The 72,089-nt window shown below is 41.2% G+C and overlaps 1 protein-coding gene across 1 annotated transcript; it reads right to left on the minus strand.

The window, feature by feature from the left end:
- Positions 1-12,913: 12,913 nt before the first annotated feature.
- asip1 (agouti signaling protein 1) lies at positions 12,914-33,081 on the minus strand. Its single transcript, XM_069678856.1, has 4 exons — positions 33,032-33,081; positions 15,720-15,891; positions 13,331-13,380; positions 12,914-13,078 (listed from the first exon to the last, which is right to left on the minus strand). The coding sequence occupies exons 2-4, from the start codon at positions 15,883-15,885 to the stop codon at positions 12,914-12,916; spliced, it is 381 nt and encodes a 126-aa protein (XP_069534957.1). The 5' UTR covers positions 15,886-15,891; positions 33,032-33,081.
- Positions 33,082-72,089: the final 39,008 nt, after the last annotated feature.

Raw genomic sequence — 72,089 nt, forward strand, 5'->3', positions numbered from 1 at the left:
CCTGCTGCTAGCGTATTTTTTTTACCAGAGAATAAAATTCACCCAGCAAAGTAAATCCACATGTTCAAACACCAGAAGTTTGGAGAGAATTAACAAGGTTCTCTATGTGTTGTTAAATACCAACACTTTGTCATACAGCTGCACAAGCTAGCATCTGTTGTAAGGTGTTTCAAGGAATCCCCTTTCTGTTTTTCTTTCTTTCTAACATGTGTTTAACACAGTTTGGTCTGGTGAAGTGACCAAAACTACTTGATTGGATTCAGGCAGGGGTTAGAATATCAAATCAACATTGACTTTTGAGCCTGTTTACACCGGGTATTAACACGCGTCCTTGGTGATCTGATCACCAGTGTACAGCTCTAAGCACACCTGGCAATATGCCATGCGGTCTCCAGTGAACACCTGCGATCAGAACAATACATAATTTTCTTTATAAAAAACATCTGATGGAAAACTGACGCAGACTTGCAGCAGAGAGAGAGAACTGCTGAATATGGACAGAAATGTCGACATGATATAAAAACTCTTTGATCATAAAACCTGATGTCTCTCTACAGTTGCGAGTTATATAAGTGAACTGTATGAACTCCACTGCAGACTTGATAATGTTAATCAGCTTCATAAAGCATCACTCCTGAATTGTCCGCATCCTCACAACGCTGCCAGGTAAGTGTCCGTCACTCGATGTTTCTATAATCAATGCCCTGATTATAGAAACTAGGCAGTCCTTCATTGTGGCCCAGAACCCATAGGTTTTCACATTGCTAAAGAATGTGGCCATATGCTCCCAAGACCACGTCCCAGTGAGTGATCTGAACTCATTACGCCTTCATGTGTCATCGACACCTGTACTTAGAGCTGTCCATTTTTGGTCAGGACAAATATTTACCAGGTGTAAACAGGGCCAGATATTGGCTCTGAACATTAAATGAGTTTACGATGGAGTTTGTTGAAAGCCTGGTGCGTCTCATGAGCACATTAATGATGCTGCGTTTTGTGTCCATCACAGACACCAAGGGAGTGACAAAGCGTTTACATGACTAAGAGTGAGATCAGGCTGCTATTGAACACAGAAGTGGATCAGAAAAAAGTGGCTGTTGTCAAGGTTTAAATTTAGCCAAAACAACACGATTTCCCAGTTGTCTTTAATAGTATCAAGCGAGGCAGATAGTTTTGGTTTCCCCCACAAATAGTTTTGGATATTCCCAACTTAGTTCTGTCGGGACACACAAATAAAGGCTGATGAAGTGTGAACATTTCAGATGCAGTTAAAAAGTCTGTTAGGAAAATACATCACATGATAGAAGGCGTGTTTAACGACTAAATGTGTCTTCAATTTGTCAAATTAAAGCTGGTAGTCAAATAAAAGCCGGGCTCTCTATAGATGGCGGGGGGTCGACATGAACAAATAAAGTTCGGCCACTTTGTTGTTGATTACTCATCGAAGTGTTAGTGAACTGTTTTAGTCACTGCGGGTGCAATGAACGATTTCAAGACTTTCTCTTCCGCGTGCTGCATTATTACAGAAAAAGAAACCGTTTTTTCTTGTGATTTATTTTAATTACCTTTGCCAAAATTTCAACATCATGATGCAGATGAGTAGAAAAGTCAAAATGAAGCTTTGTCAGCTCTGTCCTCAAGAGGAGAAGAAAACTACTTTTAAAATGCTCGTTGAACGGAGGTCGGATCGATCTGATGCATTCGAGGAAGTCGGGAAATCTGAACGGCTTTCGCGACACAGCGTCAAGGGAATTTATCTCAAGTTGAATTTTAGATCTAGCTTAGAGCTTTAACATTTATCCGAAAAGAGTCACAGAACAGCACTGACAGAGCGGATCATGGAACAATGAGGCTGCATACTAAATGACGACCACATGTAGAGAGGGAACTAGAAATAATGGCCTGTCTCAGCCTGCTTCATGTCAAAGCCTGGTACCCTCTGCAGCTGAAGTAAACAAAGGCCCCGCCTGCTATTTGAGAATTTACGGTACCTCTGAGTAACATCAAATGTTTGCAGGTGTGTGAATGTACTGTTGGATAAAGCCCTGACTGTATTCAAAGTGCGTTGTGCTTTCCAATGTTTTTAGGCAGTTTTAAGAGGTCGATATTGGGGATACTTGACCTGAAGATTTGCCAATTGAAGAGGTTTTTATTGGTTTGATTTCTCGGAACTGATTTTAGGCATAAAAGAGATGCAACCAAGGATTGCATCATACCTTTTCATCTAATACACGCATGGATATGATTTTCAGTAATCCCCTTTTATGTGAAGTTTCAGGCAAAGAACTCACCAGTGGTTAAAATGATTTATGTTATTAATATTAAAGTTAGAGAATTTCAAACTGAAGGTGAGTTTGCAGCAGACAGTTGGTTCAAACAGAGTAACACATTCTCTTCCATTTATCCTCTTGTCTATCTCTTATTCTCTTATTCAACAACAGATCTATCAAAGTTAAATCCAGATCAATGCTCTAGGCTCTATTCCATGAGGTACTTTCACCATGAAAACATTTGTATTAGTGATGATAGTGTTCCCTCAGTATTCAGGAGTCATGCTTTTGAACTCAACATCTGTTGCCCACTCAGCCTCGCTAACTGTTTGCATCTGCTCCTGACAGCCAGTGTGTGACTCATTCCACCTTCCATGACAGCTCGCATCAGTTCAAACTGAATATGATAAAGATGTCACAGTCACGGTCTGACTACAGCAAGATGTGTTGTACAGTTTTGGACTAATTTATGCTCTCGTGCACCACAAACGAATGGGATGGTTCAAAAGGGACTTGTCTGATGTTTTGAGGGTTTGAAACGTAGCGGTACATCTTGAATTGATGAACTCGAGGTGCAACAGTTAGCTCTTTGTGTATCTTTGTCTGTGATTATGAACTTTTGCATTCCAACAGGAAAATGTGTTCTGCACACTTTGGTCAATCTGGCAAAATACAATTTGCCATATTTGGAAACTCAGTACAATAAACAAACAGACTATCTGCTTAAATATCAGAGAACTAATTTGCATGAGGATGAACCTCTCCTGCAGACGGTCAACTTAGTGTGATTGTCGCATTACTTCTTTTTTTTATTGGTGAATTAACATGACAAACAAGATGGTGACAAAAAATTAAAAATGTTGGCTCAGGTATGGTATGTGGTGTGTGTGTGTGTGTGTGTGTGTGTGTGGTTGGATGCTTGTAAATGAGGTTCAGTTCGTGTTGAGGATCCTGGACAGGTGTGGAATTTTGTGGCACAAAAAAAAACAAATGAATAACTCGGTAAGGTATAATGTTTGTTGTTGTATTACTAGAATAATTATCATAAACATTATACATAGTATGACATAGTATAACCTGGCTTTTCGGCACTGGTGGAAAGCAAGAGAGATGTTGTTTGAAGAACCAGGAGGCAGAAATTGTTGCAAAGAGAACTTGTGGTCTTAATAATCAGAAATTGAAAACAAAGGAGCCAAAAAAAGTCCCGGGTAAACTAATATAGATCAAATAAAGTTGCAAACAAGTGCAAACACCCAGCCTCACAGCAAGCTGCTACAATTTACCCCAGTTGGAGGCAGAATAGTGGGGCGAAGTCGTTCTGCTTCTGAGCCGGCAGCTCGCTGCGCATGTTTTTGTTTCAACTGTTGTTGAGGCAACCACCAACCACCGTCGTTAATCGAACCATTATTTTGTAAACTGACAGAAGGCCCGCCTCTCCATTCATCCGATTGGACAATGAAAAAAAACACCAATGACATCGGGCGCTTTTCTGTTTTGAATTTAAGTTTTTTTTAACTTGAGGCACATCACTTCTACAAAAAAACTCCTCTTGAAAATACACAGAAAAATATCACAATCAGATGAAACAATCATCCCTCTCCCGTTGCCGATTTCTGGAACAAAATCTATAAAAACATCTATCTCATGTCAAAAAACGTCAACCTACAACATATTCAACATAAAACACTTGCAGAACTCACCTCACAGGACAAAACATAATTAAAATGGATTCACATCAGGAATTTGTTCACATTGCACCCAAAGCAGTCCAGATACCTTCAGTATATCCACACCACCTGGCACTGCACACCTGTAATACATTTTTGGAAAGAGGTCACAGACATATCATCCATTTTCCTGTACTGCCACATCCCATTAACCCCCACACTCTGTTTACTTGGCGACACTTCAACAACCAACCTCAGTGAAACAGACCATACATTTCTCCTCATTGCCCTAACTATCGCCAAGAAAACTATCTTCATGAGCTGGAAATCAAGGAACCTCATTCACACAGCTCGCTGGAAAAACACTGGAAAAACTAATCCGACGTGTGGGTGTGTGTATGTGTGGAGCCATCTATATTAGGGACGTATTATTATTATTAATAAAATTATTATTATTATTATATTGCAGTCACACCTGTTACAAATCCTAGTTTGAGGACCTTTTTTTATTATTGCTGCTCATATCACAATAACCGTGTTTGGGAAAAATTATTATCATTGTTGTTATCGTTATTATTATAATTATTATCATCATTATTAATTATTTTCTTTGTTTTTTGTTCTACCTTCCTTCCCCACCCTTAATTCTTCCCCAACATCTTATCATCATTCAATTTAGCCTGTTTAAGAACAGGCAGATAGTGCCTAGTCCTGTCCCTGGCAGCTGGGGCACCACTCGGGCACCTGGACGAGCAGGCAGGGGGGAGGGAAAGCAAAACTACAGTGGCCCTGAAGTGCAAATCACAACGGTAAAGCAGAAAACAAAACGACATATCAGACAACACAACGGCAAAGCAGAAAACACGACGGCAAAGCAGAAAACACAACGGCAAATCAGAAAACACAACGGCAAAGCAGAAAACACAACGTTAAAACAGAAAAAACCAACGGCAAATCAGAAAACATGACGGCAAAGCAGAAAACACGACGGCAAAGCAGAAAACACAACGTTAAAACAGAAAAAACATCGGCAAATCAGAAAACATGACGGCAAAGCAGAAAACACAACGACAAATCAAAAAACACGACAGCAAAACAGAAAACACGACGGCAAAGCAGAAAACAAAACGGCAAAACAGAAAAAACTACGGCAAATCAGAATACACAACGGCAAAAGAGAAAACACAACGGCAAAGCAGAAAACAAAACGGCAAATCAGAATACACAACGGCAAAAGAGAAAACACAACGGCAAAGCAGAAAACACAATGGCAAAGTTATTATCATCATTAATTTATTTTTATTTTTTTCTACCTTCCTTCCCCACCCTTAATTCTTCCCCAACATCTTATCATCATTCAATTTAGCCTTTTTAAGAACAGGCAGATAGTGCCTAGTCCTGTCCCTGGCAGCTGGGGCACCACTCGGGCACCTGGACGAGCAGGCAGGGGGTAGGGAAAGCAAAACTACAGTGGCCCTGAAGTGCAAATCACAACGGCAAAGCAGAAAACACGACGGCAAAGCAGAAAACATGACAGCAAAGCAGAAAACACAACGGCAAAGCAGAAAACACGACGTTAAAACAGAAAAAACCAACGGCAAATCAGAAAACATGACGGCAAAGCAGAAAACACAACGGCAAAGCAGAAAACACGACGTTAAAACAGAAAAAACAATGGCAAATCAGAATACACGACGGCAAATCAGAAAACATGACGGCAAAGCAGAAAACACAACGGTAAAGCAGAAAACACAACGACAAATCAGAAAACACAACGGCAAAAGAGAAAACACATTGACAAATCAAAAAACACGACGGCAAAAGAGAAAACACAACGGCAAAGCAGAAAACACGACGGCAAAGCAGAAAACACAACGTTAAAACAGAAAAAACATCGGCAAATCAGAAAACATGACGGCAAAGCAGAAAACACAACGACAAATCAAAAAACACGACAGCAAAACAGAAAACACGACGGCAAAGCAGAAAACAAAACGGCAAAACAGAAAAAACTACGGCAAATCAGAATACACAACGGCAAAAGAGAAAACACAACGGCAAAGCAGAAAACAAAACGGCAAATCAGAATACACAACGGCAAAAGAGAAAACACAACGGCAAAGCAGAAAACACAATGGCAAAGTTATTATCATCATTAATTTATTTTTATTTTTTTCTACCTTCCTTCCCCACCCTTAATTCTTCCCCAACATCTTATCATCATTCAATTTAGCCTTTTTAAGAACAGGCAGATAGTGCCTAGTCCTGTCCCTGGCAGCTGGGGCACCACTCGGGCACCTGGACGAGCAGGCAGGGGGTAGGGAAAGCAAAACTACAGTGGCCCTGAAGTGCAAATCACAACGGCAAAGCAGAAAACACGACGGCAAAGCAGAAAACATGACAGCAAAGCAGAAAACACAACGGCAAAGCAGAAAACACGACGTTAAAACAGAAAAAACCAACGGCAAATCAGAAAACATGACGGCAAAGCAGAAAACACAACGGCAAAGCAGAAAACACGACGTTAAAACAGAAAAAACAATGGCAAATCAGAATACACGACGGCAAATCAGAAAACATGACGGCAAAGCAGAAAACACAACGGTAAAGCAGAAAACACAACGACAAATCAGAAAACACAACGGCAAAAGAGAAAACACATTGACAAATCAAAAAACACGACGGCAAAAGAGAAAACACAACGGCAAAGCAGAAAACACGACGGCAAAGCAGAAAACACAACGTTAAAACAGAAAAAACATCGGCAAATCAGAAAACATGACGGCAAAGCAGAAAACACAACGACAAATCAAAAAACACGACAGCAAAACAGAAAACACGACGGCAAAGCAGAAAACAAAACGGCAAAACAGAAAAAACTACGGCAAATCAGAATACACAACGGCAAAAGAGAAAACACAACGGCAAAGCAGAAAACAAAACGGCAAATCAGAATACACAACGGCAAAAGAGAAAACACAACGGCAAAGCAGAAAACACAATGGCAAAGTTATTATCATCATTAATTTATTTTTATTTTTTTCTACCTTCCTTCCCCACCCTTAATTCTTCCCCAACATCTTATCATCATTCAATTTAGCCTTTTTAAGAACAGGCAGATAGTGCCTAGTCCTGTCCCTGGCAGCTGGGGCACCACTCGGGCACCTGGACGAGCAGGCAGGGGGTAGGGAAAGCAAAACTACAGTGGCCCTGAAGTGCAAATCACAACGGCAAAGCAGAAAATACGACGGCAAAGCAGAAAACATGACAGCAAAGCAGAAAACACAACGGCAAAGCAGAAAACACGACGTTAAAACAGAAAAAACCAACGGCAAATCAGAAAACATGACGGCAAAGCAGAAAACACAACGGCAAAGCAGAAAACACGACGTTAAAACAGAAAAAACAATGGCAAATCAGAAAACACGACGGCAAATCAGAAAACATGACGGCAAAGCAGAAAACACAACGGTAAAGCAGAAAACACAACGACAAATCAGAAAACACAACGGCAAAAGAGAAAACACATTGACAAATCAAAAAACACGACGGCAAAAGAGAAAACACAACGGCAAAGCAGAAAACACATCGGCAAAGCAGAAAACACAATGGCAAAGCAGAAAACATAACACAAAACAGGTTGTGTTGCGGTTGTGTTTTCTGATATGCCGTTGTGTTTTCTCTTTTGCCGTTGTGATTTGCACTTAAGGGCCACCGTACAAAACCACTGTACGCATCCACCAACCAAGAAATACCCCTCTTAGCTGGTCCACTCTGCAATAAAATGGCCCCCCTCCTTAGGGTCTGGGAGCAGTCCTTGGAGGGTTCCAACTCTCTCCGATAAGGGTCTGAGGGTGACCCAAAGCTGGGCCAACCAGTGTAAATGAAAACAGAGTGGGGAAATCACACACACACTCAGCTGACTAAACTACACACACAATATAGTGAATAATCAGGCCACGAAACAAAAGCATAAAAAGAAAAAAAACTCGCAGTGTGATGCTTCATCCAACATAGTTAACATCTTTTCAAAAATATGAATTCTTAGCACGTTATTTAAGTAAGTAGTGAGTTCAAACTTAAAGTATATATTAAAAATAATCAGTGTGTATGTATGAAGGAAATGGAGCCGCTCACATCTGAAAATTATTAAAGCAAATTGCAGATGATGAAACCAAGAGAAACAAGTATTTTGTTAAAGAGAAGTGAACAGATCTGATTGTGTGTACTTTTTGCACATCCCAATATTAAGCGCAATTCTCAGACTTTTCACATAAAATCTGTGATGTCAAAAAATACAAACTAAAGATAATTCCAATGGAAGATTATTTCCTCTTCAGAACTTTATGATATGATACACTTTTAAATACTTTGGAGGGAGGTCATTTGACTTAAATGTTTTTCTGGGATTAAATCGGGCAGTGGCTGACATTATGATCGTAACATGAGATAACTTCAGGAGGGTGTGAGTAACTAAGACCGTGGAAAGCTGCGGTAGAATGGAACTCCATCTATCCGTGTTACAGTTTATTTCAAACTCATTTAAAGAACTGCTGATTGCTGTCATCTGTCGCTATGTTTGTTTTCTATGTACTGTAATGTTATATTGTATATGTGTTTTATGTCTGTGCCTTTGCTTGGCATGTGTTAGTTAACATTTTCTAATAATGCAGCACAATGTAGTATCATTTAATCCATATATTTATTAACATTATTATCTTTTGTTATTGCCTCTGTGTTGCATGTTTTAAATACATTTTGATGACTTTGTAATTCAAATTTCATACGATTAAGTTTTTAAGGTGACTCCAAACATCAGACTACAGATGAAAAATAGCCTCTTGGCTAACGCTGGCACATTTACAGCAATGTTCCTTAATGTGCACCGTCCCTGTTAAATAAAATAATAATAATAATAATAATAATAAAAATAAAATGGATGCACAAGAAAAATATGTACGCAGACGTACTTCAACTGCTGTCTGTCCCACTGGAAACCATTCAAACAGATAGACAGCTGAGGTTTGTTTTGAACGGCTGAGAGGACAGTGTAACGCGAGGGCCAACAGTGAGCTGTACAGTGAAACTGGCAAAATGATAGATTTTTATCTCAAATTCAAAAATTCAAAAGTCATCTTGAAGTGATCCATTCCTTGTTGAACTTAAACAGTTTTGAATTACAGCTCCCTCAACATGGCAGAACTATCTTATAATTCAGAATCTCCCAACCGTCTCTGGGGGCTCTGTCTGTCCCCCAGCTGTCTGCGATAATCCATCTTCCTCTATGCGCCTTCTTTCCAAACCAGATGCCTTAACGCCCACTCCAGCACTTCAGGAAGGACCGGAGGAATGTTGCAAAACCGTCTTAACTCCTGTAAAGATGGGGCGGCTTCTGCTTTGGTTGTTCAAAGGCTTAAATCCGAAAGGCAACTGGACTTGGTTCAAGTTGTTGTCGACGCTCCGCCTCTTATCCGAAAGGCTTCTTCGGTTCAGAAGTGACCGGCGGAAATATAAGCCTCGGAGGGTCATTAGTACGCTGGTAGATGTTGTAATAAAATGTGAGTTGTTGGGTTGACATAATCCAGAGTGTGAGTGTGGGTTCAGCTGTTTGGGCAGAGAATTAAACTCTGCATTGTAAGTGGTTTGGTAGGTGGTGTCACGGGCTTGACACGTCTTTTGAACCAACGGTCTTCTCTGGCCAGGATGTGAACCTTGCTCTCTTTAAAGGAGTGTCCTTTGTCCTCTCAGGTGGAGGTGCTGTCCTGAGTCAAGGAGCCAGCTCTGCTCTGTTGGGCTTCTGTTGTCATTTTAAAATGGTGTCAACCAGAAAAAAAATTTTTTGCTGTGAAATCTGAGGAAGGAGGTAGGTTGCACTGGAGCTATGAACTGGGGTGTGTTATTGTAACTGATTAATGTACAAGCAAACATGAAGAATGGTCCAAAAAAAAAAACGTTTGGAGGAGCCATTGTGAAAAACATTTGTGTTGTTTTCACTCACTGTCTAATAATAACCAGCCATTGTGCATATTATAATAAACATAGGTGTTTGTCTTGAGTAATGTTTGGCTACGACTGAACTCCCAGTTTTCCCTGGAAACTCGGCTCATGTGAGTTCTGTTATCATAATTTATTCCAAGCTCTTGTTTTCATGTGATAAGACAGTTATGGAAAAATGTCAGGAACAGCCTGTTCCACTTGAATGGACTTTTAAAGTCTTTTATATCTTCTCAAGCGCTTCTCAAAATTTTTTGAATAATCATTGGAAGCCTTTTGGGAATTTCTGGCCGCTAAATGGAAGAAAAACTTGAAACTTCAAGAACTTCTCGTCATCAAAACAGATGTTTGCTGACATTTCTAGCAGACACAGAAAGACCGCTGGTATGATAATGTTCTGTCTGCATGATAATTGTAGGTTCAATACCCACTCACTCTCTGGTTTGGCCTCCACCAAATGAAGCTTCAGGGAGACCGACTATCCTGACGCTAATTAATTAATTACATAACCCTATCACAATCTCTACAAACTCCGTAAACCAATCACCTCATTTCAGTGATATCAACGCAACCTTAAACCGCCACATTAGCCTCCAGCGCTCACCATATTCTGCACCCAAGGGTTCTTCCACTGTCGGAAATACTCCTCCACATCAGCGAGAGTGGTACACGCCATTGCATGAATGCCCCCAAACATAATTACGTCACAATTGGGTTTATTCACCAAACATGACCACGTCTTTAACGAGACTGCACCAAAAATACGACGTTGAGCTCAAAGGATTTGGTTTAATAATCGCTAATGATAATTGATCTTTGATGTCTTGAGAGAGAGCATTACAGTCTGATGGTAGGCAGGAAACTCACGGATAGAGTCACGGATGAACCTAATGAGCATGTCTTACCTTACCTCTACCTCTAACCTTAATCGAGCTGCCCAATCAAACAACATAAAGCCATTATTGATTAAGCAACATCCTCTGCAACCACAGGAAAATAAAACAGACTACCAAATGTTACTTGAGCTTTAAATGTATGGAAAGAATTATTCTGCAATCACACTAAACAAAACCACACCTTACAATGCCTTTACTCTTCACAAATTTGCAATGTCCATCACTGTTAAATTAAAAACACATTTGTAACGTTCGTGTATACAGGCATTTAAACTCTTGGCCTAGGAAAGTTAGAATAGCTGGTTGGACCGTTTATTTAAACTCTTCCTGCTGCTGAAAGCTGAACAGCTGAGTCGTTTTCAAGGTTGTTTCCTTTGTGGTTTTCTAGGGAGAGATTTTCTTTTCCTTTTACCACTCAAGGGCAGATCTTTCCTCCGAATCCAACCTGATGATCATTCCGACTGCAGACAAAGTGTAAGTATTCACTAAAAGGCCACAGTTCCCGCTAACAGCTCATTATTCGTCATCATCGATCTCCAGAGGGACTATTGCAATTCACGTTCTGTTTTCTTGGAAATCACAGCCTGGAGAGAAAATATCTTCAGTATCTGCCCAGCAGTCAGGCAGCAATTCAGAACGGAAGGTGAATTTTCCTCAGTAACAAATGACTGATAAAATTGTACCTGCCTTTTCTATAATAATGTATTTTTGGTAATGATAGCAGTTAAACGGTTGAATGCTAATGGTCGTAGCTTATTTTATGGATTTTCACTACCAATTGTCTTTTCGGATGCTCGTCGATCAAGAAGCATTAAAATTGTTAGAATTTGTCAAAATGCCTTCAACATCTTTCTACTCCAAAATAAATTCTTGAGAGTGATTAGCTTTTCTAAAAGATGTGACTCATCTGCTCCTCTCTTCAGAAAATACAAACTTCGATCAATTTTTGATGTGAACATATACCAGACTTGTGTATTCATGAATAAATACATACACTTAACACATGACCTGCTCTGTCCACATTTTTTTTTATGATATTCACTCATATCCCACAAAACACTCGAATGACTTTCACCTTCCATACTGCCGGACTCCTCTTAATTTAATTTTCTTTGACACACCGAGGAGCATCTCTTTGGAACACCTCCACCACTACAATCAACATCTACATTATCATCATTCAAAAAACATCTGAAAAGGACTCCGAGACTTTTAACACTTAACGGATACCATTTTCATGCATTCCACTGTGTGAAAAAACAATCTTCAGTCAAGTCATTGTATTTTTAATAATGTTGTACTACTACTGCTTAGTCTCAAAACTTGGATCACTTTTTTGTTTTTATCTTTCATTGATATTTACTCGGGGATCTTCACAAGCCTTTTTTGGCTTCTAACCTCTCAATGTTAATCTTTTAACTAATATTGTTATCGTCTCTTTTTGTACGTGAGTATATGTGCAAATAAAATAAAGAAAAGAAAAGAAATGGCTGCTGTGCGATTATGTGGAATTGGCTAAACTCTGAGTTTCATTAACAAGCTGTAGAGGTCAAAGAGTATTATGAGAAATACTGTTACAAAAACAAATAACTGTTGGTTTTGGTCTATTCCTGGGACTTCTTTTATTCTTTAAATATGAATTCATTAAAAAAATTACACTATTATAAAATGTAGTACAATGTCTTTATTCATACAAAGCCTTATAAAATATTTGATACCCACTGTAATTGTAGTATAAAAAAGCACATTCATATATTTCTGTGTAAAAATAAAGCAACATATAAAATTGAGCATATTGTGTTTATACATGTTTAAAGCTCAAAGTAAAAAAACAGTTTAAAAAAGTAAAAATAAACTGTTCTAAACTTCCGTGGCAGTGCTTAAAGCAGAACACCCTGTACATTTTAGGTTCACTGTGGTGGGGGTCCTCTGTTATAAAGTGCTTTCATGCAGTAAATTTCAGGCAAAGTTACAAACCAATGGGCTTTGGGTGATTCACCTCTCGCAGTGTTCACTCGGAGCGACTCGCTGCAGCATGAAGTTTTGTTCTGTTAGCTGGGAGCTGGGCCGGGCCACGGCCGGCCGTTCAGCAGCGGGGGTTGCCCATTCGACAGAAACATACAGTTCTGAAGAGTCGACACTGGCAGAAGGCGCAGAAATCACAGCACACACTGCTGGAAGATTTACAGCTTGCCCGCAGAGGAATGCAGTTAGCAGGAGGAGGAGGGCGCTTCTTCGCATTAAATTTCTTCTGAGAAAAAAAGAGGGATAGACAGAGAGAAGCAGTGACAGTATATGAGATCAGGTTATGGAAATTAGGTTTAGATTATTTTTGCCAAGCACATTGATAACATCAATAGTGTCAGTATGCAAAGTATCAGGGTGCAAAGACAGTAATATCAGCAATACAACATTAAATATCTTATAATTTTACAATAAATACAGCTAGCATGACTTCTGATTAAATTGTCATCACACAAAAACTGCTTCTGTCTGGTCGTACCTTTCTCTGTTTCTTTGTCTTCTTGTTCTTTCTGGGTGATTTAGGCAGCTCTGAAAGAGAACATTATACCACACGTGGTCAGAAATGGTGTTGAATTGATTCTGATCATTCACTGAGCCTACGCACGTAGGGCAATCTCACAAAAAGATCTTTGTGTTTTTTAATGAGCTAACCAGCTACGCTGCAGACAGAATATATCATTGGACAACTTCTGGTTTGGTAGAATCCGTGTATCATACGTTCTTTTGATATTCAATTAAAAAACAAAATCTAAAAATGAAAAAATGATTCGATTATTAATACGATACCAAAAAAATAATGGTTTGTTTTTTAGTTTTATAATCAAATTAAAAAGGGGAATAAAAAAAATTGTTTTTAATAATTAATTTGTCCTTTTTGTGTGATCAGTACTTTTTGGTCTTTGAATTTTCCTTTTAGAAACAGAAATAAAAAAAACTAAAACAAATTATTTGATTTTCATAAAAAATTAAAAACAAGCCATTTTTAGTTTTTAGTTTTTCGTCTTAGTTTTCTTGCAATTTAATTTTCTCCTTCATAAAGGAGAAAATGAAAATAAAGTGGTGTTTTAATTTTGTATCTGCCATTTCTGAACAGAAAACATAAAAATGTTTTTTTTTGTTTTTTTAATGAAAGTCAAATAAGCATTTGTTCTTTGTTTTCTGCTGAGCCTAAATCCTGTTTTTTTTTTTTTTCATGTTTCGATCTTTTTTTTTTAATTGATTATCAAAAGAACGAATGATACACTGATTCAAAAGTTTCAAAAAGCAACCACTTTGGAATTCCACAACAATATACATGTAATAAGTCACACCAGTTTGAAACATACATGGTTTGTCTACCATTACCAAAGCAGTGAAAACACTGTTGTTTTACATACACTAAAGTTTGAACCTGAGCGGCGCTCCAGTTTCCCGTCTTGTTTGACATATAATTGACGTTAGTGGATTATTCTTTCAGACTGGAAACATGAGAAGTGTAAAAATTATTGTGAATATTTCATGGACACAAACCTCTATAGGTAAGTCATGATCGTCTGATCATCATCTTGGAGGTGTACGATGGACGATGCACAGGTTTGGCAGACTCTGAGTTTAGGCGGAATCGAATAAAGCCTGAGATTTACAAGACTGCTGATGGAAAAGTTCCTCACTGTAAAAGTTAAGACACTAAGCCAGGACGAGGTCGTCATTTTGGCTGCTAACATTTTTGACTCAGAGTGGATTGAGTCCTCGAAAAAAGTGTTGTTTGAACTTTGCCCAACTAGGCAACGGTGCGTTTCCCACAAAGGACCTCAGAAAGATGTCATCAATATAAAAAGTCGCCTTAAAGTATTGAACGAGTGTGGGGAGAATATACCCCGGTTTGTCTCTCATTACTTGGACCAACTGCCCCCGGTTACATTTAGTAACGGAGTAATGGATGTTTCAAGCCTGCTCAGGAGAGTGGAGCAGTGAGAATCATGTCTTGCCGGTACGCCCACCAGACGATGCGGGTAAAATGGGCCAATAGTCTTTCAGCTCCATTTGGGGTTAGTAACAGAGTCAGACAGCGAATTTTGTCCCCAGTTCTTCTTAATCTTTATATTGATGATCTGTCCAAGCAGTTGAAAGCCAGTAACTCTGGGTGGATGATTGGTAACAGCCGAGTGAATCATCTCATGTATGCAGATGATCTTGTGGTTTTTAGTCCAAGCAAACAATTTGTTCTGTATATGGTGATGAACATGATATTAAATATAATGCTGGTAAGAGTACGGTCTTGATCTGTTGCACCAAAGAGGATAAAAGGCTGACATATCCTGACTTTGAATTGTCTGGTAATAATGTTTGTGTCTGTAATAGAGTCAAATTTCTCGGACAGAAATGACAGATGATGATGATATTAACAGGCAATGCTGCAAGATGTATACACAAGCAAATATGCTTTCATGCAGGTTTGGTATGTGTACAGATGAGGCAAAGATGTCTCTGTTCAGAGCTTCCTCTACACCTGTGGACAAACTACAAGAAAACAAGCTTACAGATATTACAAGTAGCTTATAATGACGCTATGAGGATTCTCCTTAAGCTACCAAGATCGTGTAGTGAAAGTGAAATGTTTAAATGTATTTGCTGGCATGATGCCCCAGAGAACGTTATCATTTTTGTCATCATTGTCACACATCAGATGTAGTACTACACACTACCAATCTCAGCTCTGGAGACACTGACACAGATGCCTACTTCTAAGACGTTCCTTTTGCATATTTTACATCTTAAACCATGAATTTTTATTGTGCTTTAGAATAACTTATTTTGTGTTTGTATCTGGACCTCGAGTCTGTGATGAAGTTTTGCACTGAAACTACTCTTCAATGTTACAGACTTACCTATTATGAGCACAGAAGGTGAGACTACGTCAAGGCTTTGAGACAGTGCATTAGACACGACCACCCTGTTGCTGGAGAGTCTCTCCTCTGGGATCATGTGGGCGGAGCAAAAAAGGTAGTCTGTCGCAGCCAGGACAAAGCAGCCAAGCAATAGGAAGGCATGCATCTTTATCTGAAAAAAAAGTAACAACAATAGATAATATTAGTGTTTAATTTTTATATAGATGTGCTGAGGGGGGGTATTTTTTACCATAAGAGGAGAGATCCAAGAACATTGACCAATTTCAGGTCCCTGCTAAGGATGGAGAGAAAGATCTATATCAAAAGTGTGGCAAAGAGACTCTCCATCTTCCTGCTCAGCAGCATTGACATTTCAGTACAAAAGAGAGGCATACCAGGGGTCTCTCGTCGGGTCACCACAACAGTCTACTCAAGGCAGGGAGGCAAGAGAGGAGAAAGTAGACCTGGTCTTACTATTTGTAGATCTTGCCAATGTCTGTGGCTCAACACCCCACACTCTGAGACATCGTGTACCCCAGAAAGTGAGAGAGCTCATCCTGGACTATTACAGCATATTCAGCTTTAGGGTCTCGTTTGGCCTGCAGACATCTGACTGGCAGCAGCTGGAGGTAGAGATCATTACTGGGTGTCTCTTCTCAGTGTACCTCTTCGTGCAGCAGTAAAAGAGTGCACGGGTCCCCTCAGCAATCCTGGTTTTAGGGAGCCTTCATGTTTAACCTCATGGTAACTTCAAGAGCAGTACCATAAACCAGGTGCAAGGGATCCTCCCAAGAGTCCTCTGACCCTTGCTCATCTTCCCCCTGACCAACTTGGAAGGCTTTAAGCGTAAGGTCTGCAGCTTGCTTTGCAGATGACTTGACCTATCATGCAGCCTGAGCAGCATTGGGCTGTATGGGAACATCAACAAGCTCAGGCCCCCTTTCCACTCCGTAAAGGAGGAATTCATCTCGGTGAGGAAAGAGAACATCTGTGGCTGGTGCTGAGATTACAACAAAGAGCAGCAGGAAGTGTAGATCAGCAGAGGCATTTCAGCAGGCATAAGTTGGCAAACACACAATATCCTTTTGTGGGAGCGTGGCGCAGGGCAGGTCTGGATTTGGGAGCTTAACATGAACCCTATATTACATTTCTAGCAAGAAGGAGAGGTGATGCAAGAGAAGGTGTGCATTTCAGTCGAGAAGGAACGAGCGCTACTGCTACTCATGGTGATTCATGTTGGGCCTCTCTTTAAATAACATTAAGAGTCGGTCTAGACCTGCTCTTTTTGTAAAGTGTCTTGAGATAACTCTGGTTATGATTTGGCGCTATACAAATAAAATTTGATTGAAGCAACAGGTAATTAAGCCGACATCTGGAAGTGGAACCTCCAAAGGATTAAGTTGTTGATCCAGGGAGTTTATGAGCCCATCCAACTTTCTCTCACGTGGAAAAGTACAAACAACCACAAGCCAAAGACAAGGATCCTGGAACAGAGGCACTAGACAAAGGGCACTACTGCTGGAGACATGACCAGGTACTGAGTGCATCCATTGCTGAGGTGATCAACATGGGCATTAGAGACCCTTTTATCTAAATATGGCTACTTCTGGCTCCAAAAAAAACAAAAAGGCCAAACTTGTGGCTTCAAAACAGTAGTCCACAAACCAATGGGTGATGTCTTGGTGGAAGCATCCTTTTATTTTATACAGTCTCTAGACTAAACCCAATGTCATACCACACATGAGTCAAAGTATATCTCTTGTTAAATCTGGTAGTTTTGTCCAAATTCTCTTTTGATGCAAATCATACAGAGCTAACGCACAGAAATAATGTTTTTCAGTTTGCACCAGAATGAGGAAACCGACTGCCGTTCTCACACGGATCAAATGCTAAGTAATAGTATTTACTCAGTGTGATGTTGCTATGCCAAGAGCTACAGTGCTGTGGTTTGGGATGCTGGACTAGCTTGCCATTTTAAGGCCAACTCATTTCTTTCACCTGTTTTTCTGCAGTTTCAGAATGTTTGAACACCATGATCGTAGTCTTTTCCGTGGTTAAGTCTTTCTTCTTCATCCAGACTTTATAGTAATGTGCTATGGTTATAGTGTAATTGAGTGTTTAGTTGTTAAATCCCTCTGCTTGTTCTCTTGGTCTCAGCAGGATGTGGTTTAGGTTGTTTGGTTCCCAGATTCTTGGCCACAGTTCTTGGTTTGCTTCACATTAATAGAGGGTAGACGAAATAAAGTCCTGTAAAGGCATTTAGAACGTGTGGTAAGTTAAAGGTTTGGTGTGGCTAAATAGTGTGGTGTCCCACAAGAACATGGCCAACATTATCTGCAGATGCAAAGGAAACAATGTTGAAATCGTTCCAAAGTAGGCAATCAGAAAGATGGTGTGATTGTAATGATTATATAACAATAAATAGGGTTGGATAAGTCATTAATGTTGCTGCTTGAGATCTTGGGTAGTGTTCATTAACGGTAGAAATGCACTGACAATAAATACAGTCCAGTATTATATTTAAAAAAAAGTTTCCTGAGTCTGGAATCAACTGTAACTGGCACAAATCCAGTAGGGCTCTTTATGAAATTATTTCCAACACATTGTGTGTTTCAAATGGCAGCCATCCACCTTCACGCTGTGCGTCTCCGCCTCAGCATCTGGTTTAACTTGAAGGTGTCAACAGATTTTTAGAGTGCCTGTTTTTTCATAATCACACTTAAGTGCATCGTCCCATCATAAAGCTGAGAGGTTTATAGAGGAGAATGTTAGTGGGAAAGTTGGCAAGCAGCATAAACATGTGCACATGTATGAAGCCAAAAACATTGCTTGCTCTACACACTGCTGTCCTATGAAATGCAGGCTGTACAACAGTGCAGGGAGACATAAATAAAGCAGGAAAATATTTTCTTCCCAGATGATTTGCAGGTTGAGTTAAGAGGCTGCATGAAATTGCTGTTTAAACAACATTTACAATCACATATTTTGCTATGAAGTACCTCCTAACTACAAGCTAAAAAATAAATGTATGTCAGTAATGGAACATACCTTTGTTATAATATGTATTATACTTTATATACAATATTACAACATTACATTACAATATGATATGTTCTGTTTCGTTACGAGATATTGTGTTACGTTATATGTTACGCTATAATTTTACAATTCAATAAGTTACGGTAAGTTATGTTACGATACGTTATGCTACAATAGGTTATGCTAGGTTGCAATATGTTACGCTACGATGTGTACATTACTTTAGTTGGGTTTAAGCCCTAAAACTACTTGGTCAGGTTAAGAAACAACATTGTAGTTTTGGTTAAAGGGCCAGCTCTAGTCCTATCATGCTATGACGGGGAGCTAATGCCATTGTGGTAGGAAAAAAATGCATTTGGCTCTGTGCCTTTGGAGGACGCTATCCGCTTCTCCAATGGGCCCTGGAAAACCTCCGCCAGACTACAGAAAACACGTCATCTGGCAGAGGCCAGGGAGCTCGCTAAACTACACTTCCTCAGTCTAGGACGCCCGCCTCCGATGTCATGTCTCGCTCAAAATCATCAGGTTTGAAATGTAGACTGTAGACCTGAAGATTTTTTAGACGATCCACTGATATATTTTCGTCGTATTTTGGATTCTGTACCGCCCTGAGCCATTGCCTGCAGCGAAACGTTAGTATTTCACTCCAGCGTCTCTCACTGTGCCGTTTCAGGGAGGATGCAATGCACGCTGGGTGTTGTAGGAATGTAGAATGGGCGAAACCACAAGCTGTTTGTCCAAGTTTCTCCACAGCTATGGCACCAAATATTGTTGCTTCTATCACATATTGTTGATTACAGAGAACACCAGCTTTGACTGACAGTGGCTTTTTCCAGGGGCAAATTTCTCCTTTAACCTTTGTGTTTTTCTTGGGTCAAATCTGACCCATGTTCAATTCTACAAACATTTAGCTGCGATAAGTTACATAACACTACATTAAAATGTGTTATACTATACCTAGGCACCTAAACTACTTGAAAAAAGATTGTTGTTTGGGTTAAAATAGGAACGCAAGTCTTACATCCTCCCAGTCTCTTTCAGGAGAAGCCCCTTGAATAAAAACACATTTAGACATTTAACAAGAAGTGGAGCAAGAATGAGAAATACTTCTTTGGAAAGTTGATATTTCTTGGAAAATACAAAAGTGCATTATGCAGACTGCAAGGAAACAAAACAATATTGTGTCTTCCTGTGTGAAAAATACTCCTTTCACTGCATCCCTTTCACCGGCATTGTGATTGTGTGGTGCTGAAAGGAGAGCTCCCAGGGTGAAGATTAAACTCATCTTTAATACACTGCATCTTCAGTCTATCCTGCACTTGATAACTATTTGTGTTGTTCTAAAAAGTTTTTCATTTATAAGGTTATCTTAATGTTGAAACATCTCATACCGGCAACATCTATTATAATATGTGATCTGTATTTGGCAGCCCTGCAGTTATAGGACAAATGAGTCTCTTGTCCAGCCCTTTTGTCTCTCTGTTATCTATGAACAAAAGAGGGAAAATTGGAACAGTACCAAAAAGGTGAGGCAAAATGAGCAGGGCCTGTGGGTGCTGAACAAACCAATAAATGATTACAACAAAAGGAGGACTCTAAACTAGGCTTGAAAATGCCATCTAACTTTCTAAAGGTGAAACAAATAAATGAAACTACCCAAAATCAAACAAGTGAACAGCACCCCTAAACCTAGTGTGTCTAACAAAATGATTAAACCGACGTGAGCGAGCGTGAAACTAATTGAAAGTATACCTGACCCAGTCTGACAAGAGGGTGCCTCTTACGACAGCTTCCGCAAACAGGAGACCAGTGACAGGAGACGTTTGGCAATAAGGACAGCATCAATGAAAGTGTGGAGAGTCTGCACACTTTCTCTGTGCTACCAAGGAATTATTTTGGATTCAAGTCTGTTTGGAAAAAATGGAAAAACACTCTTATTTATACACAAGATTATACTTTTACTCAAAAGTAAATAAAAAGTGGAGTGGGGTGCCGGTTTAGCTCAGCGGCTAAATTGGCTAAATGTACGGAGCCATGTCGATGCCTCGGCCATTTGCTGTGTGTCATCCCCCGTTCTCCCCCCCAGTTTCCAAGACTATCTACAGTCCTCTCTCTTATGAAGGCATAAAAGGCCAAAAAATAATCTTAAAAAAAAAAAAGTGGAGTTTATATCATTAAGGCTCTTATTATCACTAAAAATGTTCAAAGTGGACACATTTCTTAATTTCCTCACCATTGTTTTCAGTGCTTGCAGAAGTATTCGACCCCCTTGTACCTTTCAACATTTCTAGTTTCGCAACCTGGAATTTAATTATTATATTATACTTATTTGGGCTTTTGCCAAAATCAGTCCAAAAAGAGGACCATATTTTATATACGTATATTTAGAATACGTGTGGGATAGATTTTTATACACATTACTATCGACTATTGATATTTGATTTGTAAGTATGGCTTCTGTGATACAATCTCCTGTAACATAATGTATAATGCTGCTTATCCTGCCTCTTTGTTCTCATTGAATTATTACTTCTTATTGTTTATTTACCACTTTGAACAACTTGGATGATTTAACGCGTCAAACAGCCATCACACGCCCTCTGACCTAGATTCAAATCAGATCGACTGTTTGTTGCGTTTAGTCTCAGCGCGCAGCATTTTTTCTTCTGACCTTTTGAATCCGTGGTTTGTCACAAACTGTACACATCATATACTTTAATTATTAAAGGATTAACACATACACGGCTCATCCCCAAAACAGACGAGATTTTATGTCTGCGCAAACACATTAAAACACATGAAACAACCACAGACACACACACACACACACACACACAGAAAAACAGCGATTCAGCTGATTAGTCAGTTGTAAAACTTGCAGCACATTACCCTTCGCATTTTGTGGGTTTTAGCGGAAAGTGTGACACAACCAGCGTGCCTGTTTTCTTTCCCGCTTAGATAATCACATTTTTTGTTGGTCTCTTTTATAGCTCTGTAAAACACAAAGTGTTTAAAGTGCTGCATAAATGCTTCCACTAATGATCCTAAATCATCTGATGATGTTTAAACTGGCAATCATTAGCACGGATTATGAGCAGTCCACTGAAAGCAGGCAATACTGAATACAGTTGTGCTCCAGGGTGCGCTCAAAGGTGCTCTTTTATTAGATCACTGAAGAAAGTAGGTGCATTCAGACGGCAGAGCAGCGAACACATGGGAACAGTTCCACAAATGAGTCTCTAAACAATCTGCTCTCACCATCAGCAACACACACTGGTGGAATTATTCATAAGCCTTTAGAGACAACAGGAATCAAAATAAACATGGATAAAAGTCATTAGGCTGCACTAAGACAAAACATCTGACTCGCAGCGGGTAAATATGAATACAATGATCTCTGTGCTGTCTGTACAGTCTGTTCAAACACACACACACACACACACACACACACTGCCATACTTCAAAAGTAAAATGTAAAGGAAACTGTGGTGGAGCTGGAGGAAGGACATCAGAGCGACCCGGCTCTCATGTTGAAATAATTTAGCAGTAATTGCCATCATCGTGGACGTTGGCGGCAAACTCATGGGGCCTCTTTTTTTTCAGGCCGGACTTCCTTCCTTTGCTGTGGTGTAGAACAGGTATGAAAGAAACGGCAGTAAAACACAGTTTGACCTGCAATAAAAAAATATTTCACCCAAAAGATATGGCTAGGGCAAGACATGACATTCTCAGCGGGGCCTGTTGTTCAGGGCCGCTATTACTGCAGGAATCAGGCTTTTCCCAAACTGAGCTTTCCTGCACCTCCTTTTTATTGTGTTTGCAATGCGTGTAATGGCCCTGTTATTGCAGTCTGTGAGGTTGGGTGTGGGTAGACCAATGCTTTTTGCAGCTGTGTTGGTGATGCGTGTTAATATAGTCCGGTTTCTAACAGAGAGCATGTTGTAAAAGCAGGTGGAGCAGTACAGTAAAAAGGGTTGGATGAGGGTTTTGTACAACAACAGAAGGAGATGTGGAGCAACATAGAGTCCTCTGAGTTTGCGGATGACTGAAAGTCTCCGGTGACTACGTTTGTAAATGTCTTTGATGTGGTGGTCAAAGGTAAGTTCATGGTCCAGTGTCACTCCAAGGTATTTAAAACTGTGTACTGTTTCCACTGTGGTGGGAGGGCTGATTATTAATTCTTTTGTTTTGGTGACGTTGAGGTAGAGGTGGTTGCTGTCACACCGTTGAGTGAAGTGTATAATAATCCTGTTTTACAATAAACAAATACAACAAACAGAAATCTAACTTTACTAAATAAAACTTAGAGATGTGTGAAAATGTGTTCCTTTATATTTTAAAGGTAAATATCAGACCCATAATGCAAGTTAAATGTATGTGAAACAAATGTTTATGTAGATTATATTGATTAATTTACATACATATATATAATTAACCTGCAGAAATATTTTGATGTAAAAAGGGAGTTAAGAAGCACATAAAGACTAACCAAGAAGCACATATTAAATAACAATGGAAAGTATGGAAGGCTCCTGAGGCGTTCAATGACACTGGGAGAGCTTCTGTCTCTGTTATTTAGGGCATGTCCCCGGGGAATTGTTAAAAGAAGAAATATATAGAAATTTGCAGCCAGAACAACCAGCAGAAAATGTGCGAGAGCTTGAACTTCTTGGCGCCGCGATGTGGGTCAACTCATTTTATAACTGTTCAATGATTTGGATTTCAAAGAGCATCTGCGGCTCAGTTTTACAGAAGTTGTTGAAGCGTCAGAGAGGATATTTAGGACTGCTTGTAAAATATTTTCTCCCCTCATTAGAGAAAGAGAGAGGCAGCTTTAATTCAGAGCCAAAGAAAAACACCAATTATTTACTACAATGAAACATAAAAAGGATGGATTTCCAAACGGCACATCTGGTCGACCATAAAAGTCAAAAATAGTTTTTGTTACATTGAAATTGTTTCCTGATTAGACCGAGGTCCCTGGATGAACTGTGTTATGTTGGACACACCATATCATTAAAATCATCTGTTCCTTTGATTTTTAGACAGTTATACATTCAGTTAGGCGAATAATTAATTTTTAATCAATGACTGGAGGTATTTTAAATATGTTTCATTTCGCAGACTTTTATTGGGAAGGCACAATCAGGTACATTTAACGCCTTATATCTTATAATAATGCTATTTGTTGTAAATAATGTCTTTTAAGTATCTAAGTATTTTTAAGTTACTTTAAGTATTGTTTTATTATTTATTAACACATTTATATTCAACCACAACAACACAACAGTTGTAATTGAGCTCCTTTATTTAATTCAACATAGTGCTCTTTGCAAAGCCTGTTTAAGGACTATCACTCCCCATTAGAGAGGCTGAAAATGCTTCGGCGTGTGTGTTTAGGCGCAGTGATTACTCCAGGGTTGCACATCACGCCCTGCAAACACAACAAGCTCTGAATACTGAATAATTCCCCCCGCAGCCCCCCAAAGCTGCAAATCTTCATCTTTATACAAGATGCGAGGCACCGCTGCAGGAGGAGGGGTCAAAGGTTAAGCTCTGGTAATGCGTCTGTGTAACTCGACCTTTCCTTTTCGTTCGCACGTTGGAATATGAAAGCAGAGGAGTTTTTTCTCTGCGGGTTTAAAAGGAAGGAGGAAGATTCAGGGAGGATAAATCTTGCAGACAGTAGTCTGTGCCATGTCCATTATCTGACATATGGGGCTGCTGCACCCTTTCATCTGTAAGAGCCTCACAGGTACACGCAAATTATTCCAGTCTGCAAAGGATGAGGCAGGACGGAGTTCCCTCCAGTGCTTCCTGCAGCTTCCCACGATGGAGGCAAGGAGATCAAACATGTTCCCATGGGAATTAAAACAAAGATGGGAAGTAAATAGTTAAGGTATCTACACTTTATTTACTTATGTGTTAATATTTCTGACAACTTTTTGTCTTTACCCCCTACATCCTGACACAGACACTGTACCTTCTACTCCTTATATATGTATATATTTTTGTTTTTTAGAGAAATTGAGAGATAGGACAGTGGATAGAGTCGTAAATGGGATCAAAGAGGGATGACACGGGGGAGTTGAACCCGCCGCAAAGAGGACGGTAGCCTCAGCTCAGAGGTCGCACGATTTGACTGCTGAGCTAAATCAGTGCCCCCTACTTCTTATATCTTTAAAACAGACTTGCTTCTTTACTTTCAATGCATTTAAGTTTAATTACACTGAATATTATTTTAGTTAAATCTTTATTTAAAGAGAGAGGACAGTGGATTGTGTTGGAAACAGGGGAAGAGAGAGTGGGAATGACGCGGCAAAGAAGATAAGAGTTGCCAGAGCTCTTCAACAAAAAAAAAAACAGTGTTTTATCTTTGATGTCTTCCAGCATATTAAAGCATCGTGCCAAACTGTCAAACTGTATTATATTTCATAAAGGTGAAACCACATGGTGCCGAGATGGAGTTGGAGCAAATCTTATCTGCAGGCATGTAAAAACATGGAGCTTCCTGGGGTCAAAGTGTGTTCAGTTTTCTATACGGTCGCAGCAGCTTTGGAATAGCCGGAGAGAGAGGAAGCAGATGGAAGAAACATTGAGGAAAGGAAATAAAAAGGTGGGTCTGATAGAAGCAAAGCTGGAGGGATGATGCCGCAGCTTTTATTCAATTCGGTAACAATTTTACAACAAGGATACAAATAATGACACAAGTAATGCTTGCCTAATGCAGGTCATAAATTAACCTTCATGCATCAATTACTGTGATGTGCAATATTATCTAAATTCACCATATAACATTGAAGATATATGCAACAGATTTTGAATGCACCCCTTTATACTACTTTTATGTGTGTGGTGTGTGGTTGAGGCTCATCTGCAGGGGAGAGACACGAGGGAGCAGCACCGGAGTTAATTGGTCACAGGTGTTATCTGTTGGCTGATTACTCTCCATTTTTGCCATGCAGTATAGTGTGCTGGACCGGAGGAGGAGCGCACACACACACACACACACACAAAGCCATTTATGTGAGTAAAATTGCGTGTGAAATCTGTGAGCCTCCCGTGCTGGAGTGCCACGTACGTGTTCCCCCGTTATATTGCTATATTTCTCTGAGCGCAGGTTTTGTTCTGCTCACAGAGACGATGAAATACATGTTCATACTAACTTGATGCATATCAATTAATGTATAAAGTAACTGTAAGTAAGTAAGTAAATTTAGCTTATATAGCGCTTTTCACAAACAGGGGTCACAAAGTGCTTTACATTGACATCACATACAGAGATATAAAACATGACAGATACAATGGCCATTGTAAGCCACACAAATAAAAGCGTATACATTTTAAAACATCAATGCCAGATACAACTAATAATAAAATACACAGAACATTAACAATACGTAGGTTGATTAGCCAGAAGACTAAACAATTATGTTTTTAACTGACGTTTGAAGACATCAACAGATTCGGCAAACCGCAGGGACGTGGGCAGAGCATTACAAAGTTTGGGTGCTATGGCCTGAAAAGCTCTGTCACCGCGGGTCTTAAGGCTGGCACATGGAACAGAAAGCCAATTTAGCATGTTTGACCTGAGGGGGGAGAGCTGACAGGTAGGGGTGAATTAGTTCAGCCACATAATCTGACAGAGAATTTTGTACTGGATTCTAAATGCAACATTGAAGGGATCTAAGGCCGTGTCCCCACGGACACGGGTATTTCTCAAGATGTAGCTTTTTCTCCGCCTTTTTGACCTGTCATCCACACAAACGCCGTTTTAGGTCACTGAAAACAGACCTTTTGTGAAAGTCCAGCGACGGTGAAGCCTTTTAGAGGTAAATGGTGTTTTTGGCTCGTGACGTCAGGCTGTGCATTCCTTGCAAAATGACCGATGTGACAAAAACAGAGTTCCTAACAGGACTTTTTACATGTTTACACATATATGTACAGTCACTCGCATTTTTTTTGGAAACGAAGGAGGCAAAAACTCTGTGTTCAATAATAAACGTGTGCGTGTACACATGGCCTCAGTATGGGAGTGATGTGAGACTATTTTGACTTTGCAGCAGCAGTGTGAATAGACCGCAGTCGACTTAAAGCAGACAGCAACTGTGACTAAACATTCACTTATGATCTTTTAAAAGTAAACTAATCAAATGAAATAAAAATTTGAATTTGAATCACATAATGTATTACTTTGAACAATTCTTTGGCCAATCAGCAGCACCTATGATTTTGACTATTTCTTTCTCTACAGCTTCTATTAGCTACCAGAGCTAATAATAGGTAGTTATATATACTATTATTATTATTAGCTAATAACAGCTAGTTATATATACTATTATTATTATTAGCTAATAAAAGCTAGTTATATATACTATTAGTATTATTAGCTAATAACAGCTAGTTAAATATACTATTATTATTATTAGCTAATAAATGCTAGTTATATATACTTTTATTATTATTAGCCAATAATAGCTAGTTATATATACTATTAGTATTATTAGCTAATAAAAGCTAGTTAAATATACTATTATTATTATTATAAGCTAATAAATGCTAGTTATATATACTACTATTATTATTAGCTAATAACAGCTAGTTATATATACTATTATTATTAGCTAATAACAGCTAGTTATATATGGTTATATGATTAGTAATAGTTATATTATTACTTTTAGTAGCTACCGAGACATGCCAGATCTTCCGCGGACTTTTGTTAGCTAATGATAGTTTATTAGCTCTTTGCTCGGGGAGCTCTGGGAGGCATATTTCTGCTCATGAAAATCTGCCTCCTTCTGGCTGCCTAATGTGCTCCTCACTGTGAAAGTTTGCAGAGGGAAGTGTAAACAAAGGCTGTTTTGGTGTGCACGCTGTGAATCACTGTAAATATATATATGGTTGATCTTGGAGCTGATGGTCGTTTGCTTCTGTAGCTCATGCAGAGACGTTTGTATTAATCTGCGCCTGTTTCATAAGCAGAGAGAAACTCCTCACAGCAGGTTTAAGGTGGAGGAATTCACAGTTACTTCAAACTGATATGAATCAAATTAGCTGGATTTTTCTTTCTATGTTTATGATGTGAATGTTTGCATCTTACAACCAGTCAGAATCTTTAATACAGCTTTCTATAAAACAGACAGTTCTGCTTTCATCGAGGCTGAGTGAACACGTGGCTTCGTCCGTCGCTCCATCACAGAACAGCTCCAGCCAACGTGTTAATAAGAAGTCCCACCTGTGACCTATTAGCCATCTTCTTAAAGGACAAAGCTAGCCTGTCTTAACGATCCCCATGAGTGTATGAAGTCAGTCTGTGTGACATTAATAGCTCTCTGTTAAAGGTTTCACAAGATAATTTCACTAATGGGACGTTATTTTGGCAAACTTCAAAGCACTCATTAAAACTGAACAAGTAACCAACTAGCAGATGCTCCATCAGCGTTAACTAGGTGAGACATTTGACAGACACAGTAAAACACAACTGGAAAAATATGTTCGTTAAAAATCTTTTTTTCCCTACGAGTGACATTAATTATATGTTAATGTTGACTGTTGATTGATGTTTATCAGATGTTTTAGGGAGAGAAAAAAGTTGATAATTTGCTGTAATGGCTTTTTGTTGAGACATTGGCCAGAATTAAATCATGTAAAATCTTTAAAAACAGCTCACAAATATATGGTTTAACTTTAAAAAACGGATCACTGAGTTATTAAATTATTGGTCACAGTACTTTTTAGCGAACTTTATCCCAAACAGGAGGAAATGGTGCATTTGTCGGGGACTATTTTCAGCGGCGGATTGATCCACATTTGCTACGGTGTGTTTGTTCATGGTAAAAGAGGAACAGTGTGTGTCATGGATGAGTGAGAAGGAAGAGGATATATCTGACTTTAGACACACACACACACACACACACCACCTGTTTGCAGGATAAAATTCGTTTTTTATATTTAATCAGGATTTGTTGACCAGAAGAAAAATATAAAGTATTGTTGGATGTTTTATCAAACATTATGTGAATAAAAGTTTTGAGGAACTTGTTTTTTTTCCTGCTGAGACGTCTCCAGGAGAAAGTCTGTGTTTGCAGCTTTTTACTTGAGCATGAATACGTCAGTGAAGCTGTGGGGCAAAGAACCCAGATACGTTTTACCTCTGTTTCATTCAATTATTCCAATTTTGCATAACTTTGTTGATCAGTTTGCTCCTGATGACTTTATATCATTGTTTTCTGCGTCTGTTTTAATCAGTGCTTTTTAGAAATGAGAAAGTATTAAGGTCCCACACAATACTGCTGATATGCAGTTTTTAAAGACGGAACTATTTATTGAGTTCATGTTTGCCGTGGGTCCTTATTTAAAGTATCACACACGTTTTTTGTTTTGTTTTTTTTAACACAATTTCATACTAAACGTGAAATTTATGGAACATTTTTAAAAGTCCTGCATGTTTACTCTGAACCAAAATAATTACACATGTTTGGAGAACAAAAACTAAAGCCGGATTTTCCGACACACTCACAAGATCAATCTTTTTTTTCTGTTAACAAATCAAGGAGATGATCTCAAACAACTTTCCCACAGTGTGCAAACTTTTTCACTGAGTTGTCTTCTTTGGTTGTTTTAATTGTGCAATTTTCTGTATCTCGACATCATTGCAAAACAGGGAAATCTTTTGTTTAATGTTTAAACGGTAAATGGAGTGTACTTAAATAGCACTTTTCTTGTCTTATCACCACTCAAAGCACTTTCACCCTTTCACACACACACACACACACTCACTCACAGCAGAGGCTGCTTCAGACAGCAGCAGCTGGGGATCGAACCGCCTACCTTCCGATTGAAAGACAACCAGCTGGACCTCTGAGCCACAGCCGACCTAAAGACAGGTTTGAATTTAAATAATATAGAATCTAATATACGAAATTTTAAATCTTTTGTTGTCTGTGGGTGAAATTAGTTAAATTACTAATGTTTAGGGGGAAAAGTTGATATTTTGCTATAGCGGCTTTTTGTTCAGACATTTACCTGAATGAAATCATCTAATATCTTTGAAAACCGCTCACAGACATAAAGTTTCATTTTAAAAAGGATCACTGATTTCTTGAATTATTCGTCACGGTAGTTTTGACAAACTGTGCCCAAACAGGAGGAAATGCCTTTGTTTGGGACTATTTTCTGCAGCGGATTAATCCACATTTGCTGCAGGAAGGTTCAAAGATAAAGTTAAGTCAAGATAAACTACAGTGTGTTTGTTCACGGTAAAACAGCAACAGTGTGTCTCGTGTGTTTTAAATAATAGAGCTCTATGGCAAGGAGGAAGAGGTGTGTGTGACTTTGATAGACACACACATCACTTGTTTGCCGGATAAATGTAGGGTTGTTATTATTTAATATTTTGATGTGGTGACAGGAAGAAAAGTAGAATCAGTTCAGAGTTTTGCCCAAGGTCACCGCGACATGTAGACTGCAGCAACCGGGGGATCAAACCGCCGACCAGCGGCCCTGAATAAAGGTTTGAATTGAAATTATAATCTTTTTTTTTTTTTTGCCTTCGAGTGACATTAATTGCGCACCTAATGATGTTTCAGGGAGTTTAAGTGTGTCTCGTTGTGTTCTGAATAATAGAGGATATACCAGACTTTACTTGTTTGCAGGATCAAATCAGAGGATTTCATAACAAGAAAAAGTTAGTATTTTGCTTTAATGGTTGTTTCTTACACTTGTCAGTCAAGTATGTTCGCATGATGAAGATTAAACATACATTTAAAATATTAAATCAAAGTCTGACAGACTGAAGCTGACAACTAAAATATTTTTTTTTTTTATCACTTCAATACAGACAGTTTTAGTACGTTTATCGCACACACACACACACACACAGTGAGAGAAAGAGAGAGTCAGGGGGCAGGGTCACTCATTTTATCACTTATACACTTCAATAAAAAGGCTATAATTCCGACTCCAGCTAAATGTCCGCTCAGATGTTACAGTGATCGTATGTCATTCACATAAACCTGCTGACCTTAACTTTCAGAATAATTGCACCATCATCACCGTCTTTTTGCATTTCTTACATCGAACGCTATGTCTGCCCGAAGCAGGAAACAGCACCACTGCGAGGACGTAGCAGAACGAGCTTCACCGCATGCAAAGATCAGAACAGGACTACAGAAACAGAGACCATATAGTATCTCAACACGATCACTTCCAGGGCGATTCCAGGGATCGCACACAGGGTGCAAAGACTTCTTCCGGGACGTCTGATTTGATCCGAGTTCAAAATAAGTAAGAAAACCGCTGCGTCACATCTGGGCTTTATTTTGAAAGGGTCTGTGGATGATCATATCTGCTCACAGGGCGATCTTATCCTACGACAGAAAGGCTTAAGAGCTCGCATGCCTCCGTATCGCTGGTAAGAGAACATTTCAAGCGTGTCATGTGTTGAGGCCATTGGGGTTTGTTTATAAAAGCCTCGATTATCCGTGATCTGCTTTTGTTTCAGCTCCACGCTCGAACAGTGATCAAACATCAGCGGAACGACTCAAACCAGCCATCAAGTAGCAGATCAAAATCATGCTTGTTACCCACAATTCCTCATGTTAATATGGAGCAATTCAGCAAGCTAATTCCTAATGAGATCAGTTGATTTGAGGTTTAGCTCTTCACTAAGAACCCTGTTTAAACTCCAAGTAATACAGATTTACAGATAGTTTACTGTTCGTGTTAATAAATCTTTATCCACAATATAAAGCTGCTTCCTTTGTGCACACTTACCGAGCAACATCTTACACATTACCGCACATTAAAAGATACAATATTCCGTTATATTTTAATTCTGTGTCTCTGTTTACTTTGCTCTACATTTTTTATTCTTTGTATATTTATAATTATGCACAAAAATCCAGAGACAAATGTTACCTACTTGGCAATAAACCACGAGTATTGTCATGTATATTATCAGTCACTTATGCTTATTATGATATGACATGATGCACAATCCTTTTTATTTTTACAATCTTATAATAACAGACACAGATTATAGGCGTTACACCGACAATTTAAAAGAACTTTCACATGATTATTTTGTGCTCATAAAAACGGCAATATTTTGAGTTTGACATTAATTTTTTACAACTGTTTTCTCTCTGAAAAGGCAGCTTTATGTGCAGATGTTTCACTCGTGCCAGCAAACGATATTTTATATCCTGCAACATCGTTTGTTCTCAAATAAAAACATGTTTTCTAATTATGTTAAGAGATGAGTTGGCATGTGGGGAACTTAAAAACCGTTGAGTCGTTGATTTTGCAACACTTTTTGCTCTCGTGAACAAGACGCAGATAATCTCCTGTGTGTGTAACGAATTAAAACTTTAATTTATTTAATTTCGTTATTTTTATTGCATGTATTCACTTGCAGACTAAAATCACTTTGCAAACATTATCCGTCATGACGCATCAATACTGCATGAAAAGCAGGTTACGGTCTACGTTTGTAACTTGAGTGACATCCTTTTAAAACTTGGCTGCAGTTTTACAGGTTGTAAAAAGCTCTTAAACATCCTTCTGAAACTTTATAAACCTATTGGTGTAATTATGAGTCTAAATTTATATATAAAATATGGTTGGAAGTGTTGCTGACAGCTTTTCACATTAAAGCTCAGACTTCTGATGTAGACAGTTGATACGTGGCCGGGATTTTGCAGCCATGGAGCCCCGACTGTGAAGCACAGCTTTGTTTTCAACACAATCTGGAAATGTTTTCGGACATTTATTACTGCACAGGGTGCAGTTAAAAAAATTGATTCACTTCAGAACCCGAAGAAATATTCAAGTCTTTGAGGAAATATTGAAGTCCGTCTGAAGAATTATGACGTCCAGTCACAGTTTACGACTCCACCTCGTTGGGCGATCGAACATGAACGCGCCGAAACACAGAATCGATCCAAGCGTGGGACTCTCCTTTACTTCATCTGCCCAGATTTGTATTTATGCCATTCAAGGTGATTAAATGTGCCTTACATCTACTGCACTTTACAGGCCACAGCTGGGAAATCCACAGCTGGCGCACGCAGAAAACTCACAGAGGAGGATATTCACTAAATGTTTCCCTGACATACATCATCAGACCATGTGGAGCATAAGGGAGGTAAATAATGTAACATGATCAAAATGTTTGCGCCTCAGACATCTCGTCATGTCTTTCAATCGTTTGGATTTCCTGAACTGCTCGAACATGACAAGAAAAGGATCAATATTTCCGCTGTGCTTACCTGTCGTTCCCGGGTCCAGCTGTCCGTCAGTCTGTCACACTCGCGCTCTTCTTTTCCGTTTTCTCGTTTTCTATAATGTGCCGCTCTCGTCCCGCTTTCCCCCTTCTTCTTCCTCGCTACACGTTCTTATTGGTCCACTTGCACCACTCTTCTTCTGTCCTCTCCTCCCTCCCTTTTCCTCACTTCACCTCTGTTTTTATTGATTTTTCCTCACACTTTCTTTCTCGCCTCGATTCGCGTCTCCTTATTCTCTGTCCCAGTTTCCCTTGTCCTTGTTTCTCTCTCTCCGAACCTCCTTTTATCCTCCTGTCCTCCGTTTTCTCTTTTATCCCTGCCTAAGTAGCTCTACCTAGCCCTGCTGCTGATAATGAAGACATACTGGGAGGTTTGGACTGGAGGTGGGGCCAGCGCTGCAGTGGGTTGGGAGATTGGGTAAGGTCAGATTGTGTGGAAGGATGGATTCGGAGGGAAAAAAAACAGACCTTGAGTAAAGTGTTGTTCCTGTTAGGGGATACCTCTGTAGATTGAACAGGCGGATAATAGCCTTTTAGGGAGAGCCTCTCTTATATCACTTCCACCTGTCAGACACCAACTGTCCCTCAAACTGACTTTTCTAGTTCTGTTTTTTCCTCCGTTTCCCAGAGTGCATCAGGACCTACACAGACTCCAAATTATAGAAAATGAGTCTAACTGTAAGCAGGTGTGGAGCCATTAGTGTGTCCACCTTGGAAAATTGGTACACTTCAAAAAACCCACTGGTCTCCAGCTGCACTATTAGATCTGTGCGGCTTTACTTACACACAGAGTGCTTTGCACTAAATGCTAACGCTAGCAACTGAAACTTTATAAACCTATTGGTGTAATTATGAGTCTGAATTTATATATAAAATATGGTTGGAAGTGTTGCTGACAGCTTTTCACATTAAAGCTCAGACTTCTGATGTAGACAGTTGATACGTGGCCAGGATTTTGCAGCCATGGAGCCCCGACTGTGAAGCACAGCTTTGTTTTCAACACAATCTGGAAATGTTTTCGGACATTTATTACTGCACATGGTGCGGTTAAAAAAATGGATTCACTTCAGAACCCGAAGAAATATTCAAGTCTTTGAGGAAATATTGAAGTCCGTCTGAAGAATTATGACGTCCAGTCACAGTTTACGACTCCACCTCGTTGGGCGATCGAACTTGAACGCGCCGAAACACAGAATCGATCCAAGCGTGGGACTCTCCTTTACTTCATCCGCCCAGATTTGTATTTATGCCATTCAAGGTGATTAAATGTGCCTTACATCTACTGCACTTTACAGGCCACAGCTGGGAAATCCACAGCTGGCGCACGCAGAAAACTCACAGAGGAGGATATTCACTAAATGTTTCCCTGACATACATCATCAGACCATGTGGAGCATAAGGGAGGTAAATAATGTAACATGATCAAAATGTTTGCGCCTCAGACATCTCGTCATGTCTTTCAATCGTTTGGATTTCCTGAACTGCTCGAACATGACAAGAAAAGGATCAATATTTCCGCTGTACTTACCTGTCGTTCCCGGGTCCAGCTGTCCGTCAGTCTGTCACACTCGCGCTCTTCTTTTCCGTTTTCTCGTTTTCTATAATGTGCCGCTCTCGTCCCGCTTTCCCCCTTCTTCTTCCTCGCTACACGTTCTTATTGGTCCACTTGCACCACTCTTCTTCTGTCCTCTCCTCCCTCCCTTTTCCTCACTTCACCTCTGTTTTTATTGATTTTTCCTCACACTTTCTTTCTCGCCTCGATTCGCGTCTCCTTATTCTCTGTCCCAGTTTCCCTTGTCCTTGTTTCTCTCTCTCCGAACCTCCTTTTATCCTCCTGTCCTCCGTTTTCTCTTTTATCCCTGCCTAAGTAGCTCTACCTAGCCCTGCTGCTGATAATGAAGACATACTGGGAGGTTTGGACTGGAGGTGGGGCCAGCGCTGCAGTGGGTTGGGAGATTGGGTAAGGTCAGATTGTGTGGAAGGATGGATTCGGGGGGAAAAAAAACAGACCTTGAGTAAAGTGTTGTTCCTGTTAGGGGATACCTCTGTAGATTGAACAGGCGGATAATAGCCTTTTAGGGAGAGCCTCTCTTATATCACTTCCACCTGTCAGACACCAACTTTCCCTCAAACTGACTTTTCTAGTTCTGTTTTTTCCTCCGTTTCCCAGAGTGCATCAGGACCTACACAGACTCCAAATTATAGAAAATGAGTCTAACTGTAAGCAGGTGTGGAGCCATTAGTGTGTCCACCTTGGAAAATTGGTACACTTCAAAAAACCCACTGGTCTCCAGCTGCACTATTAGATCTGTGCGGCTTTACTTACACACAGAGTGCTTTGCACTAAATGCTAACGCTAGCAAGGCAACACACTACCAATAAGGCTGCTACCATGCTGATGTTTAGCAGGTATAATGTGATCAGTGTTGAAGTTAGTCATCTCTACAAACAGATTCTGCACATGGATGCATCATCTGTAGGTGAGTGACACTCACTGTGTAAGCGTTCTACTTTCTGTTTGTCCCGGTAGTATTGACCAATCACCTTTGGTCTGGCTTTGGTTGAAGCAGGAAAAACTTCCGTGTGGAGAAAACAGGTAAAACGCATCGGCCAGAATGCTGTCCTGTAACCTCACAGCCAATTTAGCATTTTAATAATCTCTATATTCCCATATCTGTATATGAAGCGGGCTGCACTGTGCTGCAGTGGTTAGCGCTGTCACCTCACAGGTAGAAGGTTCCTGGTTTGAATCCCAATTCAGACGTAGTGGGCCTTTCTGTGCGGAGTGTGCATGTTTTTCCCGTGCATGCGTGGGTTCTTTCCGGGTACTCCGGCTTCCTGCCACAGTCCAAAGAATGCTTGTTAGATTCATCTGTGGCTCTCAATTGCCCGTAGGTGTGAATGTGAGCGTGAAAGGTTGTCTGTCTCTGTGTGTCAGCTCTGTGATTGACAGGCGATCAGTCCAGGTGTAACCCCGCCTCTCACCCAATAACTGGGATAGGCTCCAGCCAACAGGTAAGCGGTATAGATGATGGATGGATGGATATGAAGCCGACAACAATCCAGTCACAGATGTTGTCTCAACTCAAACTCCATTCTCACATTTCAAAATGACCAGTGCAGAGAAAAGGACGTCTTGGCCCGGGCGTCAGCTTTTACCTATGAAGACATTAGCTGGCCGGACCAGCGGCCTCACAATTTTGACCATAATCAAGGGTTAAATAGCCATTAGGTCTGGCATTTAGTTGGCATTGCTCGGGGTGGATTCATGTTGGGTTTCTGTAAATAATAAAACAAAGAGTTCGGTTTAGATCTGTTTTATTATGATTTGGCACTATATAAAAATTGATTATAGTTTGATTAATCACCAAAGCTACAAAAGCTCATCCAAAGGGAGACATAAATGCAACAAATGTCTTATTAGTTCATCCATTAGTTTGTCTGGACATATTACTAACAGGCCAAACGTGAAGGGGCTGGATGCATTGGGGAAAAAGGAAGGGTATGAACCTTTGGGGCCAGAAATGTCTGTAAATAAATATATGATAGTTGTTGAGATGTTTCAGTGTGGACCAAAGACAATAAATGGACCAAGCCAACGTGACATCACCCATTGGTTTTTGGACTACCATTTGGAAGCCTTGAAGAGATAGACAAGAGGAAGGATGTGCATTGCTGTTCCTCTATCATGGCTGACAGCCTACAGCACACCCTGCTGAGTCATCACAAAAGAAATGCAGCAGATAAAACGAAGAAAAGACATGAGCACAAATGTGTCCAGTTTGAGTTGATATATTTCAGGCTCGTATCAGCTCAAATCCTTTGAAAGACTGGTGTTGAGTCACCTGAAGAACATCACAGGCCCACCGCTGGACCCTGCAGTTTGCCTACCGGGCAAACAGGTCGGTGGATGATGCGTTCAACATGGGACTGCACTACATCCTGCATCACCTCGACTCCCCAGGGACCAGAAACAGTTTCTTTCCCACCCTCTTATCATGTATATTTTATCACTACATCGAAGGTCAATCAACATTCTCTGTAAATACTGTAAATACTACAACCATCTACCTCTTGTACATAACAACCTGATTCACAACTATATTTATCTCTGCCCCTTTGCACTCTCTATTGCACTATTGTCTGTTGTCTCCTGTCTGGGCCTGTAGTAGTTTTAGATTTAGTTTTTAGCGTCTAAGTGTCTGTGTTACCTCGTGTAACCTGTCCTTGTTTTTAAGTTTAGTGTGCGTGTCTGTACACTGAGAGCACAGAAAACACAGAGTCAAATTCCTTGTGTACCCACGTACTTGGCCAATAAAGCTGATTTGGATTCTGATGCTGCTCTGCTCTTTCTCACCCAAACAACAGCAGACATACTGAGAACAGCTTTTCCCAAACAACTATAAAAGAATGCATTTCTTTCCCAGGATGTTTTCTATCCAACCCTCCTCCACTTAGTCGTTTCAAGCAGGAAATGGCTTTAACTACTGTCATGAGCCACCCAGTTGGATACTGTTCTTCATGAACTGTTGGTTTTCATTGCACTCTCTATCTAACTGGATAAAACTGTTGGTTTTCATTGCACTCTCTATCTAACTGGATAAAGCAGGCTGCTGTTTCTTGACCCCAAGAGGTTAGGCGGTGCAATCTGCAGGATTTGTCGGAACTTGTATTGATTTGGGGGATAACCCCTGAATCCCCAACAAATAATGTAACAAACTCTGCTTTGTTTTAACCATAACCAGACGCTAATGCACAAAGACACACACACACACACACACACACACACACACAGAGAGAGAGAGAGAGAGAGAGAGAGGGGGAGAGAGAGAGAGCACAGGTGTGGATGAGATATTCCCCAGTGTCCAAATGAAATGATGAAAGGTCAATTACAGGCTGACATCAGGGATTTGAAGCAGCCTGAGCGCTGGTTCTCTCGGGTCCCTCGGGGGCCACCCAAGTGAAGATTCACCAAAGAATTTAGTGCTTCCCAGAAGAGCTGATGTGAAAATCTTACTCTTCAAAGAAAACCTGTGTAATGTTAAATACTGAAAGCTGTGGTTGTCAGAACAGAAGACGGTACAGAAGGTTTTCTGGCATGTTCAGAACTGTTGTTTGTAAAAGGTAAATTATAGATGAAAAATAGCCACGTTAACCAAACCAGATGCACTTTGAATCTTACCACATTTTTAAGCATTTTCTGAAATGCTTAAAAATGACAATTTTGGAGATGTAAAACTGCATACCACACCAACATGAATAAAACATTGAGCATATCAATCCATTGCAAGAGTCCTCTACCAGTGCAGGGAACCTCGTCCACCAGCAGATCTCAGCGCAGGACAAACATGTGCATCACGGGATAAGTGTTGGGAAATGGACACATTTGGTTTAGGTTAAGACACCTGTAGTGCCTCCATTTCAGGCACAGTTTGCTTGCTTGAATGCAGTTGGGAACACACCCGTTGACAGTGAAGAGTTGATAATGTGCGTGACTGCAGGATTAAGTGTGGGGGAAATGGTCTGTAGGAGGTTTGATGGTATCGGGTTCAGTGGACAGGTAGTAGGCCGAGAGTCTTGCAGAAGCCTGGAGACTTCGTCTTCAGCCAGGGGGCAGACTGAGGTGAGTGAGGCGCTATTGGCTGGTGGCTGCAGGCCGAGTGGGTCGGGCTCATAGAACTGATTTCTGATGGTAGAAACCTTATTTGTGAAGAATGTGGCAAGCATATCTGGAGTGAGCAGAGTGGAGGCTGGGGGAGGCAGTGGATAGAGGAGAGAGTTCAAAGCAGACAACATTTTTCGTGCATCAGTGGCACCACAGATCTTGTTTTGATAATAAGCAGGCCAAGCTTTACTCTATAACAGAGACCTAAAAGATTCCACAATAAGTGAGCACTTCCTTTAAACAGGCATAAACCTCGAGTAGAACCAGATTCACAGGTGGACAGAAATGGGCTGCGACCGGTTTAGAGAGAAAGAAAGTGAGCTAGAAAAAAAGACAACTGACAATATTAGACATATGACTGATTACAAGAAGTAATTCACCTTTTCCTGGAACATGTCAGCAGTTGAACATCGCTTATCAGATCGTCTCTTTCAATCAAGAAAGGGCACAAGTTAAAAGCTCAGACCTGAATCAACTCTGCTTGATTCTCTTGATCTTTGTACATTCAAAGGTTAAACATCCCACCCTGTGATCTAGATAAGTAGCTCTTGTTTTCATTAAACCATGTGACTAAAAACTTGTTAATTTCTTGGCTCTACAATGATAAAGTCAACATTTTCTTGCCAGATGTTCATTTCCTTTCCAGTGCATAATCCTACTCATGTCGCTTTAACAGTTCCTCTGTTTCTCCACGCGCCTGTGGAGTTAGATTTAAATCTCGAAATGAAATAAATAAAATGTAAACATTTGGAAAGTGGCTCGTTAACTTTGAATTTATTGCGTGCATTAATGAAGAACTCACTGTTTCCTTATAAATCAGCACTTTAGACATTTTAAGTGTTTTTATGGAATGAACATGCCTCTCCAAATTCTTGACTAACTAGAATAATTCATATCCACTTGTGCAACAGTCGCAGATAAAACATGTGGGGTGGAAAGAAGCAGCCCCAGATGCCAAATAGTTATTAAAGCCACAGCCTTCTATCTAAGTACATAAGGGTCTTAGTTGTTGATGTTGTCAGCTTTCAAAGAAAATTAGTTTCAATCTAAATTTGAAATATTGTCATTTAATTTTCTGAAAGATGTTGTGTTTGAATTGGGAAAAGTTAAACTCAGATATTTAATATGTAAATAAGGTAATAAATTCAGTAAAGCCATCGTGCTCATTTGTATCCAGAGTGTGTGCAGTAGAGATCGGCTGGTGGAGCCGCAGTATTGACGTCCCGCCCCTTCCTCTACCTGAAACACACACTGACCTTGTGGCCTTGACATGTTGGAGCCCTCAGGTGGGCTCAGTCTGCAGCAGAACAGCTTCATGTGTCGGTCTGAAGCAGATATTCACGCTTATGGAAAGTTCACTGACTGTAGTGTTAGTGTTACGCCTCCTCTCGCCTGTTCTCCTCTACTCTGCTGCTCGGGAACAGAACGCTGCAGGAGCCCGATTTGTCAATGGAGCTGTCAATCATGAGGCCACACCCCCTTTTTATAGCATCAAATAACTAATTAAAAGTAAACTTGTCAGAAAAATGAATACTTGGACATAAATCAGCATGATAAGAACTAACTATAATGACAGAAACCATGTTTGAAAAAAATGTATTTGACGTGTATTTTGATTTTATAGTTTGACTCATGTCCCATCTGTTAACATGGAGGAGGCAGGCTTTATATACTGCAGCCAGTCAGCAGGGGGTGATGGAGAGGGTTTGGCTTCACTTTCGCTTTGATTTGAATTTATTTATATGAATTAGGACAGTGCACATTAATCAACCTATCAGCAATAAACTCCAAAGTAAAAATGCTGGAATTAGCACAAAAGCTAAATGTAGGGCAGTGGTTCTCAATTGGTCTAGCCTCAGGACCCACCACCGCCTTAATGACGAATCGCGACCCAAATTATTTTATTTATTTATTTTTTATTGGATTATTTTTTTGGCTTTTTGGCTTTTTGCCTTTATTTCATAGGACAGCTGAGGTGAGACAGGAAATGAGGGTAGTAGAGAGTGGGGGAAGACATGCACCAAATGATTGGCAGACCGGGAGTTTAACCTGCGATCAGTGCATCGAGGACTATAGCCTCTGTATATGGGGCGCCTTCTCTACCAACTGAACCAAACCAGCGCATGCAGCCCAAATTTTTTAACCAATCAGATTTATTTAATTAAAATCTGCATTAGAAGAACATATTCTCTTTACAATTCATTAAAAAAGCCTTTTTTCAACAGAAATAAACTAAAAAATGCAACATAAGTGCAACTACTGCAGGGCTCATCGAGTCAGATGTTCTCTGGTATGTCAGAACAAGGAACATTTTCCCTGCCCTGACCTTTGACCTCTTCACGGGTGATTTCTTGGATCATAAAGCAAAGGATGCAGGAGGTGACGTTTGCTTTGTTGTTGGGTAGATCCCTGAGCGTTGAGACCAGTGCAATGAAGATGACCCTTGCCCTTACCCTGCAGGAGAGCACTGAGCAGACTATTTGTCTCACTTTATTGATGCAGGCAGAGTTTTTTAAAAGCTGCATGTTTGCATAGTTATATTACCAACGGATAGATTGCCTTGGTGTTATGTTTGTTGCTCAAATTGTAAATCCACAGCGAATTATTACCCAACTCTGCGGCTCTCTGAAGTGTTTTGTTCATTGTTTTGGTCAGCTGACTCCACCCTCATTGACCCCATCAGCTGTACCAGCAGGAAGCTGTCAGAGCTGTCAGCAACAGGGCTAAACTTAACACAGTCACATCACCAAATGGCAGGCAGACAGAGCGAGAGAAAGCTTCAAGTAGACAAAGACAGAGGAGATTTAAACCACAATCCAAATAAATACTGGTGTCTTTACTGACAAGCCTGGGAAGAGTTTCAGACACACTTAACTTCGATGCTTTGCTCTCTGTGACATGTTCAAAAATACTCTAAAATCTGATCTTACACAAAATGTTGCTCTTAAAAAGCCCTTTATTTATGATTCTTTCAAGTCCCTGATTCCTGTTTGCGTTATGTCTCTTAGTTGCTTCTGTATAGTTGCTTTGTCTTTATGATGTTATGTTCCGTTTTTCAGCCACTTTGGGCTTCAAACGTTTTCGTCTTTTGTTCCCCTCACAGTTAGCATTAACACAGTGTTGGCAACTTGACCACTTTCTCGCAAAACCTGGCAACTTTCCAAATCCTTTTACTTTTTGTCAAAAGCAACTAGCAACAAATCTAGCAACTTTTTCTGCTGTTATTGGAGACTTTTCTGGTGTTTTGGAGACTCTGACGTGAAAGCACGTATCGTTCTGCAGTTACTGTCCTCAACGAGCAGCAGGTGCTGCCGTGAGCTCCTCCCCCGTCCCAAAGCACTCACAGGCTGTCAGTCTCACAGTAGCCTCGCGCAGCAGTCCCAGCTGCAGTCAGAGCGGAGAGGAGACCCACATTACTCAGCGTCCACACTGCAAATGAATCGCGCGTGCGCAAAGCAGCCGCTGATCCTGCCCTGGCTTACAGAGCAGGATGTAAATGTAAATGATTTTTTATTTGATATTCTAACATTTAACAATACAGGACACATTCGATTTATGTCTAGATGTAGGGTCTAGACAAAGCATTAGTCATGAAGTTATTTTCAGAGGTGATGGCCTATTGCAATGGCAAAATAAAAAAACAAACATTAATTTATAGTTCTAAACACGATTTTTACTCACTTTCTGTCCCTCCCACGACGTTATTCCTCTCTCCTACAGCATCCATTACAATTACATGCAAATGGACAATTATGCAAATTAGGGGACGATGTCATTTAGCGACTTCTAGGACAGCCAATAGCTACTTTACTTACTGAGCAGTTGGCAACACTGCATTAAGGGGGAAAATGTGTCAGATTAGGGCGCAGAAATGCATACCTGCCAGCATTCCCGATTTGGCCGGGAGTCTCCCTCTCCCGCTTTACTCCCAATTTGTAATTTCTCCCGATTATCTCCCTCTTTTACACTGATACCAATCAAACGTTCCTCAACCGCTATGTGGGATATATCATAAGACCTGGTCAGTTGTTGCTGCTGGTGCAGATTTTTGTCCGCTGGTTGGGTTGACCTATTTTGCATGCAAATTACGTGAATAACAGGCTGTATATAAATAGAAATCCTTCATTTTCAGTATTTTAGGTGTAATACGGGTGAAGCAGTCTTTGGGGACCTTAAGCAGCTCCTTCAGCAGCAGTCTCATGCAGGGGGTGAGAGGAGTTGTCCATGATGGATGCCATTTTTTTTTTTTTAATTAACTGTCTTCATTGCTTTTACGTATAAACAATAGTTCCATTCAATAATGTCAGTACAGAATGTGTTTTTTTAACAATGAGAACAAGAGAGACACATACATACAAACAAACAATTAACAGTTAGACCCCCCATCCCCACTCGTACCCCTCCCCTGGCACATATCCCCTTAAAAAAGAAAAAAATATATATAGAAAACAGGGTTAATAACAAGAAAAAGTAGGTGAAACATCGCAGGGTTTTTCAGGCTATAGGTTCTCAGATCAGGTTAAGTGCTTTTGACATACGACAGAAAGGGGTTCCAAGTTTTTTCCAAGGTCCTCTCAGATCCAGACAGGGTTAGCCTGATTTTTTCCAGTTCAAGGAAATGAAGCACCTTTTTAATCCAGTTCACATGTGCAGGTGGAGCTGAGGATTTCCATCTCAGCAGAATCAGCCTCCTGGCCAGCAGGGTTGAGAATGCTACCAGGCAGTGGCCAGTAGAGGGCGCTAGGGTGCCGCCCTCCCTAGTGGAGAGTGTGTTTTTATTTTTTATTTATTTTATTTTAAAAAACTAATATGAACAAAATTACTTATTTAAATATGTAATATATATACATATATATATATATATATATATATATACAAAAAATATATACATTAATTAATGTTCATTGGAAATGTGGCAAACAAGCGTTAGGCTACTCATAAAATTGCCCTAAAGCAGAGATGAGTAGCCAATCAGGGACTGTTACTGGGGCAAGATACGTGCATATCAACGTGAATTTTGCCAATCAGCATCGTAGAAAATAATCCCCGAAGGGCGATTCTGAAATAGTAGTCTCGGTGGTTTAATCAGTCTATGAGTGATGGAAATGACAATGATGGACGCTGACACCGCAAACAACTCTATACGCTCTCTTCTTCAAAATCCTTTCGAGAGGAGAAGTTTAAGTGAAAAATTGAAGGAACTGGACCGGATCAGCCAGATATTAAAATCAACCAAGCGAGTGAAAAAGGTAAAACCTTACACCAGAGGATTTTCTCGCAACTGGTACACCAGAAAGGCTTGGCTAGCTGGATGTATCCATGAAAATGCACTATTTTGCTTCCCGTGTTTACTTTTTAAAACTGCTGGGTATGGCAGAGCACAGCCCCACCTAGAATATTTTTCACCAGCCGCCACTGCTACCAGGTCCTTCTTATTTGAGGGAAGATTAAGTGTGGGGGGCAACACACCAAACAGAGCAGTTAGAGCATTCGGAACAATATGTTTCCCTGTGACCTTGGATAACACAACAAACATGTCAGACCAATATGTATTTAAAGAAGGGCAGTGCCAGAACGTATGTATATAGTTAGCTGGAGCTTGTTCGCACCGATCACAAAGAGAAGAAACTGTATGATATATTTTGGCTAGCCTCACTTTAGTGTAGTGGGCTCGATGTGAAATCCTGCACTGAGTAAAGCTGTGTTTAGAACAAATAGATGATTTGTGTGCCCTCTGCAGGATTCCCTCACAAATACCATCTGGAATTTTCTGTCCCAGATCATTCTCCCAGACAGTTTTGAGGGTATTTAAAGAAGAGTCTGAACTGATTTTATGAATATTAGAATAAATGACAGATATTGCACCCTTCAATGACGGAAGAGGCTCAAGGAAAATGTCTAAGTCTGAGGTGGAAGGGAGGTTAGGAAAATTTAGACACCAAGAATTTGAACCACGAATTTGGAGGTACCTAAAAAAATGTCTTTGAGGTAATGAAAACTTTTCAGATAACTCTTAAAAAGATGCAAAGGTCGAGTTTATATATAAATCTTTAAAAGTTATTAGGGCCAACCTAGCCCACATAGAAAATGTACTGTCTAGTAAGGACGGAGGAAAGACATGATACGCTGAGACTGGAGCCCGGACAGAAAAGGTTTGTAGCCCAAAGAAGCGTCTACATTTTAAGGCAGGAGGCAACAATAACATTTTTTGAGTAAGGGGAAGTGGAAGACTAAAGAGGCGAATATAGTAAGGATTTCAATGTCACCGGACGAGCAGAATTTGCTTCGACAACCAGCCACATGGAGGACTCTCAATACTCTCATAGCGAAGCCAGTAGTTCTTTATATTTGTTACCCAATAATAAAATAAGATATTTGGCAGAGCCATTCCACCTAACTCTTTGGGTCGTTGTAGGATCTGACATTGCAACCTGGGTGGTTTCTTGTTCCAGATAAAATCTATAATAAGGCTAATCTACTGCTTTGAAGAAGGAAAGAGGAAGAAAGATTGGAACGCATTGAAACAAGTACAAAAAGCTGGAAGAATATTCATCTTAATGGAATTAATTCTAGCTGCAACAGAGAGTTTAAGTAAGGACCAAATTTAATCTATATCCTGAAATCTCACTAAAACTATCTAAGATTGAGAGGGCTGCAGGAATGTTAGCCCTGTCGGTCCTGAGTTTGCTTTCTTGTGTCTCCCGTTTTATTTTGTAGTTCTTTCCCTTGTATGTTAATGTTTTGTTTTACTTCCTTACTTTGTTCCATTTCCCGCCTTTTAGATTGTGTGCACCTGTGTTAATTAGATTACCCTGTTTGTATTTAGTCTCTGTGTTCCTACCCTTCTGTGCGAGTTAATTGAGTCCATGTCCGTGACCTGTCGTCTGTCCATGTGCAACCATCGGAGTGTTCGCTTGTGCTCAGTGATCTCAGTGTGTGTTAAGTTGGCTAAACACATGCTGGCACATCCTGAGCGCAAGCATGAACAGTGGTGTCAAGCTAAATGTGTCACCACAGGAGTTGGAAGGAAGAAACTATAAACTTTTACAGGCGCAGCAAACCGGAGTAATTCTTTCAAAGCGAGAGCATGTTTTCCATCCAAGAGGAACATACAGTCAATCACAGCACTTTCTAAAGACCAAACTTGGTGACTTTTTCTGACTGTAATCCAACTGGCATTTTTTGTGTGAAATATCTGCATTTTTATCAGCATACCGTCTAAAAGATCACATCTTTGCATGATATAATGCAGAGTAAAAAAATAAGTAACAGAATTGTTGGAGCAAAGTTTGATTTTTATCATGAAGTTGCTGCCAGTGATCAACAAACAAAAGTTACTCGACATACAGTACATGGCCTTTTGGTTCCAAATGTGTAAATCATATTTAACACAACCTAAAATGAGCCATTTCGTTTCCTAATGTGACAGCATGATGAGAGATAAACTCTGAGAAAGCCAAATTAAAGCCATCAGAATTGACAGGCTTCATGTTCGACACAGATTACATATCACAAATCATTTTACCTCAGAAATATAACTCATCTGTCTTTTAGTGCTGAAGTTAATTATGTCGTTACAGTGATAGTTCTTGATGTGGATGGACCATTATGTCTCTGATGTCTCCGATTTAGATTGGAATCAGCTGTGGATGTCCAAATTAAATCTGCTCTCTCAATTTATCAATGATCCGTTCAATCCAAAATGCGTATCAGCTGTTTCAAGCCTTAATCCTGTTGCATGTTTTTAAACATTTGGTTCTAATTTCTGGCCTCCTACGTGCAGCCGTTGGTGAATGAAACGAGAAAAGAGCTTGTATAGAAAATGTAAGCGATTTAGAAACTAGAGAGCATATATGGAGAACAATGTGAACTGTCTTTATGGTGTGGTCCACAGCAGCGAGAATTTGGAAATGCGACTAAAAGATTAAACTAAAGGATTATTATTATAAAAAGCTGTAATCATAAATGTTGCAATATGCTTCAAATGGCTTTTATGCACAAAATTAAACCAATATAACTCCAATTATTCCATCTAAATCTGTTTCTGGATAACCGCTGGGGTCAGCCCTACACACGGGTCTGTATGTGACTGCACTGACGCGACTCTCTGGGTGTGTCAGAAACCGCATACTATCATACTAATCATACTAACTGTGACGTAAAATTGATTATGTCATGCGTTCCCATCTCATAGTATGCAAATTTGTGCATGCGAGAAATGCTTCTACCACGGCGGAGATGGGCCGGAGATCAGACCGGACATACGTAAACGATTAAGTCACGTGATACGGAGAAGACGGCTCTGAGTATGATGCGAACGGCATCCTAATAGTCATGTTAGTAGGCAGTATGCAGTACATACTGTTTGAGTATGTAGTAGGCAGTACGTTAGTATGCGGTTTCGGACACAGCCTCTGTCTATACGTCTCTGGATACTTTGTTAGGGGAGTAGGCGGAGCTGCTCCTCCGCTATCCTCACCTGCTTTCAAACATATGGGCCTCATAAGGACAGTCCTTGTAACACATTGCCCACAAAAGCGCACATTGACCTGATGCAGTCAGCCACATGCTGGGTTTTGACCTCGTCTTGTTACTATTCATTCTTGTATAGGGCAGTTACAGACAATGCTGGTCAAACAGGTCTTCTGTATTGGCCGCAGTAGCTTAGTTTCTCTCTTTCAAAACACATGCACAAAACATCTTTCAGCGAAGCTGATCGAGCACTGGCAATGCTCTGCAGATATGTCCGGATATCCAGCACTCACTGCCAAAGTGACTCGATCTTTACATCAACTGTGTTCAACTCTGACTGGAAAGGACTGTTTAATGCCACATCATCTGAATTTACTGTTTAGGTCTGTTTTTTTAAAATACTGTTAACAGTTTTTACAACTAGCGTTCTCCTGTGCAAAAGGAAGTCTTCATGGCTTGTTGAGTTTGGGGAAGAAAAGCTCATGAAATGTGAAAGACTGTCTAAATCAATGAAAAGGAATGTGCAGTTTAGAATGCTGTGTGTAGCCCAACAGCACATACACTTTTATCACAAGCTGAAACTTTTATTGTTGACTATACCCTCAGGAAAATGTTTTATCCCTGTTTTATTGAATCACTGCTCACATTCTTCTCTGTCAGCTGCTACAGGTCACCAGCTCTCATGAAGAGAAAGAGACTTCAGGGTATCGTCTGAGTGTGCAGTAAAGATGACGAATGCTTTTTCAATTCTGTAAGAGGTTAAGGCTTTGAAGTAGAGCCAAACCTGAGCGATCCGAACCTGAGCGATCCAAACCACCTGTCAGAGGATCCCATGTTGCGGGCGCCACATATCAACAGGTTCTCACTGTAGACTGTATAAATAATGGTTTCACCCATTGGCAGAGGAGATTCTCTTTGTGGTGGTGACTGATTAAGAAGTATCGGACTTGCGGCCTGCTTGCCCAAATCTGTGAGAGATTGGATGGTGAACAACATGAACCAGGTAACTGGTCTTCTCATCAAAACTGCCCGGCTTAAAAAGTGTGCACTGGCCGACGAATAAATCAATGTATGATGAACAGTGAACAAGCTATTGAGCCATGTATGGTGAGCACAGTATACCTGCAGCTAAGCGCAAAAATATCAATACAATAATACTAGAATGTCCCTCACTGAGATCTCATATCCAACTCATCAAATACAGCTCATTCTGTGGCCTTGGGCTTCAGAATAAGAAGATCTAAGTACCACTCTCGCATCAGTAATTGGAAGCGAAGCTCTCCCGAATCAAGTTGGCCGTAATGAATATAATATCATCATATAATATTTCATAAAGTAGTGTTTGTTTGACCCATCCATCACCCCAAATTTGGGTTGTGTGCTCTTTAAACTAGTCCACCTGACTTCAGCACCACATGTGAACTATAATCCAGAGGACAGTGTCTATGATGCTGGAGGGGAACCTTCATTGTCATATCTCCACACGTTGGGCCACTGACCAAGCTGCTGTATTTGATGTAAGTGAAACCATCTTTCACAGATACTGTTGGTCAACATGCGGGACTATTTGACTCACCTGTTGGTTATAGTCTGTTCTTTCTGTACAACAAATTGCTCCTTCAAAGTATTGCTGATCCTTCATACTGGAAAGCAGTCAAAACACTGCCTTCGTGTCTCTTGGAATAACACTAGCCAAAGTGAAATGTTTTATTGCATATCTATTCATAGCTGCATATGTGTTAAATCCAGGGGATTAACTTCATCATAGTTAAAACCCTGGGAGTGAAGTTTTTATCCGCAGTAACCTACTTCCTACAAATCAAACCATGTGCAGTCTGATGTCGGCCAGAACACCCACTCACACACCAGAGCAAGAGCGAGAAGAATTTAAAGGGAGGGACTATATGGGAGAACATGATGAGGCATTGAATACCCTAATGACTGTGTCTCTTCAGTTAAATCCCGTTTACAACACATTCATCAAAAAGGGAAAATCCAGTAACAATAGCACCTAAAATTAGACGCAAGTGAATATTGCTCAACTGTCTTGGAGTGTTTCAGAGTGCGTCCCCTTGTGTTTATCCCTGTTTACCTAAAGAAATTAATGTTCACAGTTGTATGGTTTGTTTTGCTCCCAAAGACATTGAAGCCTTTTATTTTGAAGGCAATCAAACATAGCTACAGGCGTATGAACTTTTTAATGAGCAGTAGCTTTATGAGCTATTAGCACTGGTAACCTCTTGTGGATGGAAAAATGAAGCAAATGCAGAAGTTCCAAAAACTGCAGTTCCTCTAGTGTCCACTTGAGGCTGGCTCCAAAAGTGAGTCGGCCCCCATAGAGCTCCATGTTAAAACGTCCAACTTCACAGCAGAAATAAACATGTTTACAGCCTGGTTCTGGTGTCTAGCTTAATCTCGCTTAATCTGTATGTGTCAGGGTTTTGATTTAAACAAAAAAGGTGAGGACCCAGATGCAGACTGAAATAATGGATTTAATAAACAAAAGGCAAAAATGCAAAAAACAAATCTAAACTCCAACAGAAGGCAAAAAAGGAAAATCAAAAGGCACAGCAATAAACTCACAAACAAAACCAGGAACAGGTAATCCAAGAGACACGAGGAAATCACGGCACGAAGACAATCCAGAGTAAGGTCATGGACATAGACTAACACACGATGGAAGACATAGACTCATGTATGATGGATGACAATGAACAGGCCACAAGACAGGGGAGCACAAAGACTAAATAAACTTAGGAGGTGAGGCTAATCAGACACAGGTGAGACAATCAAGGGGCAGGTGAAAACAATCAGGGCAGGGCACAGAATCAAACAGGCGGGAAAACACACAAAGGCAGGAAGTGGACCAACACGAGAGACAAGGTGACAAAGTAAAACAGGAAATGATCTAACCAAAGAGACACAAGTGAAATACTTAACTAAACAAGACTAAACACCGACAAGAACACAGAATAAACTAAATACAAAACTAAACGATGAAAACTCATGACAAGGGACAAAGTGACAAGGTAAATCAAGAAATAATAACTGAACACCGAAATACAAGACAAAAACATAACTAAACTAGAATGGCTCGTGACAGTATGACAATTAGCAAGTCTGCTATGTTCCACAAGATCTCTGAGCTTCTTTAGTCTAATAAACAAACAGCTCCGATCAGCTACCGCCACAAAAAGGATCCTCTTCTGTGGGAAATGCGATGATTAACTAGCCCATTCACCCAGTCTTGCTCCTCACCAACACCAACCATCCTTACCATCGTACGTACACCAAGATCGCACATATATGCTCACTTCTGGCTCCAAACAAACAAGATGGTGATGGCCGAAGTAAGTGCCTAACTCAAGGCTTCACAACAGTGAAAAACCAATGGGTAGCATCACGGGGAAAGGGGAAAGGGGAAAGGGGAAATAGACTCCAACAGCTCGGCAGAGGTGAGCCTCTTTTGCCTGAAAATGCAAATCACAAACATGTCCAGTTAACAAATTAAGTGAGGCATGTGAAGAAAAGTGATACATATTCTGACGTTTGAGACAACATCGCTTGTTTCAGACCAAGAAAAAAAAAAGACTTATAGAGTGAATTCCCAAGCAGGACTCGGCTCCTGGACTAACTGCAGACAAACAACACATGCTTCATACTACTACATAAAAGTATGATCTGATCTGACACTGCTATGGTTAATAAGGTAAGGCACAAATCGCCTTGTAATATTATGGGATAAATTGTGGTCATGGATACTTCTTCTGAGAGACCAGATTCTTTTTTGCAGCCACTAGAGGCCCTGGTCAGGTAAATTTTGACAGGTCATTTTAGTGCAACTGCCAACTGATGATCCAAAGGAGGAGGTAGTGTGATGCCAGGTTTTAGAACTTGCTTAAGACTGACCGCGCAAACTAAAGCCTTCAAATATATGTAGTTAAATAGCATCCTCAAGCCTAAGGACCAAAGAGCAATCCAATAGCAAAATTTCAAGAGACAGAATCAAATTGCTGCACATAATAAGAGCAGAACAAGTAAGGCATGGAAGTTTGCTTTGAAAGAAAACAACAACATTGTCTTGTTGTCTGGTTAGCAACTTAGCTTGTTAGCTTCTGTCTTGCTGTTAGCAAGCCAGCTGGCTTGGTGATCTATTTTGACATTATTTTTTCCCCAAACGAGTACCGCCAAGTCCTGCCCTACTGTGCTGAGATTGGTTAATTTACTTTAAACCTGGAGAGTGCTAATCGTGTAACGTGTGAAACCAAATGTCAATGTTGGCTTAGTATTTTAACCCAACCTATGGCATTTTCCCAAACCAAAGTATTTTTGGTACCTAAACATAGCCTAGCACATCGTTATTGTTCTGAAAGTCCGGTTAGCTTTAGGCACCAACAATATTAGGCTCAGTTTAAGTATCAAAAATACTTTCAGTTGATAAAAGATCATAGTTTGGGCTAAAACAATACGTCAGTGTAGACTTTTACATGGGACAGCGGGACCCTGAAATCCTGGGTTATGTGGTTAGCACACTGATGAGCGGTTAAAGAGCTTCCTAGCTTAAAGGCAAACTGTGAGGCAATGAGTACCACCCAAACACAGCAGAGTAGAAACAACCAATCACAGCACGGGAAGGCTGGACTTGGTGGAGCTCTAGTGGGGAAAAAGGTATCCAGCTGACTAGCATTAGCACTGACACTAGCATGTTATTGGTTGCTCATAAGCTAGTAGACCACCAGTTTCATCAGGACGAGTGAGAGTAGGTTGTCTGTCTGCCTACCAACTTTTCCCCAAATCCATGTCAATAAATCACAAACTTGTTTCTCTCAGGATAACTCTTACCACTAATGTAACAGCTGTTTTATGTTGTTATAATTGAAATATTCTCAGACAACTTAAGACATAATTTTGATATCCACTTGCCAACTCTCGTGTCATACCAAACTGTTACTGGCTGTGAGTTTGCGTATGAAGTGCATTAAGGCTGAACTTGAAACATTTGTAAAACTATAATTTATTGATGCCTCCAGTCATTCCATTTGATATGAAAAAAATCCATCTTGATATTTTTTGTCAGATATGTCTCTTTCCTTCTTCAAGATTCTTTTATATTTGGCTCATTACTTCTCCTCCTGCCAGATGTAATCCTGCCATTCTCTTTAATCCAGCCCAAACATGAATTCACTTTGAACGCTGCTTTTGAACTCACATTGTTCCAATTGTCCCTCAGGAGGGGGCTGCAGAACATCAACCCAAGGGTTATAGATCATCACCTAAGATCACCACAGAAGAAAAGGTAAAAGTCATTTAAATATCGTAAAAGATTTTGACTACCTTTATGTTGATATTCCACTGCATTAGTTTGCTGATAGCTGCTGCAGGAGGTTTACAGCTGTTGTGATCACATCACACTTTCGTCCTACGGGAAATTTGCTCCACTTTCCATTCACTTCCATTGACAAACAATAACAAGCATGCATTTTCTCTACATTGTAATCTGCAGCCGGAGCTGGAGGGTGGAGAGACATAAAAACCAGGCTACCCACGTTATGAAAACAAGTATGAAGTCTATTTTGATCGCTTCATTGGCTCGCTGTTGCAATGAAATCCAGTTTAAAAAGTTCTCACGGATACTTAAAGAGCTTTGCATAGTCTGGCTTCTGCTAACGGGACTGAATGTTACGCCCCACCAATCTGACCCAACCCTAACCCAAACCCAGCAATCTGACCCAAACTGGGTAACTGAGTGAAACAGCCTAAAACATTCAAATATGTGGGATTCATTTAAGGACATTCAAACAACCACGTCATGAAGTGAAAACCAACAAAACCAACAAAACACAACAACACAAAATCTCTGCTGGGAGGCAGAACCACCGCGGACCGCCCACATGTGGCTCCAGTCTTTCCCAATTCTACCTTGTCCTTCCTCCTTTTCTGATCTCTAGGATGCAACACTGCTAGTCTAGCTTAGTCATGTTTTTGATTAGTATTTCGGGGTTCAGATATTGTTTCCTGTTTTACCTTGTCACTTTGTCTCTTGTTGTCATGAATTCTCATCGTTTAGTTTTGTATTTAGTTTATTCTGTGTTCTTGTCACAATTGAGTCTTGGTTAGTTAGCATTTCATTTGTGTTTCATTGGTTAGATTATTTCCTGTTTTACTTTGTAGCCCTGTCAGTCCTGCGTTTGGTTTCTAGTGTTTCCTGTTTTATTTTGTAGTTCCTGCCCCTTTTATGTCCTGTCTTGTTTTACTTCCTTCTATTTCCCGCCTTTTAGATTGTGTACCCTGCCCTCATTGTGTTCACCTGTGTTATTAGTCTCACCTGTCCCTGATTACCCTGTGTGTGTTTAGTCTCTGTGTTCCTACCCTTCTGTGCCAGTTCATTGAGTCTTTGGCTGCTTCTCATGTCTCTTATTCGATATATCTTCGCTCCTCGCTCGAACCGGAAGTAGTTCCGGAGCCACCATATTGAGGCCTGTATCAAAACTCTTATCACTGCTCGGAGGAGCGAGGATCGAGGAGAGAGGAGGGAGCTCCGAGGAGCGATAAGTGAGGATACACAAGAGCAGCCTCCACAGAAGTCTTTAACTGGCCGACCCCTTATTAGCAATCTTTTAGTGATTGGACGCTGCAGCAGATCGGACTGATGTGAAACTCCACAACACCATCGGAGTTTCATATCGCAGAGAGGAAGAAGCGGACCTTAAAGCAGACTTTACAGGGTGCCTTGAAACCGACTATAAACAACGTCGGTATAAATTTGACAACCTGTGATCGTTTAGAACGAAATATTGATCATAACTTGTCGTAAAATATATAAAATGCAGTGAATAACTGCAGATTTGATTTGTTTTCTGAGTCAACATCTGAGTAAAAATAAGTTAAAAATCAGAAGTAGCAAAAACAGATTCATTTCTATTAAATGTAATATACAAATACTTCGTCATGATCAGTTATTTCCCTTTTATTACGAATTAATTAATCAATTAAGAGTGATCAAAAATGTAAATAATGAACAAATAATATAAAGGCATAGTGCTGGTAAGAAATGTACGTATGACTCTGCAGCAGGAACACAGAGTGCAGCCTTTTCTGGTGCAGGTAACAGGATACAGAGAGAAAAGACTGTTACTGCGTGTTTTATAAGAATTAATACAGAGCATGTGTGCACACACAAACAGCTGTTAAAGCAGACTGACAGCTGATCCAGCGGTGATCAGCTGACGCGGTCACCACAAACGCTTTCAGTTAGTTGGGCTGTACCCAGCGATGCCCATAAGAAACTCTTTGAATACACTTGCTAATGTTTTAAATGTAAATGGTGAATTGTGATTATTCTTCATGCTCACGTTGACTCCTTCACAGAAGCTCATAGTTTGGGTTTACACCCAGCAGTAATTTCCCCTAATAAAACACATTTTGTGAACCCGGGACTTTGATTTGTAATTCCTCCTTGTTATGTGTAATAGCGGTCTCATTTCCACCACCAAATACTCTAGTTGATGGCATAATAAAGTGTAAATGAGAACCACATTTGTGTGTGAGGAAGAAAAAACCCTGGGATGAGCTGTAAACCAATGAGACTGGAAGAGGCGAGGGAAATGTCATATTTATCAAAAAAAAGAGTTCTGCTATGTGTCTTAATTTCCCTCACTGTGCGCTCCTGCCACTGCTCACGACAAGGGCGGGCTGCAGCGTACTTTAGCTCTGCAGAGAGTGTGAGAGGCTGCGATCTGCCATCTCTCCAGGACGTGTACACCTCCAGGACCCTGAGGAATCCATGCCTCCTCCCAACCTGGACACAGGCTGTTTAATCCTACCCCTGTGGCGGGAGGCTGCGGTCCATCAAAACCTCCCGCCGTTCCATCTGCTGCCAGCCTCTCGTGATCCCCTCTCCGAGCTGCTGGATCAGGAGAGGCCATCGGCCGGTAGGAGGTGTAACACATGCTGAGCTATAATCTCAAACATCACCTGCTCCTGAGCAAAACATGGCTCACGTTTCTCTTCTCTTGAAATTGCAGTATTTGCACTTTTGTAGAAATGATAGTGAAGTGAAGCCCCCTGCTTGGCGTGCTGTTTTGTGATACCCTACCTCTTATTTGTTTGGTCTTTGTAAAGACATTTACTTTAATTGTTGCTTGTGTGTTCCCTTTTTGTCTTGTCCTTTGTTGGGTAAAGGTAAACTCAGCCTCCAAAAAGAACTAAATTCAGCACAGATGTTGGCACTGGTGGTTTATCTGTGAGTCACAGTTTTCATCACTCGGCTCGGCCTTACACCTTGCGTTAAGAACTCTTCCTCTCCACATTAAAGGAAACAAAACAGGTACAGCTGTTACTGGAGCCACAGGACGAAAAAAACATCCTTCTTAGATGAAATATGATACGTGATTTCCATCCTTTCTCTTTGGATCTGTTGTACATGTGTTGGATGCAGATTCACTGAACAAAATAGAGCTAAAATATGGCGTCTGTACTTTTCCCACTGTGCACAGGCATCATTTCCACCTCCAAGAAACCAAGATGGCTACACGTAATAGACGGACTTGAGGCTTGAAAACAAAGGGAGACATCTTGGTGCCTCACAAACAGTGCGTACGCATTGACCAAATTAAATTGTTATCCATCCATCCATCCATTATCTTCAGCTTATCCGGGGGCCGGGTCACAGTGGCAGCAGGCTCAGCAAGGTGACCCAGCCGTCCCTCTCCCCAGCAACATTTTCCAGTTCCTCCTGAGGGATTCCGAGGCATTCCCAGGCCAGATGGGATATATAATCCCTCCAGTATGCTCTGGGTCTGCCTCGGGGTCTCCTCGCAGTTGGACGTGCCCGGAAAAGTTTCAAAGGGAGGCGCCCAGGAGGCATCCTAATCACATGTCCGAACCACCTAAACTGGCTCCTTTCAGCTGTACTCAAAGCACAGCATCGCTGAGCTCCTTACCCTTCTCTCTGAGCCCAGACACCCTCCGTAGGAAACTCATTTCGGCTGCTTGTATCCACGATCTCATTCTTTCGGTCACTACCTAAAGCTTGTGACCACAGGTGAGGGTTGAAACGTAGATCGATTGGTAAATCGAAAGGTTTGCCTTCAGGCTCAGCTCCCTCTTCACCATGACGGTCCGGTACAACGCCTGCATTACTACTGATGCTGATGCTGCACCGATCCGCCTGTCAATCTCACGATCCATTTTAGCCTCACTCGTGAACAAGACCCCGAGATACTTAAACTCCTTCCTGCCTTTTTTGGTAAATTGTTTATCCTAATTAATTAATTGTTGCAATGAGCATTGAATAAAATGTTTTTTTCAGATTGACTTGCACTCGTTAATTCCAAAACAACACTTTAAATTATGAAATGAATTACCTTTAGGAGGTTTATGTTTAATATCATCACTTTCACCCTCAGTGCTTGGACAAATTCCACATATGAATGATTCAATTACTGCAGCCAGTCTCTCATCCTGCGCTGTCAGATCAGGTGCTCCTTGTCCTCCATCTGTTTCCTTCCTTTTTTTTAGCGTCCACCTTGATGTCGAACCACTTTTTTTTTTTTTTACCTGAGCCACGGTCCGAACCTCAGGACACACAGCATCTACAGCCTCAGTTATTGAAGCTTCATTTTTTTCCCCAACATCGTGACTCCTGAAGACACACTTCAGAAAAGTGTGTTTTATTGCTTCCACCTCCGACACAATCGCCTCAATTTCCCCAGGGCTGAAATTCTTTTCTTTTTTTTCCTTTGGGGCCTCTTTTAACTTGCCTTCACCTCATCACTCTTTTCCTGATATGCCGAGCAGATGTCCTTATGTACAGAAATTGGGGTCGTGGTAGTATGCAGATTGCGGGCACGCGCTTGTCAATTTGGAATGATTCTGATTTACTAACATACGCACGGTGGTGAGGACAAAATTGGCCGCTGCTCACATGTCATGAATCCGATGGTGATTTTGCACTTATTTTGAGCGCAGAGTAAAATAAAAATTCTATGCATATATAAGTGAATGATGCCCTTTGTGATCTTAATTCATCCAATTTAGTCCATTTAAGCCCAGACAGTAAAAGTGGATTTATAGAACAGCTGCGTTAAAGCTGAAAACCCCAAGAATATAATTATGAAACATTTGGGCTGTTGGTGTTTTCATGTTTTTATCATAGTTAAACTTTGTTCCCAAGCTTTTGGGCCTTTTATCCATCAAACAATACATTGTTTGTTTGCTGTAAAGTCCACGTTTGTACTTTGGATAGTAAAAGTCAAACTGTGGCGGCGGTTTAGCTCTGCGGTCAAATCGTGTGTCCCATGTCCCTCCGTAGGCTAAGTCCTCGATGCGGCGGCCACGGAATCAACTCCCACCCTCGGTCCTTTGCCGTGCGTGGTCCCCACTTACTCCTCCCCTGTTTCCGACACTATCCCCTGTCCTCTTAATAAAGTAAGAGAAAGAAGAAGGTCAAACTAATGGAAAACTAGGGCGAGAACAGGACCCAAATGCAGACAAAATCATCAGCATGATGCAGATTCATGACTTCTTCACAAAAATAGTCCCGATGCTTCCACGGTCATGAGAACAGGCTCGAAGTTATAGCCTGAAACAACCGAGCAACACTGACAAACAGAGGAACAAATGAGGTGAAGTGGTTTATAAAGTGAAGGCTGATGAGGGAAGGAGGTGCAGGTGGGGAAGCTCATGTCTTTGCAGGACTAACGAGAAGTGGGAGCAGGTGTGTGGTTGGATGGGGCAGTCAGGTCAAGAGGAAAGGAGGGAACGTGAGAAGACATCTAGTGGATTAGTGGAGAATGACACTGAAGGGACCCCGGTAGAGAGCAATCTCGGTAGCTATAGTCTGAGACAAGAGCCTCTGGGGACAGCGTGGAACATGCTGGGCGGTAGGCGACAAACGACTTCCTCTCATATTTCCTTTCTGCACTTCTTTCCACGTGCTGCGTTGTTACAGAAAGACAAAAGGTTTTCTTGTGATTTACTTGTTATTCGCGGGTCTTACCTTTGCCGAAATTTCATGATGCAGATTTGTAAGTTAAAATTCAAGCTTTGTCAGGTCTGTCCTCAAGAGGAGAAGAACACTACTTTTAAATTGCTCGTTTGTTGAATGGAGGTCGGATCGATGTGATGCATTCATGGAAGTCAGGAAATCTGGACGCTTAACGCTTTTGTGACACAACGTCAAGGGAATTGATCTCAAGTAAAATGTTAAAACTAGAACAGATTGTTAGCTGTTAGCATGCAGAAGTCTGTTTATAGAGATTGATAAGAAGCTAAATCGTCGTCAGATGCCGCTGATGGGAGCCGGGATGGCATTACGGCGGATTATGTTCCGCCTGCTTTTGCTCTCCTCACGGACTGTTTTTCTGGCATACGCTGAAGCCTGCTGATACGTGATTGTTCAATATTACTCGGACTACAAGCGTAGTTCAAACAGAAACCAGAACACTTGCCTTCCTGGTAATCCACGTCCCTGCGTACATAGAGACTGGGTAGAGAGTAATCTCTAACAGATTAAGTGGATAAATCCTGAATCTGTAGGTGTTAGCTTGCGGCGTCTTTTTGTAGTCCAAAGAGTAACGTACACGTAGTGTTTGATGTAGCAAGAAAAACAGTCCACGTGGAGAGCAAAAGGGGCGTGATGCCATCCCGGGACCCATCGGTGTCATCTGATGACACTTTATCTTTTCTCTATAAACAGATATTTGCATTCAAGTGCGACTAATAATCCATTCTTCAAAGGACCTCTTGGTTGGAAGGCCTTCATCCCCAACTGCTGGCTACAATGGAAGCTCTGGAAAGTTGGCCGTCGCTCCCAGAGGATATGTTGTTGTCAGATGGTGAGCCCGTGGACGAGTGTAAATGTTCCTGAGAGCAGAGACAGAGGAGGAGGACACGACTGGTTCCCGTCTTTGGCACCAGTATCGACTCAGTGGGAGGAATGTAGGACAGTGCAGACTCACAAGGCCTTTTTCCTGTGTGAATAAATGTTAAAACGGATGATTTATTGATTCATCTGCTCCTGCCCGGAAAAAACTCTCTGGGAATGTTACTGGATTGGATGATTCAACTGAGAGGGATTAAAGTGGATTTGTTTTTTAACAGGCTCATGTGTTGCACCCTTTCTTGGCTGGATTAAGTTTGCATCAAAAACAGCACTAATGATTCTTTTTTCTACATAACTGTACACAATATGATTCCTCTTCGTGTTGATGTACTTTTTATGAACGCCCTGTGGTCTCATGTCAGGAGAAAAACCTTTTAATGAGCCGTCTAAAAAATATACTCTACAAACACCATAATCATACACACGCACCTAGTTATGATTTTAAAAGCAGGGGAGATAACATGGGAAGGTAATACAGGTGAGGGCCAACTGAAAAATAAGTGGAAACTTAAATATACAACAGCCTTCTATGGCCCAATGTGAGCAGTCACGTGCTGCTTCAAAAGCATAACATGAATCAGTATCAATGGTAGCCACCTTGTCCTTGGGTAAAGTACAGGCCCTGATAGTCACTTCCCAATCTCTCACTATTTCACAGCCAGCCACATGTGTGTTATCAGTTGAGCGTGTTAAAGAGCAGCCAGTGTGTAAAATCAGATCAGAATTTGGAATTAGTGTCTGCATGAGGTTTGGCCCCCGGGGGCGGTGCTGGTTTCAATTACCAAATTACAGTCATGATTATTCTCCACATCAGCGTGTGAGAGAAGTGTTAAAGTGTTAAAGATGGTGAGCGCTGTAAAGTGTTGTGTGGGTTAGACAAAGCGATCGCCTCATATCCCGATCTTTATGCAGCTGTCATGTGTTATGTGGTGGATGTACTTGGAATGTAAAACACTGAATGTGGAACGTGTACACAACACAGTCATTGGCCAGTACGGTAGGAGCAGACTTTTCAATCAAAATTGCAACAATCACAACCCGAGCACCACTGGGGAGAGTTTTGAGAAGTAGTACGCCACCGGACTGAAATGAGACCCGTGTTTCTGCACCAGAATACCAGAGGTGAAATCAATCATCAATCAATCAGACTTTATTTGTATAGCACTTTTCATACAAATAAAATGTAACACAAAGTGCTTCACATAATGCAACAATGTGGAAATAAAACATTGTAATAGCTAGTGGGAGGAGTTTGCCCCCAGGGCCCCTCGCCAGAAAGCCCCCCAACAGAAACCCATGTCCCCCAGCAGGGTCAGGGTTTGGGGTAGGGGAAGGCCCCAAAGACAACCCCTCCTCCCCCCTTGTGCATCAGGATAATAATAAAAACAGGAACTGAGGAAGCGCCATCATAATTCTTGTTAAGTTACAGTGAGGAAACACCAGAGGCAGGATTGGAAAAATAAAATAAACATTGGGGCCACTGTGTCAAGGGTTGACCTCACTTTACTGTTAAAACTATCCACAATAAAATCACAAGAGGAGGGTAAACTGTCTGCAGGAGTGTCACGTAAAAGATCAATACAATTTGCACTTCAGTAGTAAGATAGCGCTTCCTGACAGTTGGCTCTGGAATATCCTGATGCATAAAACCATTTACAGTAAAAAAAGACACAGAAGTGATCAGAGATGCCTACATCCACCGCCGAGGAGATATTGGCCGACAGGCCGTGGGTTATTACCAGGTCTAACACGTGGCCTCTGTTGTGAGTAGGCTGAGTAACATGTTGGATACAATCCATACAGTTCAAAACATTTAAAAATTCTAAGGCAAAAGAGTCTGATTGATTGTCCACGTGCAAGTTCAAATCACCTAAAATAATAATATAATTGGTGTGGATAATTGAGAGTACTAAAGAAGAGCATCGTTTGGGTGGCCTATAAACTATCATACACAGAATAAGAGGGCTGCTAAAAATTAATAGAGTGATGTTCAAAAGATGTGTACTCGCCTTCATGCCATGAGTTTATTTGGTGTTATGTCTGGTAGTGATTATGACTGGGATTGTTGAAGAGCTTGAGATGTCACTATACTTACTGCAGGGGAAGCTATATATATATATATCCATGTTCGAGAGGTAGTGAGGAATGCAGCTGGCTCGTGTGAGTTCAATAGTCAATCACGTGAAGAGGTGGACGATGACCCAAGCTGGTCAGCGGCATGCTGATTGTCCATGTGGTCTAGGATGGTGTGGTTAATGTTCGAGGGAAACAGCCGTGATCCCCGAAAATTGAGATGGATGCCATCGTGCTTAAAAGAGTCATTGCGCTCCCAAAAAAGATTAAAATTGTCCATAAAAACAGCACCGTGCTCCCGGCAAGCACTGGAAAGCCAGGTGTGGAGGCTCAGAAGCGGTAAGGACGGGTACGTAGATGAAGCTTCTCACCCTGGACTCTTTTAAAATGTTGAAGAGCTGGAAAAAATCACTTTTTAAAATTTCCGACTGTTGCCTCGGGATATCATTCGTTCCCACGTGAACTACTATTGTGTTCACAGAGGGGTTAGCTTCCAGTACGTCACGGATTTGAGCAGAGATATCGTTGACAGTGGCACCAGAAAAACAGAGAGTTGTGGAGGATTGTGTTTTTATGTTCCTAATGATGCGAGCCCCCGATGATGACCGTCGTAGGATCAGGCCGAGGACCAGGACCGCTGACGAGTGGAGGCAACTGAGGGCTTGAGTCGGACTGGGAGACTCGGGTGGTGGTTGTTGCAGGGTCTGACCGGGCAGAAGTCCTGTTGGATGGAGGAGAAGCATGGGGGCTGGAAGCAGGGCGAGTAGATGTACCAGGTGTTTGAGGATTTGTCCCTGGAGTGAACGAGAGGGCCGCCGGCTTTCGGAGGGTAAAAGGTCGCACGGCCGGTATGAAGCCTGTCATGTCGCTGCGGATTTTGGAGGAGGCAGACCATCTGTGTCCCGAGCTACCCTGCGAGGATCCAGCAAGTGGAGGGAACTCCTGTTCATCCATCACGATGAACTTGTTGGACAGGCGGAGGTCCTACACTGGAGGAGGACAAGGGGGGGATTTACCACCAAGTTTTCCCCGATGAACCACCGTCCACGGTGCCGACTGTCCCGGGGTGGAACACAGGAGAGTCTTGGGTCTGGCTCCCGTTCGTGTCCACTGGTCTTCAGTGAGGGATTGAGCCATCTTGATCCATGGCACCGTAGCGTCCAGGTCTCCGCCAGCGGTCTCACCTGCAGCCGCAGACGCCCTGGGCTAACATGGTGTCGATGAGTCGTTCATCTTCTCCAATCTAGCGAAGGAGAGACACTCTTTCCTCCAGTTCAGAGACTTCCTGGTGCAGCCGAAGGCAGCCCTCGCAAGAAGCAGATGGGGAGGTAAGCGCTGGCATGCTACCTTAGTTTTAGCTCTTCTGTGTTTAACTGGCTAGCTGCTCTACCAGGCTAAAAACGAACCCGGCTAAGCTAGCAGTTAAGAAACAACTGAGAGTAATCCGGCAGCCCCAAGCCTGGGCTGAGATAAGAGCGCTCTTTAAGTCCTTGAAGGCATCATGCATGCTCTCTGTCCATTGCACAACGGGAGACGCCATCTGCACTGTAGCTGCACGCAAAACACAGTCCATTGGAACATACTCAAAAAATCCAGTGACGGCAGTAATTTGTCATGCCCAGAAAAGTCTTTGATGGAGCCATGTTTATCAACTCTCAGGGGACAGAAGACGTCGTCCATCCCTCAACACGTGACACAGATACGTGACCTCAGGCTAACAATGCTGCAACCTCGGCAGAGAGGCTCTGCGACCGCTGCCAGTCTTTTCATGAGCAGAATTGAATCCACACAGCAGGCTTCTTCAGACGGGGAAGCTATTAACAAAATCATCAGTGTACCAGACAGGTGCAAATCTTTTAAATCACACGGCAGCTGCGCACACACCCAATGAGTAAATCTTCATGGGGTCGTGTTCAGGTCAAAGGACAGTCTTTGAATGTGAATGCAAACAGATACTGGGAATCTATTTACTTATTTATTAATTTATTTAATAGATAAATGTCACATTTCTTTTAGTTTTTCTCAATGCTCTGTTTTCAATTATGTAAAGCACTTTGAATTGCTTTATGTATGAGGGGTGCTTTATACATAACTCTGCCTTGCCTAGCATTTAGAGTTTGGAACAATGAAGCCAGAATGGAATTTGTATCTCACCCAAATAAAAACATGGATGCAAGCAAACTTCCTCCAACGCAACTGTGATAAATCTAATAATCATCGGCCCCAAACCCCTCACTGAAACCACCCACGGCTTCTGCCCACTCTCCACACATCCGCAACCTTGGAGTCATTTTCGACAGTAACCTCAGTAACACATCCAGAACTCTGCTGCCCAGCTCCTCACCCACTCCCGCTCCCATGAACACATCCCCCGTCCTCCAGTCCAGCCACTGTCCACCTTCCCCTGGAGCAGGGAATTGGAATGAGTCTTTGCACATTGTCCATACGTGTATCTCAACAATTGTTCCACATCTGGTACCAAACAGTTTTAAAGCTCACACTGTCAAGGTGTGTAGTAGTTGGACCCAAAAGCAGAGACAGAAGGAGAAAGTTCAAAGTTATTTATTTAACTTGCAATTGAGGTTGATGAGAAGTCGGTCTGGAGTTATGTGGGAGCGGTGGCAGCAGCAGCTGAAGCCGAGAGCACGGAGAATTGAGGCAGGCAGACAGAGATCCTGTGTGGCTGATAAATCTGTAACACAGGTAAACCAAGAGTTATTCAAGAGTCAAAAACACGAAAAAAGATCCACAGATCAAGAAATAAGTTTGGCCGCAGCACAGTACCACTGATGCGAACTGAACAATCTGGCGAAGAGTGAAGAGCCGGGGTATATATACTGCAGGAGCTGATGAGTGAATGGATCCCAGGTGTGCAGGTGGATTGGCAGCAGGAGGGTAATTGATAGCCACGCCCACACACACAGACAGAGAGAAAACACACAGGGGAACAACACACACAAGGAGGGGAAAAAACAACTGAAACACTAGGAATGAGGGAGAGGCACAGACCATGACACGCACGTCCGTTCCAACCCTGAAAGATCTGCTTTAGGACGCGAGATAGGATCAAGGGCTTCTCTGATTAAATCTAAAAGCTCTGCTGGAGTCAAAGGTTTGCACAAAGCTGGTCCACCTTTTTTAAAATTTTAGGAGCATTAGCATTTGCAGCTTGAGAACACTTTTTGGAGTTTTAATTACAAGTTTACATTCATCCCCTGTTTTGGACTGATGACAACCCATTTTAGCAGCAGACCCACATATTAGTTAAAACAAAACACACCAGCAGCAGCTGCTGCATGCAAAGATGCACAGCAAACAATTAAACATGCACAATATAACCACTTCAATAGAGTCTTTTTAAAGGGCAAGTACAATTTGTCCAATTGTCTCTGCTTTGTCTTATTTTGTTCAACCTATCAATCTCGTTTCCTTTTAGGTGTTGAAGTATTTTCAAGCGTATTAAGCAATTACCAATAGATAACCTGCTCGGCACGCATACCAAATAAGACTAGAGAGTCTTACTTTCCCACGAACACAGATTCACAGACTGGTCTTGCCTTTAATTCTATATATTAATTCACCCCAGAACGTCTTCCCAAGGAAAAGGCTCACAATTTGCTCCGTCTGTGTTGACGTAAGCTGCCCCGGAAACTCCCCCCGCAGTGGTGCTGTGACATCAAGATCCACTCACAGTCTTGGTACCTTCAACACTTACCAATTGCAATTAAACTTATTAATGTATCATTATTGGTTTAATTATTGACTTCAAAACTTCCAGCTGATAGGTGTACACTTGCACCATGACAAATGATTTTAATGAATTACAGCAGAATCACACAGTTTTTTTTTTGATCTTGTCAAACTCAGACATGGTAATGGCAAAGAATATATTGTTTGCACTTACCAGTCCTTGTTGTGTTGAGATCCTGTTCGTGACCCCAGTTTGTGTAGAATTCGTGTAGCTTGACAAACCAGAAACCGAAGAAGACTCAGATGGCTTAAACTGAAGAGTTTATATAGCTTGGCCAAAGAGAAGTGACAGAAACAATACACTTTGACGCGTAGTGTAACGCCAAGTCAACTCTAACAGACCATTCCTCATGCTTGGTATTTAACCCTTCAGATAACGTGGTGTCTATCTTCTAGCTACCATACAAGGACCTCACTGGAGCCAGTAGTCCTAATCTTAGAATTACATTGTAAGCAATATTACTTATAGTTAAATAAGACCGACAATCTCAAATGTGCAGAGGGAGTAATGTGGGGATGGGGGATGGAGCCTCTCTGTCCATAACAACAGATAACTTGAAGGTCACTTAAGGTCACTCTGCACTTTCTCCCTACGCCTGACCTCTGAGTCAATTTGGGCCTCAGTGGATGCTTTAACCAATATCGCTTTACTCTGAGACCTGAATAAGAAAAATTCCACCACAGAACCACTTTAGCCCCGACTGCTCAACGCGCTTCATGGAACAGCCCTCAGGTCCTTTAAACATACGCTAGTCTGTCTTTACTGTGGTCCATTTTCAGCACGATTGTTGTGAAGCCAAACATGTTTCTCACCTTTAAAAAGAGTCACACTCCTTCATGTGAGGATTGAACGTCTTTGACTTACAGCCAAAGCTGTGCTGTGACAAACCAACCAAAGGGTGTGTTCTTTTATTACTTGTTTTTGTCTGTTGCTGAAAACATTTTTTTTTTTAATCGAAAAATGATTTTTGTTCCTCTGGTCTGGTTTTTGCAGCCATGTGGTTGATGCCCTCTCTAGTTTATGTCCTAAACTTTATAAGATGACAATAATAGTACGTGTTTAAAAGACAAACTGCTTCAGTATGCCTGACGCTGCCATCCTCCTGGCTCCCTGCACACATGAATGCCATAAAACAGGATACCGCTCTGGACGCTGCACATTTTTGGGAGTTAAATGTTGCTGCTCAACAAAAACCACTTCCTCTGGGCTTGAAGCGATGCAATCAATGCTGCTGCTGAAGGTCAGATCCTAACTTGCAGCAAGCCTAATTCTTGTTTAACCCTTTTAACACTGCAACAAAAATGAGTCTGACTGGGATATATATATCGTTGTGTCCATCCTCACCTGCTCCATCACCGTCTGGTACCCTGCTGCCACTGCCAGGGACAAGCGCAGGCTGCAGCGCATCATCCACTCTGCAGACAGGTGATTGGCTGCCATCTGTCATCTCTCCACGACCTGTACACCTGCAGGACCCTGAGGCAAGCCGGTAAGATTGTGGCTGAACCCAGACACAGTCTCTTTGAGACCCTCCCCTCTGGCAAGAGGCTGTGCTCCATCAGGACCAAAAGCTCCCGACACAGGAACAGTTTCTTCCCCTCGGCCCCGACCACCTGACCACCCCACCCCCCACGTGACACGGACTCTCACCCAGCCCCTCAGTCACTCAACATTTCACGAATGTTAAGACTCTAAATCAGACTCTATGCGTTACATTAACACACACTGGACTCATTTTATACTGTAAGCTTTTTGCACTCTTCATATTGTGCACATCTGTACAGTTTTTAATCACACCTGTTGTACATGTTTTGTATAATACGTATTGTTTGTGCCTATTTTTTTTATCTGATTCTATTAAAGTGTTTTACTTATTTTAATTCTAGTTATTGTTGTGCACCAAAATCACCAAAACAAATTCCCTTTATGTGTAAACCTACCTGGCAATAAACCCCGATTCTCATTCAACAACAACTGAAGATTAGCATCCAATTAGCAAAAAATATGGTAAGCATAAGAAATTCAAGATACAATAAATACGATTCTTAAATATGCACAAATGTAAAAGCATCATGAAAACGCTAAGAATACAAAAAGGCGAACAAAAAAAAACGCGCACGCCAAGACGTTGACATTCAGTGTGCACGGGGCGGGATCAGCTTTGATCATTAAAAAAAACACAAAACCTAAAGTGAAGCTTCAGGCCAAGCAAAAAAAAAAAGTTTTTCTCAGCGATTTTACATCTTCTTTTACGTTGTCTAATTGTTGAATCAAAAACATGTGTTTCTCTGAAGCTACATATGTAATTCTAGAAATGAGGATAATTGCTTGGACTGAAGAAATGTCTGTTTAGTGAAACTCAAAGATTTCTGCGTCCTTAGATGTGTGTTTTTGAAAAATGAGTCCTTTACTCTCATTTGTCTGGAAACATGAGTCCTGGAGCTCGTGGTTAGTCTTTGCATGAAGTCTGAGCTTTCACACAAATAAAAACACACAGTCCACATGTTCAGTGACAGAAAGTATACTGTATGTGTGCTTTAGAAGATAAAGGATATACTGTTGTCCCCTAGGGGCAGTTTGTCGCACAGCCAGCAGTAGCCACAGAGTCAACCGCCAACAATAAACAATAAATACGATATAACAGTAGCAGGGACAAACCAGTTCCAAGCTGTTAGTGAAGCATCCTGGAAAGTTAAATATGTGGCCAAATGCAGAAACTCAAACTCCTCAGACAGGGGGTGCCTGGGATCCACCAGGATTAACTGGGCCCCCCTCAGAGTCCTAACCTGGTGCAGATGAGGAAAGTCACTTCAGGTCGGTCAGTTTCACAGCCCGCTCAGACGATATCTGTTTCTCTACAATCAGGTTCTGCTTTCAAAGGCAGGTAACTCGAAGCAGCTGTCAGAGGAGAAGGTGACACACGAATAGGAACATTTTATGTAGGTATTCTCAACGTTAAAACTTTGCAGGTTATGTTACACTTCATTCACTGGCGGGTTTCTTTACCCACAGAATCCATATGAAAGTCGAAGGCCAGACTGTAACAGCTCATTCCAACTCCCAGCCTGTCATAAACCGGTACCATGGTCAGAGGCCCAGCGCCTCAAAATATGACTCTGTAGGTTCTCCTCCAGGCTCACCTCTGGACTTATGGCGCATTGTTTAGGTGTGATGTATGAAGTTAGGTGACGTAGTATGAAGAGCTCAGAATTCCACTTGGGGTGATTGGTGGGTCAAACAAACGTGCGAGGCAAATAGTCAATATTAACTTTTCCTATGAAGCTGATTTCTTTACACGTTATTTTATGTTTGTCAGTTATGTAATATATGTAAGCTAGTTACAAAATGTAACCATGTGGCAACCTCCCGGGCAGAAAAGTGAAGCCTATGCAAAAGTTCCAAAGACTGCAGTTCTTCAAGTGGCCACCTGAGGTTGGCTCCAAAAGTGAGTCAATTCCCATTAGGCCCCATTTTAAATTTCCCAACAGAGGGGATAAACATTTTAACAGCCTGCTAACAAAAAATGAGGAGACAACAGGTTGCCCAAAAAAAGTTACCCTTTTAGTGCCGTTCATCCATCCATCCATCCATCCACTTTCCTCCACTTATCCGGGGTTGGGTCGCGGTGGCAGCAGGCTAAGAAAGGTGACCCAGACATCCCTCTCCCCAGCAACGTTTCCCAGTTCCTCCTGGGGGATTCCGACGCGTTCCCAGGCCAGACGGAATATATAATCCCTCCAGCGAGCTCAGGGTCTACCCCGGGGTCTCCTCCCAGTTGGACTTGCCCGGAAAACCTCCAAAGGGGAGGCACCCAGGAGGCATCCAAATCAGATGCCCGAACCACCTCAACTGGCTTCTTTCGATGCGAAGGAGTAGCAGCTCCGAGCTGCACCTGGATCTCCGAGCTCCTTACCCTAATGTCTAAGGCTGCTTAGGCTACGACCAGCTTAATGAACGGGACAACATCATCTGCAAAAAGCAGAGATCAAATTCTGAGGTCCCGAAACTGGAAACCCTCCTCCCCCCAGCTGTGCCTTAAAATCCTGTCCATTACAATCACAAACAGAATCTGTGACAAGGGACAACCCTGGCGGAGGCCAACACGAACCGGGAACGTGTCTGACTTTGTGCCGAGGATGCAGACACAGCTCTCACTTTGGTTATACAGAGACCGGATGCTGTTCACCCACCACTCGCTATCCTAACTGCGATGTGGTCAGGCGAGTGAGAGGCAAGTTTGCTATGTTCCACAAGCTTTCTTAGCTGATTGGAGTTTCTGATTTATCAGACTATAGAAGCTAACACCACAAATTGAATGTCATTATGTGGGAAACACAATGGTTAACTAGCTCATTCCCCAGCCAGTGAATCATTTTTAGGCACTGTTTAGGTCTTACAACTTATCTTTTGCTATCTCCTCGCTACTCTCCATCTCAACCCTCTTCCAAATATGGTCATCTCTGGCTCCAAACAGCTCACACACCAGTGGATGACATCACAGCAGCTACTTTAATTTTTTTTTTAAATGCTATGGTACATATATGTTTGTTATGTCAACCAAAATACATGAGAAACTTACCCTACATTAGTTAATATACAGAATAAGTACATATATAAACCAAAAAAACCTTTTCCCAAAAGCTATGGTTGTTTTAGTGCCTACACACACAAACAAAATGAGCCTCTTTGTTACATTAACCAAGTTAATTTTAGTCATATGTCTAGAACTCAGAATTGTGAAATTGTTCCCAGCAAGCTTTATTTTGAAACTCTAACCAAATTTAGCCTATTCAGCCTTTAGCCTACTCAGGAGTTTGACTGGTTTATTTTGAAAGTATAACCTTATGTAGCACATGCAGCTTTGCTAAGTTGACCGCGGAACACTATACCTGAACAACTGCCTCTTACGGTGTACCTAGATCGTCATATTTTGAAGTTTAAGGCCACTGACCAAGTTTGGATTGGCAACATGATGACAGGTCAAAGTATCTTGTTTTTTTTGTTGATTGATGATTAGGAAGACTTCTTGCAGCAGTCTGTGAAATCGTCTACTTCCTGTCTTTGATAAGGGTCATCTCTGCTCTGTGTCCTTACACAGCACCTTACAAATATGACATGGGAAGCACTTTTCCCGTCTGTGCTTGATTGACCTCCCGCACACAGGCCTCCTAATCATTAATTTCCTTGTTGATTATCTCAGACACAAGTCATTATGTAAGCTCAGTGACTTGTTTGTCCAACAGGGCTCGTTTCATCGTGTCGGATTAAGGTTGATCCCAGAATAGATTTAGTCGTAGTTTTTCATTTATACTATTGGTGCAATCTCGTTTTCTCATATCCCTGGTCTTAGTCATCACTATCTTTGAGACGCTCACTTTAGAAACTATTTTATGTTGGTGAGGAACTCACGTGGATTATAAACGAGAGGCAGGGCCAAAGACAAATCAGGCACATGTAGGGAGGTATGTGGGTTAGGAAATGTGTGTATGGTTTGTATGTATGCTTTGTTGGGCGGGCAGGGGTGCCTGGTGAGGATGTGTGTTGATGTATCTGCTAAATGGGAATGTTTGTTTTGTCAATACATAGCTTAAGATATACGATGTAATCTGTCTTGTGTATTGTGTAGTAACATCCTGTGTGGGTACTTTCTCTGCTAACGTTAGCATGAGCAGCAGGAGGAGTAATATAAAGCGCAGCAATAGTTAGCATGATAAATTCAACCAACACTGAATCAGTATTCTGATCAATAACCAGATCAACACTGTCACAGCTCTGCTTTTATTTTGAAAGGAGGGCTGAGTCATTAATGCACCATGTCTCCTTCCTGTTCACATAAACTGGATCGGATCGTGTGGATCAGAGGACACTTATACTTGTTTCGTGTGACTGAATGCAGCTAATGTGATTCTTATTATTGGGGCGCTGGTTTAGCTCTGCTGGTAGAGCAAGCGCCCCAAATGCAGAAGCTACAGTCCTCGACGCACTGATCGCAGGCTCGACTCCCGGCCTGCCGATCCATTTGGTGCATGTCATCCCCCACTCTCTACTCCCAACATTTCCTGTCTCACTTCATCTGTCCTATCAATAAAGGCAAAAAAAAAAGAGTAGGAAATAAACCAACAAATTAAATGTGAACTCCATAACTCAGATAGGGTTACTGAAGGCATGTGTTTTTGTTGTTTTGTTTTACAAAAATCAAAGAGACACATAAAAATAAATCTAATCAAGAAGCTTGTTCTTTATTTCTTTTTAATTCTTTGATTGATTTTCCTGGACGAAGTGAACAAACTGTCCACAAACAGACATAAATGTTTATTCTTCTTAAAGTTGTGAGACACGAATACATTTCACATTAGCATGTGTCCAATGTGATTTTAAATGTTTACAGTAAACGGTGAAACAGATTATCTTGTTGGACCGTAGACCTCCCTTTGATAGATTCACTCAACTGAAGACAAACGATGCTTTCACAAACATTTAGCTGACCTAACGAGCACTTGAAATCTAGTTGCCAAAAGACGATTAGATAATATTCGAACTGAAACCATTCATCTTATTATAGACGTTTTTGCTCTTATTGTTATTGGTGATTAATTTCTTACCAAATATTTGGCAAAATGTAAAAGTTTCTACGTTTCTTGTTAGTCAAAAAATCCAAATTTATTTAATGTACATAAATACACTCAGCCCGACCACGCATGCAGAGACTTAGGACCGAGCAGTGTCAGACATCCGTGGTAAGTGTGGTGTCCCCCGCTGTGAGGGAGTGCAAACTATTATCACAGTCAACACCACGGCCACTGAACTGCATTATAGCTGACAGAAGGCAGACAGGAAGACATGTGGTTCTGTTTGTCTGCAGCAACCTAAACTCATGCTTGAAAAATGATACAGGTTACAGCAGAGACAGGAAGTACAATGTTACTTCTGGTGCTTAGGTGCAGTTTTCCTGCAGTATTTGTACATGAATCTGTTCTTTCTTCTCCTAACATTTATAAAACAGACATGTTACTCTAGTCTGAGGGGCATTAGTGTTTTATTTTTTTATTTTGCATCGTGCCGCCTTCTGTGGTGCCATGGTTAGCGCTGCCGCCTCACAGCATGGAGGTTCCTGGTTCAGACGTAGTGGGCTTTTCTGTGTGGAGTTTGCATGTTCTCCCCGTGCATGTGTTCCCTCCGGGTGCTCCGGCTTCCTCCCA

Source organism: Semicossyphus pulcher, unplaced genomic scaffold (assembly GCF_022749685.1).
Source record: "Semicossyphus pulcher isolate SPU_LCO1_2020_fin unplaced genomic scaffold, fSemPul1.0.p SCAF_3, whole genome shotgun sequence".
Lineage (NCBI taxonomy): Eukaryota > Metazoa > Chordata > Actinopteri > Labriformes > Labridae > Semicossyphus > Semicossyphus pulcher.

Coding starts and splice junctions, on each gene's coding strand:
- asip1 (XM_069678856.1), bottom strand. CDS start 15,885: ATGCATGCCTTCCTATTGCTTGGCTGCTTTGTCCTGGCTGCGACAGAC. Junction 13,381..15,719: donor ACCTTCTGTGCTCATAATAG/GTAAGTCTGTAA, acceptor GTTCTCTTTCAG/AGCTGCCTAAATCACCCAGA. Junction 13,079..13,330: donor AGACAAAGAAACAGAGAAAG/GTACGACCAGAC, acceptor TTTTTTTCTCAG/AAGAAATTTAATGCGAAGAA.